The sequence below is a fragment of the Ascaphus truei genome, chromosome 1 (assembly GCF_040206685.1).
Source record: "Ascaphus truei isolate aAscTru1 chromosome 1, aAscTru1.hap1, whole genome shotgun sequence".
NCBI classification, from domain to species: domain Eukaryota; kingdom Metazoa; phylum Chordata; class Amphibia; order Anura; family Ascaphidae; genus Ascaphus; species Ascaphus truei.
In genome coordinates this window covers 59931510-60003598 of record NC_134483.1, presented here as the reverse complement: position 1 = coordinate 60003598, position 72089 = coordinate 59931510, and the positions used below count along the sequence as shown (strand labels likewise).

Here is a 72089-nt window from a genome sequence, read left to right as displayed (position 1 = left end):
AGACTCTTGCCGGTACATCCAGATTGTTTTCATTTATTGGGCTGTATGTTAGAAGGGCGTTATTTTGTTGACCTTTGTTTACCTATGGGTTGTGCATTGTCTTGTTTTTATTTTGAAACATTCAGCACATTTTTGGAGTGGGTGGTCCGCAAAAGGGTGCAGGCAGCAGGGATCATACATTATTTGGATGATTTCCTTTTAGTTGGTCCACAAGGGTCTGATTTGTGCGCAAGGTGGCTTTTTCAATTTTCAGCCATGGCGCGCGAATTTGGGGTTCCTTTGGCGAATGAAAAAACAGTGGCACCCACAACCACTCTCAGTTTTCTGGGCATAGTAATTGATTCAGTGAACAGGGAATATAGGTTACCTCCTGAGAAGTTAGTTGTTTTGGAGAGTATGATCAAGGATTTCATGCTTCTTAGGAAGGCCTCATTAAGACAGTTTCAGGTTTTGCTGGGCCATCTGGTGTTTGCAGCTCGCATTATGCCCGTGGGGAGGGTGTTTTTCCAGGCGCTTGTCAGCAGCTACAGCGGGGGTAAAGCGTCCCAACCACTTCATTCGGGTCACAACTGAAATCCGGAAGGATTTGGCGGTGTGGCTCGAATTCTTGGAGAATTACAATGGGAGAACGTTGTGGAGGGGACGTCCAGCGCGGAATGCTGATCTGCAGCTATTTACGGATGCGGCTGGGTCAGTAGGGTTTGGTGCATATTTTAATGGAGCTTGGTGTGAGGAGGAATGGCCAGAGGATTGGCGAGGGACTCAGCTTATCAGGAATTTGACATTTTTGGAACTTTTCCCGTTACTAGTGGCTGTACATCTTTGGGGGGACAAGTTTGCTAACAGGGAGGTTACGTTTTGGTCCGACAACCTGGGTGTGGTGGAGGCTGTGAATAATTTTTGTTCACGGTCCCCACCAGTGTTGGTTCTTTTGAGGCATTTCGTGTTAAGGTGTTTACAGCTTAATATAGGATTCAAGGCATTGTCACGTTTGCAGATGGAGCTGTTTCGGAGGTTGGCACCGGGGGCGGAGACCCAGGGCGAACGGTGCCCAGCAGTCTTGTGGGTACTGGTGATGGCGGTGTGACTGAATTAGTCAAGGCTTCACTCGCCCCGGGTACGTGGGGTGCTTATGTAGCTGCTTGGCGAGAATTTCGGGAGGCGGAAAGGATGGCGGGAGGAAAGATCTCGGAGGTAGACATTTTGCTGGGTCACATGATGAGTTTGAGGGACAGGGGGTTAGCTGGCGGATCCATAGGGAGAAGGATGGCGGGTATATCGTTCTTCCTTAGGCTGAATGGCAGGGATGATGTGTCCAAGAGCTTTGTGGTAAGGAGGGTGCTAGAAGGATTGGTAAAAGGGATAACTAGCAGGGATGGCAGAAGACCAGTGACGCCGGCAATTTTGGAGGGTTTGTTGCGGGCCACAGACGTGGTATGCTCTTCCAGTTTTGAGGCAGTACTATTTAAGGCCACATTCATCTTAGCATTTTTTGCAGCACTGTGAGCAGGTGAATTGGTTTGTGTATCCAAGAAGGGAGGGGGTGGCTTGCAGCTGGCTGACGTGAGTTTAGGAGAAGGTTTGGTGAGGTTGCTGGTACGGAGGTCTAAAACGGATCAGAAAGGAAAGGGAGCGTGGATCTTGTTGAAGGGCTTACCTGGAAGTGCGGTGTGCCCAGTAAAAGTGTTGGAAGATTATTTGGCCGGTAGGCCAGAACAAGGGGGTCCACTGTTAGTGCACAAGAACGGGGGGGCATTGTCAAGGTTCCAATATTTGCGGGTCTTTCGGATGTGTCTCAAGCAGCAAGGGTTAGAAGGGGGACAGTATGGAACGCATTCTTTTCGCATTGGGGCAGCGACGGAGGCAGCACGCGTAGGGCTCGCGGTAGCAAGGATACGGAGGATTGGGCGCTGGAAGTCAGACAGTTACCGGACATACATCAGGCTGGATTTGGTAGGGAAGGATGTTGCGCTAGAGTAGACACCATGCTGTTTGTTTTCTTTTTTCCCACCATTTCTTTGCCTCCTCAGATTCCGTGGTAATTTGGATCGTGGGGGACTCAATGGTACACTGGGCTGGGAAGAGGGTGAATTTGCGCCTCTACGGAAAGAATTTAGGTTTGAGTATGGAGCAGGTGGAGGTAACGTGGTGGGGGATGAGAGGGATGCGGTGGGGACGGCTTTTTCCGCTGCTAATTTCTAGGGGTAGGAGGGCACCGGACATCATCATTATTCATGTTGGGGGTAATGATGTGGCAAAATTGCGGTCGATTGATTTATTCCAGCAGATTAAGCAAGATTTGGCGCGTATGTTAACGTTTTGGCCAGGGGTGCAATTAGTTTGGTCCGAGATAATATGCAGGTTGGTTTGGAGGGGTGCGCGTATCCCGGGGAGAGTTAACAAGACGCGGAAGAGGTTAAACAGGAAGGTGGGGAATTTCTTGGTTCAATGTGGGGGTTGGGTCATTCGTCACCCGCAGTTCAGTTTTAAATTGGGTGGCTGGTTTAGGGAGGATGGGGTACATGTTTAATAATGATTTACATGTCAGATGTTGGGGTGGACATGTTTAATAATGATTTACAGGAAGGATTGGAAGAGGTCATAAGGGGTATGGCGGTACGGGTCTGATTTAAGGGGGTTAAACAGGCCCGTTGGTGGCGGCACTTGGGGAGGGGGGTAGGTGCTTGTCCCGCCAGAAGTGGCTCGGGGCTGGTAACCGGGGGGTTTGAAGCGAGGGGGCAGGTCACCGGGACGTACTTCCGGGTGCCCCCTTTGCGTTGCCCAGCTCTGAGCATTCTGGCGCGGACAGGTGGTACGCTATCCCCATTTGTGTTTAATAAATAAGCCGCGGCCTTTTACCTCCATAAATGTGTCCTCTCGTTATTTGTATGTTTTATGTAGAGGGGTAATAGGAGAGGGGGGGGGGGAAGCTCGCGCCTCCTTGGTCAATGATTTCTTTCAGATTTCATCAATAATTTTAGATTATCAATGGAGTCTTTTCCACATACATCTAATGTAATTATATTGACTTAGGTTAATTGTTTATATATGCACTATGAATGACCATATTAACACTGCAATTAAACACTACACTCAAAGGTGTATTATATAAGACAAAATTATATGAGTATATAAGTTAATAATCATATTTTAATTCAATACTATGAACTGTATTTGAGTTTTAGTTCAATTTTGCTTTAAGGACATTGAAGTTCAAATTTATAGAATACACATGGATTTGTGTTTTTAAGATATTTGTATAAATGTATGTTTGTACCACACCACCTATTCACACTTTTTATTGTATAAACTTTATATATCAGACTTAATAATGGTGTTATATGCTGCCTATTATCACAATGTAATATAACACTAAATAACACTATGTCACGTTAACAACGAGCTTTATTTATACAAGTCCACTATTTTGAAATATAACTGTTTAATTTATTGTCTACACCACATCATTTTCACTTTATGGATTTTTTAAGTTTTATCCAAAATCACGATTAGAAGTTCACCATTTGTTTTAACTTGTGGCTGCATCTATACATATGGCTGGAATCGTGAATAACTGACTCACGATTTTAACCAGTCATTTTTTCATCTATTAGAGTACACATGCAGCACCCATCAGTTTTAATTGCGTACCAGATGTTAAATGCTTATAGGAAGTACGGGATAGGTTAGCACTAGTATATATACATGTAGCCAGGTCACCCTTTGCCCCCTGCGACCTCCCTCGGAGCCTCCGTGGCCAGGACGCTCAGCGGGTACTGCCGGAGGCCAGCGGCAGACCCGACGGCCATTCCGGAGGGTGGGGGCCGAGGAGGGAGCGCACCGGAGTGCAGGAGATCTCCAGCGGCTCTTGCGCAGGGCGCCGCCATGTTGCGCCAGTTCGCGCATGCATAGTGAGCCCCCGGCGGCCCGAGATAGTCGCGCATGCGCAGGGCTAGCTAGCCAGTCCAGGCAGCCTTTAGAAAGTCGCGCGAGAGTAGGGACAGGTACGGAGATGTTGCGGCGGCCATTAGGGGTTAGTGCAGGCAGAGGGAAGGCGAGCACGCAGCCCCAATGTTATTACAGGCGCCCCGGGACTACAATTCCCATAGGGCCTAGCGAGGGAGGCACCAGGTGCCTCATAGGAGCCAATAGGGCTGCGGAACTGCCAGGAGGAGAAACGGATACATTTCGCGGGTTTTGCAGCTACGTGTCAGTCAGAGTCAGGAGCCCAAGGAAAGAGGTAGGGTGCAGGAGTCAGGGACTCCCTGCACTAGGCCAGCGGCCCTAAGGTCCAAGTTAGCCCTGATTCCCCACCAGGTTAGTGAGTGTTGCCAGGGATAGCCTCAGGTTAGGGACCCTGTCACTCAATGTAGTTAGAGCTGGGGAATGGAAAGGGATTAGGGGGCCTGAGTGTTAGCCTGCAGAGCGTTGCTGCAGGAATTAGATGAAGCAAGTGGCATGAGGCAACTGGGGGGTTCATAGCGGTACCCAATCCGGGGAGCCATAGCCCAGGTCCGCGTTGCGCGTAGTATGAGGCAACTGGGGGGTTCATAGCGGTAACCAATCCGGGGAGCCATGGCCCAGGGCCCGTATTATGAGTGGGGTGGGTACAAGACCTACCTGCATAGGATAGGTAGCCCTGTATGCCCTAGGAGTTTACCTTAAGCCACTTAAGGATGCTGTACTATAGGGACGGCCTATAGTGCAGTGTGTGTCACATTGCTATACTGTCAGATAGGGACTCAGCGGACGCTGCGGTTCCAGTGACGGAGTTCGGGCTCAAGTCGGTGCCACAGAGAATATCTCCAGGTTGGGATCAGACGGAATCATCACGCGTCTGACCCTTTGTGAAGTGTTGCTGATCCGAGCACCGGAGTGCTCGGCAGGTACTATACAGTCATAAGTGCACCAACGGGCCCTTAGTGTAACTGTGACTGCGCAGTCACCCACGTTCTCTCTGCAAGAGTGCGGGACATTGGGTGGGGTTCTTTGGACAGTGGGTGGGATCACCTGGTGTTGGGGAAGCATCCTGCGGGACGTCGCAGTAAGTGTCTCCTCGAGAGAGGGACACCTGTTCTGATATGTTTGTATGGTATTGTGTTATATGTTGTTCCCAGTAAATGCTATTAGTTATATATATCACTGTGTGTGAGTATTGATTGTCCTGCGAGGAACCACTCCCCCTCTGGTGGGAGCCATCGCAGGTGGAGGCGCTGCACCGATGTAAGTGATCACCCCTAGTATTGTAATTACCCCAGGTTCCCCGTGGCGGAAGCTCAGCCCTCCTGCGAGCCAACAGGTAAAGCACCACACACCTGGTAACATTGTATGTTTCTCCGCTCCCACAGTATAATCTGCGATTGGGGGGGGGGGAAACCCGTTACATACATATTAGAGCTTAACCTTCCCCATCTACGGAGCCTGAGGAAGCCCAAGAAAGGGCGAAACGCGTTGCTCAAAATCTTTAAGCATTTTGGACTAACACAGCCACCGTCAGGAGTAGGACAACGGAGGCGCAGCACTATACCCGGACGCGGATTTAGTTAGCTGCGCACCACGCGCCCTACAAACACCATCCAAAGGACTGGCTATTTTATTTTATGTTCTTACTTTTTTTTGACCTAAGTGCATTTTTAATTGGTTTAGTTTTTAAATAAAGAGAACGGTTGCCAACTCCACTCAAGAGTGTTTTATCACTTACTTACACCACCACACGGAGGGCGTTTTCAAACTTCAAATGCACCTTAGAGTCAGCATTGAAGTTTAACAGAGAACACAAAGATACCGTTTCCGGTGTGAGCTTACACGAGGCCGTGTGAGTATCATTTTGATTTATTTATTTATTAAATTATCCATCCCCACCATCTTTTAGTGTCTCAAGAGTCCAGAGCTTAGAGACTCTTTATGTGGAGAGGAGGAAAGATACCTCCCTAAAGATCACACTCACACTTGCCCGTGTGAGTGATTGCAGTTTATTCTGCTTTATATATATTCCTTAAATTACCGAAGCCAGGCATTATTATTAACATCTGCTCTGTCCCTTAACATCTGTTCATTCATTTGTTCTGAGGGGGACATCATAACCAAGAGCTGCAGAGAAATCGAAGAAGTCACCACTTGGACCAGGGGAGAAGGAACGCCACACCAGCAGAACAAAGAAGTAAAGAACAAAAGAAACCTTGATGCGACAGCATTTGCACAAGGCCGTGTAAGTTATTCTGTTATTTCATACTTTATTACCCCCATTATTACCAGTTTGAGGATCAACACACTCGAACTTAACTACCTCATTTGTTATTACCCCCAGTATCCCTTAACCTGTGCTCCCCCTTCCTTTTTTGTATTTCTCTTTAAACACTGCCTTTGTTTAATGACCGTGTACTGTACTTCGCTACTGTAGCAGTTTGAGGCTGGAATTATTCTATTCCAAACAATTTAACCATTAATTGCTTGCTTTATTCGAGTAGTGCGCCTCAGCATGAAGGGTGGGTACTGGACACTACACACATCATGGATGAATATGTTTGATTATGGCAGCTTTCCAAGAGGAAGGAGATTGAATAGACCTTTCTGAAGTGATTATCTCAATCTGCACCCACACGCGTACCTGTATCCACTTGAGTATCTGCTCCCACCTGAGTACTTGCCCCAATACCATTACCAGTATGGACCAACCTACTCCAAGAATGAGATGAACCTACATCCTAACTCCATGATCGAGTTGAACAGGGGTTGAGCACACCCATTTGATCCACTCATACACCTACTACAATGGGTGGCTGCTAGACTAGTCTCTGCCCATGGATAATCAAGGTAAATGTACAGTAAGTTGGCATACAGAAAAACTAATTCCCAAATGACCCACATATGCATGCCATGTAACACACATGCAACTACATTCAAAGACACGCATGTGTTCCATGCAACACGCATGCGTCTACATTCAAAGACACACATGCATATAGACAGTGAACTTTAAGCATTTCTTTCTTCTAGTTTACAAATATGTAACAATGTCACAATTATTTTACAGAATTAATCTGTACAATAGACAGCCAGAAGAATATGTTGATTGAAGTCTAATAACTAATAACATTTTAAACTTTTGACTAACTTATTTTTTTTTAATATTTTAAAAGTATTCACAGAAATAAAAACATTGTAACTGCAAAGCATTGTACTTTTTGACGTGAAACTTCTTTGCTGACACCTACAGAGTTTTGGTAGGAAAAATCCCTTGTCTTGTAACCAAATTCCATGATGGAATGGAAGCAATCCAATCAGCGGTTAAGAAAATGCTAGATCTAGGCGTAATTGAGGAGTTACATAATCAATGGTCAAGTCCTATTGTCTTGGTATCCAAACCAGATGGCTCGATGCGGTTTTGTAATGACTTAAAAAAATAGTCAGTGAAGTCTCTAAATTTGATGTGCATTCCATGTCAGGGGTGGGCAAGGTAATTGAGAGGTTGTCGAGAGCCCCATTCCTCACCACTTTAGATCTTACTAAGAGACATTGGCAAATTTCGCCAACACAGCCTGCAAAAGAGAAAACGGCTTTTTCTGCACCTGATTGCCTGTTTCAGTAATACTGGCTTACCCTTTGGACTTTATGGAACCTTTCAAAGGTTAATGAATACATTGTTACGTCCTCACTCTAAATACGTTTCGGCATATTTAGACGATGTAGTAATTCATCGTTCGGATTGGGACTCAAATCTACTAAAGGTAGAGGCTGCGTTAAAAACCTTTCGGGAGGCGAATCTTACAGCCAACCAACTACAGGCATACCCTGCATTAATGTACACAATGGGACCGGAGCATATATGTAAAGCGAAAATATACTTAATGTGAAGCACTACCTTTTCCCCACTTATCGATGCATGTAATGTACGGCAATCCTCATATACATGCATAACTGATGTAATTAAGGCATTTGTAACAAGCTCTATAGTCTCCCCGCTTGCGCAAAGCTTCGGTACAGGTAGGGAGCCAGTATTGCTGTTCAGGACGTGCTGACAGACGCATGCGCGAGCTGCTGTTTGCCTATTGGGCGATATGTCCTTACTCGCGAGTGTAGTGTCCTTAAACCAGGGTATGCCTGTATATGTTCATTCGGATTGACAGAAGAAAAATATCTTGGCTATATTGTGGGTAGAGGGACTGTAAAGCCCTAGCTTAATAAAGTAGAAGCAATTGAGAACTGGCCCTGTCCCCTTAGAAAGAAACATGTTTGTATGTTTCCAGGTATTGTGGGCACTACAGGTGATTTATACCCCTTTTTGCAACCCTGGCTGCACTGTTTTCAGACTTACTAAAAGCAAGGGCACCTGATGTGGTCAAATGGAGTAGTGCGGAGACTACGTTTTCAGAACTGTGTACAGCGCTATGTAGTCACCCAGGCCTGGTGGCCCTGGATAGTTAAAGCAATTTTTCTTACCAATAGATGCCTTTCAGTATGTGGGAGATTATTTCCATCGAGAGAAGAGGAGAACTGACACAGGCAGATATGGGCAAACACGGGCAAACAGTTTGCCGCACACTTCAATCTGGAAGAAATAGAGCACCAAAGTAAGGAGCTAACTCCTATTCCCGAATCCTGTTTTGAGGACTGGAAATTAGCCTAGCTCACCAGTCACTTTGTTAGGCCCTATGTAAGGTTTAGCTAACCTCCCTAACACGGAGTAGGCAGTTATGTTTATGATTTGTTTTGTCTTAAAGGGACGGCGTTTAATTTCCACACCATACAAAGATGGCTCCGGAGGGATTATGATATAGCCTCACCGGTTTTGTTATTATGAACTTTATTATTTTTTCATCAATTTCTACCTTGTACTCTGGAGTGCCGCTTACAGGGGTTAAACCCCTTCATGCACATCACTTCAATAATACATGGTTACATTAAATGAACAGAGGCTATACATTCAATTTACAGACATTTCATGGACAGTTAGAGATATGATTACGGGCATAAGTAACATTTACAGGCAGGATTAAAATGGTTAGAATAGGTAGAATATGCCTGCAATATGTTAGAAGAGCCCCTGCCTCAAAGAGCTTACAATCTATAGGCAGGGCAGGTTGTATCATTGGGTACAGGGAATGGGAGGGTTGGTGAGTTCAGAATGCAATGGAGCAGCTGTAATATTACCAAGCATCAGCCGAACGGCAGAAAACTGTGACACCCTTTGGCTGCTCTTCGGCTGACGCCAAAGAGGCGACTAAGGTGTTGTCTCCCAAAGATTCTACTGTAGAAAGGAAAAAAGCAGCATAGCAGCACACAGTACATCAGGACAGACATGCAGGGGGGAAGAGCTGATGGACTCCAGGTGGTCTTTGAAGTGGCTCTTTTCCTCATGCTTTTAACCCCTTCCACACTGGCTTGGTGGACAGAGGCAGTGAAGGCATATTGGGGAGCCTCTCTTAAGAAGACACCTTTAGGGCGACTCAGGTGTTATGTCCCAGAGATTCTTTGGTAGAAATGTGAGCACACCTGAGATACCTGGGAAATATGCCAATTTAATTAATTTGAATATACTTTGCTTATTGCATTTAGCATATTTCTCAGGATGTTTTCCACATATTGTATAGATGAGTGTTGTGGAAAAGGTACATTAAGTTAATGAGTACCCAAATGGTAAATTTCTCCAGGCTTGCAAACCTAGATGAAAACATTGCCTATCCCCTATAATGTAATTTTTATTTAATCATTTTAGTAGGAATAAAACAATCTGAATTTGTTATCAACGCCTCTAAATCCCAAGGGTATAATAAGGTTTAATTTTTAGGGGAAACCTGAAATTGATTTAATTTGGAATTCCCCAATTTCCTACTGGGATTTTTTTTTAGTGAATGTGTTTATACTGTAGTTCCAATTTTCAAGCGGACCAGAAACTAATTTGGAATTTCCCTCTGAAATTGAAATGTTATAAATGTGACGATCTATTGTATAGAAACACTGGGTTACAAATGAACCGCATACCACAAAACAATACTCTGGTATAAGGAATAACTTGTGCATGTTCGCTTTGATGTGGCATCATTTATTAGAAACCCATTAAACAATACTGTCTTGTGTATGTCAGAGAAACCCTAAGGCCATTTTCCTAAAACATACCTTCAACCAGAAAAGGGGTTCTTTTCAAAGCTGCACTCCTCCTTGCATGAAATGTTATTTTTTATTATTATAGATTTTAAGGAAATCTTTTTTTTATTTTTTAAACGTAATTACTATTTGAAGTCTTTACCTGATGTTTTCCATGATAACACTGTATATAAGGTCTGTGATTGAGGGGGCTAACCCTGGGGTCTCAGCCATCCTACCCCCTGAACATACACAGTATACCCATTCCCCCCCACCTCCCCCCCCCCCCATAACCCTTCTGCCCATAGCTTCTCTGGAACCCGGAATAGGACAACTTGCCACAGCCATCATACCGCAGCAAACTCCGCGCCACAAACCAGTCACAAAGGGAAGTGCGCTGCTAAGGTAAGTTATTAAGGGGTTAGCTTCAGGGTAAGTGGTAAGGTTAGGGGTTTAGCGTAAGGAGTTACGGTTAGGGATTTTAGGGTAAGGACTCCGATTATGGGTTTTTACAGTGAAGGGTTAAGTTCTCACTTTTTAGGGTAAGGGGTTAAATTTAGAGATTTTAGGGTTAAGGGTTTTTAGGGCTAAGATTAGCATTAGAATTAGGGGTTAAAGTTAGGGTATTAGGGTAAGGGTTTAATGGGTTAGGATTGGGACTTAACATTAGGAGATTTTGGGGTTGGTTAGGGGGTTACCTTCGCAGTAAGATGGGCAGCGGAGAGCTGCCCTCGGGGGCTGATCGGCTGCAACGAGTTGGCTGCGGAAAATCATCCTAGACCGTCTAGACCCTACCTACCTCTACACTACCTCCTCTCCTCTGGTCGCTGGATCCTGTGCTCTGGCCCCCACACCTGCGTCTGGGAATTCCCGAGAGGAGACACGCCCGACCGATCCTCTCACCTCCCAGCCACACATGGAGCTGTTTCTGGCTTCCTCACTCCCACATCACCCTCCTGCTCTGCTCCGATGGTAGAAAGGAGGGTGGTGGGAATGGCACGCGGCGGAGGCATGGGAGCAGGCCACACACTCTGCCAGGTGTGGGTAACCGGTGCATCAAAGAAAAACAAGTCCCCTTAATAAATGATGAATTCTTCCATTAGGACCACTCAATGACATTGTGAGCAACAATGAAACACCCTAATAGGGCTAAGGGACTAGTTAGTACCTAGTGCTGACCAGCACAATAAACAGTACATAGATTGTCCCATAAAATATGAGGTAAAAAGTAGTAATGTACAAAGAAGACTCACTTTTTGCTTACAGACTTTTTCAATAGAGCAGTCCCATTGGGTATCCTTAGCAGCGTGCAATCCACCAGACAAGTTATGCAGAAGGTAGGTAAACAAAGACAGTGCACTGCCTGAAAAAATGGAGGAGGCTAATGGTAGCAGAAAAAGAGTTCCTTTATTGGATAAAAGGATCAAACATGACCCCTGGATGTCACAGCAAACGCATTATGATTGAATGGGTTTTATAATGTACATGTTTATAAATGTTTTAGAGTGTTTTAGATGGCTTGAGTATGTTACTTGAGTATGTTAGTAGTATGTTTTTATTGTTTCTTGTTCATATTACCATTAGAGCATGTTTTAAATATGTATACACATGTTTTTTACATTAGGGGTAATTAGGGGGTGTTTGCCTATATAAGGCTACATCCCGACATGCCCCATCACCTCCTGATGAAGCGCTAATTAGCACGAAACGCGTAGAGGGTTCTGCAAGGTTCACATGTTCACTACAGGGTGTGATACCTGTTCGGTAGAGGAATCCCTAACCTAGACGGTCCTTTTAGATGTCACGCATTGAGTGCTCGGCCCTAGCTAAGCTGTACACTCTCGCTAGATAGCCCGCCTATCCTCCAGTCACTCACTGGGTTCACTTCCGGTTCCTGTATCCGGCGGTGACCCATGGTGTATCGAGAGGAGGTCTGTGTGGTGGCAGCGTCGGACATGTGTGGGGTCCCTATCGTTCAAGTAGCAGCACTTGATTGTAAGTTTTTAAGTGTAAAGTGTGTTATTAAAAGTGGATTGTTGCCTAACATCTTGTCCTCTCTGCGCTCCTACATTTTGTGTTTTTTGGATGGTATATGTCCCGGCTGATCACCGGAGAGTGGAGGAGATGTGGGAGGAAGAAGCTTTGTCAGAAAATCGGAAGTGAACAGACGAGCGCATCCTCATCATCTGTGGAACTGTGTCCTTTAGGTATCCCCTTAATGAGGGACCTGGGGTGGCAGCTATCAGCTCTTAAATAAGTGTTTCAAAGAAAGATCAACATAAAGTAATAAATCAAGGTATTTTAAGTGGTGATAATCATAAGTGAACGTAAATTTAAGACCGTAATCATTAATATTGAGTAACTCAACAAATGATATTAGTGTAGTGAGATCACCCTCCCAAATAAAGATAAGATCATCAATGAACCAACGGTAAAAAATAATGTGATTTCTGAAGGGGTTCCTATCTCCAAACACGTGGAATGACTCCCACCAACCCATGAAAAGATTTGCATGGGAGGGGGCAAAGCTGGTACCCATAGCCGTCCCACGTGTCTGGAGATAGTAAACCCCATCAAATAAGAAATATTTGTGTGTCAACAAAAAATGAATAGAATCCAAAATAAAAGTGACTTGTGCAGGTGATAAATTAGAGTTTTCTAAGAAATATCGTGAAGCTGCCACCCCTAGATCATGTTCAATTATGGTATAAAGTGATATGACGTCCATAGACAACCAGATATAATTGGATTTCCAAGAAATATTGGTGATCTGATTAATCAAGTCTGCACTGTCCAAAACATTGGAAGGAAGAGCCAAAGCCAGGGGCTGTAAGTAGTGGTCCACATACCGTGACAGACCATCTCCCAAAGATCCAATACTGGAGAAAGTCGGCCTCCCGGGAGGGGAGACCAGAGTCTTATGGATCTTTGGGAGATGGTGGAACACGGCCATTTTTTCAGGCAGTGCACTGCCTTTGTTTACCTACCTTCCACACACTCTACCGCACATGGATTTCCCCTTGTCCCTCCCGCAGCCCTTGCCAACGGAAGATGGTCTTCTCACTCCCCTGCCACCCTCCTACCCCTCTCCAGCAGTGGGACAGGGAAAGGCCATGGTGGTGGTCTGGCACAGGCAGAGGGAGAAACACATCGGGACTCTGGCCTGTACAGGCGTCGCTCAATATTGGGTTCACCCTGTGGGGTCATATGACCCGAGCATGTGACTGTCTTGAGCCCACTTCTCTGTCATCCCCTCTCCCTGCACAGGCGTTGGTTTTAGCACACAGTGTGATACTCCTTTGTTTGAAAATATGGCCGTGTGATTGCCAAGTTCTGCCCTCCATCTTTGGTTGGCCCTGAGTGTTTAGGGGGTGGGGTTATAAAGTAGCCAATGACAGGCCCATGACTTGGCCTCTCCCCATTGGCCCAAGTTCCTAATGGCAGTGCTCTGATTAGTGCAGTTGTGTGACGGTTCAGGGGATTCCTGCTTCCCAATTTGTCCCCGTCACCCGTTCTCCCTGCCTCTGACCTTCCTCCTCCGCCTTCTCGTTCATCTCTCCCTTCCTCCTCCCGCACCCGTTCCTCTGCGGCGTGTCCGGACGTGCGCCCAGCTGTCACGCGCATTCCCCGCAAGGTGCGAGCATATCCCCAAGCACTCGATCCCCTCCGCGGCACTCACTGCTCGCGGCGTCTCTCTATTCCCTCTCCTGTCACATTACCTCCTTCAGCCGCTCCTCCTGTCCCCTCGCCGTCCTTGGCGAGCGCTCCGTGGCGCGATGCTCCGCGCACTCCCTGGCACACACTGTGCGCGCGCATCCAACCCTTACAGAGGGCGCGCGCACACGCTCCAGATATAGGCCTTCCCAGAGCTCTGGCTCCGCCCCCATAGTGTACAAGCCATATCCCTGTCTGATTCACCTGTCTCCTCCCTCACTCCTTCTGACCTATCCCTGCAACCTCTCACTCAACCCTCTGCTCCTCCTCTCTCTCCCATTTGTACTCCCTCCTTTATAATCCCTGTCTGTCCTCTAGCTCATTGCTCTGCATAGCTTCTTGTGACCCCTGTGTGTGCAGTCTCTATGCTTGGCTCTCCTGTCTCTTTCAGCGCTGGTTCCTGTCCCTGCTTACCTTTGGATCTCCTTGGCTTGAACTCTGCTTTGAATTGGATTACTCTGCTTTCTCCGGCCCTTGAACCCTGCATTCGGATACAACTACGCTGCCTTCTCCTATCCTTGAACACTGGCTTACGGACATCACCACGCTGTTCTCTATTACCCCTGAACTCTGGCACACGGACATTACTATCCAAACTCTGATATCCTGGACGTTGCAATTATATGTTAACCCTTTCTCAACAGGCCCGGCAACGCACTACCACACTCCGGGCACGCCCTCACTGCTGTGGGTGCGTGTTATAACCTTACCCACCTCAGTACTGGGGACCGGCCAGGTCTGCGGGCATAGAGGCGTTACAATTTGTAGCCCATAGGCTTTAGATGGGCTAGAATTGTTTAAAGAAGCACGCACAGCTCCTAGGAAACAGATTCACTTGGGGAAGCTTTGCTGTAGGTCTCACCCTGGATACTTTGGACTTTGCAGTGACCCTCACTACCTCTACGTCTGGCCCAAGGATCCCCAAGTCATGGTCACTTGACCACAGCGGCCCCAGCGCCAGAGGATAACCTCTGCGAGGGTCCAATCAAACGTCCTGGGACCCCCCGCAGTGCGATCGCAGCAGACACCGTTTCTGGAGCTGCAGATTTTTACTTTCTTGCTACATATGTATACAAATAATAAAAACTGCGCGAATGCCAAACTTCAGCAAATTCCTTGAAGCTTTGCTGGTGTTTACCCAGTGTGATTCGTTAAACGTTTTCACATAATTTTTTACATCAGATTTTAGGCTTTGTGTCCTTCTGAGGGAAGGGTCTGTGTTTTATGCACATTTGGGGGAACGGGTGGACTACAACTAGGCTTTGTGGTCACTTTGTGTGTCTTGACCAATTCTAGTGCAATTTTGAGAGGCGTCCTAACTTTGATCTGCCAGACGTTTCAACCAAGTCGGTGCAGCTTCCATCTTGGAATCAATGTTTTAGTTTTTTGAAGTGATAAAAAAAAAATTTGAACAGAAAAAAGAGAGAGCTCGTGGGAACGAAACATGTCAGTGTGTTTCTCCTGTTGGGAATAAATCGTTTTTATTACACCCTCTTCAACCGTTTTTGTTCGTGGTGCAGCGCAATCTTTGGCTTCCTGCCAAACTTTTTCCTGTGGCATCTTCATGCAACGCACACCTCTGGAGACCAATGCCCTGCAAGTTTGCAATTGTGGATACAACAAGACATCACACAGTGAGTAACATCTCACTTATAATAGAGATGCTTACATTGCAAGGAGGTTGTCATAGTTACTGGCATATGGTTGACTCATTGCATGCTCTAGTTAGAGCTAAGGTCAAGCCCCGTAACATCCTCCAATATATGAGATACGTTGTTACTCTATACATGTGCAGAAATTATACTTGTTAACGGGTCAGGCTCCATTTAAAGTGTTATACCTACCAGTGAAGGACTGATACTAGTATGCATCCAGGTTCTAACACAGATTACAATATATCCCATCCCTTGAGCCCCTGTGTATCCCCTTGAAAGGATACTTTTTTCTCATCCCTTTGGCCGGATTCTTTATACAAAACATTAAAGGGTAGATTCTCAGAAGTTAAATAATTAACGGTACACTACTACGTCATAGTGGATATCCTCAAGATGCTTAGCATTACACATGAACTTCTGGACTACTGATATGCAAATCACATGGTAATGAGCAGTTTACCTAACAATGGGGATTCTCAGACCTCCGTTCATGTTACCGCATGGTAATGAAGCTACGATATTTAAGACCTTCCAAAAAACTGCTATCCCGACCCTGATTATCAGTGTGTTATTTCTAGAAACAATGTAGAGGTAGGGTTGTGAGGCGGTGCAGCTGCCTTAAGGAAATAATATAATGCTGACTGCCGTCTACTAGTACAAAAAAGACATTTACTGGCACATAAAATCAGCAACGGAAAGTCCTCTCACGCGTTTCACCCGGGTGCCTGCGCTGTATCAAAGAGTAAATTCACGTTGACAAACTCAGATCCTAAATACCCACAGTGCCCCCTGACCCGTGAAGAATCAGCACTCATCAGATAACAGAACCGCCCTACACCTGAGGTACGTATAACCTCCTCTATTTGCCAACATAGATGGGGGATGTACACGGCACGGAGGAGCTGTGGATATGTAAACAAATGAAATGATTGGATGTAGGACAGTTCTTTATCGGAAAGACATCACAGTATTAATGCTTAAAGAGATTTTGAACAATGTTCTACAACCAATGCTAAACAAGTAAAAACAAATTCAATTACTTAGTAAACTTAAACACAACATCTCGCTGCGATGTAAATCCTGATGAAAAAATAGCATGTTAACATATAATTCATCTCTGTTAATGGTCTGTTATACATTGAAAAAGCAATACCCAATAAACTAAAGAAGGGTAACACTCATAAGCGATCATAGAATACAATTCCACAGAGTACACACCTGTACATAATGACCTCTGTATAAAGTTAAAAATATACTTATCTGTACATTTATATAATAACATACCTACATATCTCATAAAGAATATCCTCTGATCAGTAAATGGTATCCAAAAAGGACTACAACCAATGCCGACTAGGCTGGAGACCCCTACATTTAGACTATCTTCTAGATGTAGATGAACTTTGACAGATAAGTCCAACCGAACTTAGAACATATATTAAAACAAGAAATCAACTACAAATATAATGAATTGACTACACAATGGGATGAATACTACAAAAAGAAAGAGCTTGGTCAAAAGAGAACATGATACATTAATGTAAAAAAAATTGCAGTTCTCAGTCAACGTTGATCCCAGAGGGACTGAGTGTGTCCACCTACCTGCTACATCTCAGATCTCAGCAGTGCCTCCAAATGTAAGCCCTATTCCCCCACCCTAAGGGAGATCCTGTTCTGGTTACTGGTGTAGAGCTGCTCACCTGTTAGGCTTACAGGATTCTAAGTGTCCATCTGTGTTATTGGGGATAGACAGGGCTGTTTTTTGGATCTTTAGCTCTCATCTCGGTGCAGAGCCTCCATTCCACCAGGGCCTATCAGAGATAGGTGCAGTCCCTGCCAGAAAACCTCTTTCCCTCCTCCTGAAAGACGGCAGCCTCAGGCAGGAGTAAAACCTTTATTCTGTACAGCATACATCAGCATAGCTTGAGGCTCCAAGAGTCTCTGCTTATCTCCCACACTCCCTGGTGGAGTATGGGGTAGCAGCTTCCACTCCCCTGCAGGAGGGAAGGCCTAGAACCAGGTCCCTGAACCAGCACAGAAAACACCCCACTCCCCCTGAGGGGACAGGAGAGAACGCACCTCTCTCACTGAGTAGTGAAGGAGACAGAGAACACTGAATTTGGGCTGCAGCTCCTTTTTGTTACCAGGGGAGGGTCCCAGGTCTTGGCCCCGGTGTGGGAAGTACCTAGGCCTTAGGCACCCCCACCCCCTGTCACACTAGGGAGCTCTTTACTGAAGCAGGGCATAGATTTAACCCGTACACTGCCTGCGCTGGTACCAGGACTTGTGTCCTTGAGAAAGCGCCATTACAGCGTGAAACGCATAGGAGGAGATTCCCCTCGTTTGCCCCCTTTTTTGTTCCTCATTTTTTATCATGCAGTTAAATAAATCTTTTTTATTTTTGTATACCGGTTGTTAGCGCATTTTTTCGGGTCCGCTGACCATCCAATCCCCTGCTTCGTTCTTTGTACACTGTTCCTGACTGGATGGACGCACGGCAGCTTTGCAGGATTGGACACATCAGAAGAAACCACGTACACACTGGACGAAGACGGTGTTTGATTGTGAGCTGTGCTACGCTACACCGGGACCAGAGAGACGGAGAGTGAACTTCAATCGAGCGGGGCAAAGGTAATTCATATTTTCCTCACAAGTGCATTTCCCCGCCAGTTGTTCCAGCAGAGCACGCAGGCTCAATCCGTGTATATACCCCAATAAGTCCGTATTCTTCCTCCTCACTACAAAGTGGTTTTGTTTAATCATCTCATCTCTCTCTCTCTCTCCCTTAGAGGACCGAAACGTTGGTTATCTTTGCGTTGATGTGTTTTGTCAATACACTTTTTGCTTTGATGAAATTTGAGAGCTGTTTCGTTGCTGTCACTTTGGTGATAGCAGCTGTTACCTATTCTTACTCTATGAAGCATGCACCTTGTCCATTGACTCAGTTGCTTGGAGTGCCATCTGTTCTGATTATATATATATATATATATATTACACACACCTCTACTAATGGATTGTTGGAGATTTATGTATATCTCCACAAGGCTGTCTTTTGAGCTATGAATGGCTCCTCTGCAACTTAGGGAAATTAGTAGCCCAGCGGGTACCTGGCTACATTTCTATAAGTGGAGGATCTGAGGTCTAATATTACACTGGATCTCTATGAACCCCATCCCATACCTGCAATACTGAGGTTCCAGTCACCACCTTAAGAGGTTTTACCTCTTCATCGCCTTATTCTAATGCATAGTATGTGAGTGGTGATTTTGGTTTTTTCTACTTCTATATTTTGAAGCTTTTTGCTGCGTTGCATTATTTGCTCCCCTTTTCTATTCTTGCATATACCTGGGAGTATTTTCCCTCCGTATCCTGTACAAAAAATTCCAAAAATAGTATAAATACCTGGCAATAAACGTAGGTTACTCAGGCACATAGAGAGAAGAAAATGTGAAAAATACGGAGCACTACCAAGAGGTAAATGAAGGATCCAGAGGGGGCTCACATATGAAAAATATAAATCTTTATTGGATCATACAAGACCCCCAACGAGGTAAAATAACACACCAACGCGTTTCGCGCATGTAGCGCTTCATCAAGGTCTCACACACAGAGAGAAGCATTTTTCTATAGCACGACCGAGTCTAAGCATGATCCATCTGGCAGATTTAAACATAATGATAGCATAGTCAAACACTTCTGAGGTGGCACCGATGTGTTCCTCCTCACACTGCTTTATCAGGTTCACTTTACCAAATCAACTGTGAGCAGATTTGAGAGGCAGGAAAGTTAGCACAGAAATGGAACAAACTGCACTGTACTTTTTATACCACTGACATACATCTTGAGAATGGGACTGCATGCTCTGCTAAAACATGACCTTCATTCTTTTAACCATTGTGCTGCACGGAAAAATGCCCCGCACTGCAGGGGTTCAGAGGCCAACAATGTTTTGATCTAGAATTTATGTCACCTGAAGAGTAGGGAAATGGAGAGCACTGGTCCAAGAAAAAACAGGGAACAAACCTGAAATTGCTGATTAAAAAGTAGTTTTATTCACGGAACCACTGGCAACATGTAAGTCACAAAAATGGTGATCCTCTTCATCAAATAGTGACAAACCCAATTACTCTAATGCTATAAGTACCAAGGTGGTCCGCCGGATATCCGTGAAAAAAGTTTAACCAATCAAAACAGATCCAGAAGGAAGAATCCCAGGTGTGTCATAATATATCCAGTGATTACTGAACTAACACAGCGGAGCCACCGAGAGGCCTAGAAAAAAAGCATAAATAAATCTAAAGTAGTGAAAATTATAACGATATTTCCAAAGAAACAAAGTATCCAAAGTGATAAAAAAATAACAATTATAACAAAACAAGACATAAATGTTGCAGAATGCTTCCTGAAGTTATCCACAATCAAAAATATATATAATGAAGATAAATAATATAACATGAAGTTAGATGCATTAACAACCCCTCTGATATGAGTACTATATATTAGACTAAACTTTCGGCAATGTATTCTTTATATCAGAACACACACTAATATATATATTATATATATATATATATATATATATATATATAAAATCAAAAAATAAATAGATGATACCGTTCTGTGGCTAACGAAATGCTTTTATTTGTGCGAGCTTTCGAGATACACTGATCTCTTCTTCCGGCGATGTTACAATGAATGAAGCAAGCAAAAGGTATACTTAAAAACAGTGTCTCTTGGAATGTTATCTGTGCTTGTCCTTCCCCCGGTGTGGATGTGTTTTATGGCTATAGGTGTCAAAAGGTTCCTGAAAGCAAGTGATGTAAGAGTGTGTGTATCTGTGTGAATATAAATGAATGGAGAGCCCACAGTATATACAGTGCTTTACAAAAGGTGTGTGTGGAGTGGGAGTGGATATAAATGGTGTGGGTAGGTGTGGAAATGTGAGAGATTGTAGCACAACTAAAAGTGTGTGTGGATACTATGTGGTCCCTATTGGTGTATAGGGATGGAAAAACAAGGAGTATTAGTATGTGTAAGAGACAGCTGTGTGTGCATACATATAGCACAGTATGTACAGACATGGCCTACAGCGCTCATGGGAAGAGAGTTCACTTGTGTCAGTAATGACTCATAAAATTTCGATCTCTGTTTAGGTCACCGCTAAGTGTCCCGAACAGTTGCATAAATTTGTATTCATGCAACCGTCTCTCTTTCAGTGTTTTAAGATTACCTTTGAGTATGGCAACCCTCAGATCGTTCATCTTATGGCCAGAGTCAGAGAAATGTTCGCCGACAGGACTGTCTCTTGTTCCGCGCGTGATGCTGTGGCGATCCCATGAGCGCTAAAGGCCATGTCTGTACATACTGTGCTATATGTATGCACACACAGCTGTCTCTTACACATACTAATACTCCTTGTTTTTACATCCCTATACACCAATAGGGACCACATAATATCCACACACTTTTAGTTGTGCTACTATCACTCACATTTCCACACCTACCCACACCATTTACATCCACTCCCACTCCACACTCACCTTTTGTAAAGCACTGTATATACTGTGGGCTCTCCATTCATTTATATTCACACAGATACACACACACACTCTTACATCACTTGCTTTCAGGAACCTTTTGACACCTCTAGCCATAAAACACATCCACACCGGGGGAAGGACAAGCACAGATAACATTCCAGAGACACTGTTTTTAAGTATACCTTTTGCTTGCTTCATTCATTGTAACATCGCCGGAAGAAGAGATCAGTGTATCTCGAAAGCTCGCACAAATAAAAGCATTTCGTTAGCCACAGAACGGTATCATCTGTTTATTTTTTGATTATTGAAGCTCGGCTAACACGGTACTGATACCTCTACATGTATATATATATATATATTTTTCCTTACTATTAAAATAATTCGTTCTTTAATGAGACCTATTACTGGATGGTAAATGTGATCATCTAAAATATAGAGCGAGTGTTCAATCACATCAGGATACAAATTCTTTTAAAAGCGGTTAAGGATTATGACCGTGTGATTGTTGCACATGATTGTTGGACCCCCTAGTACCATCATTCCTCTATAAAATATGTTTTAAGGGACACCCAGTGTCTGCTGTCAGTCTGAAGCTGCGTAGAATGGAGTCAGTCTCTAGCGCTGCTTCCCTGCCTTCTTCAGACAACCTGCGATAATGTGGCACACGGGTTAGTAGATACCTGTGGATTGTAATGTCCTGCCCAGAACGCATGTGCCCTTTAAACTTAAAGAAATAATTATACCAAACCATAATTATATGGAAAATGGTGGTAAAGGCCACAGCTTTATTAGTAATATAATTGTTATTTCATTGATATCACATATCCACTTTTAATTAAAAGACTGATATCACCAACCTTAGCCTTACTGGCCTTAGGGTAAACAATGATAAATAAATATCTTCCCAAATCTTTACTCAGCCCTCAGGCCAAGAGTTTAAACTTTACACCAGACTTTAACATCCACCATAATCTTAGCCTCCCAGCCAAGAATTTACTTATAGCCAACAAACCATGGAATAAAGCGATTATACTTTCAATACTACTTTTTCTGATTCCATCACCGAGTGCTCTCGCCTCTGCCATCCTTGCTGCTGGTAATGTATGCTTTATTTGTCTTAGCACCAGAGCACAATATTGCTCATACAGGAGTGCCAGTTATCATATATATATATATATGTAGCCAGGTCCCCCTCTGCCCGTCGCCCTCCCTCACCTGGCTGGCGATCGCGGGTGCCGCCGAGCCTGATGGCGGACCCATCGGCGATTGCCAGGGTGAGGGGCAGACGGGAAACGGAGCTGAGGTTGCCGGGGACGCGAGCGGCTGGTTGTCAGGGCCGCGGGCGCGTCGCTAGGGCTCCGGCGGGTCCCGGTGCAGGGCGCCACCATAGGGAATTGCGCACGCATGCGCAGTGGGGATTTCGGCGCTGGGACCGGCAGGGAAGTTTGCGCATGCGCAGTGATAAGGCACGAACGCTAGCCTACCAGGGAAGGCTCTTGGAAGGGACTACAAGTCCCATGAGCCTCAGCAGCGCCCCATGTGACGCCAGGGAGCCAATAGGGCTGAAGGATTGCCCTGCAGACCTAAAGAGATACATTTCGCGCGCTGAGCCCACGCTAGTCAGTCAGCGCCAGGAGCAGCCAGGGGAAGGAGGTAGGGTGCAGGAGTCAGTGACTCCCTGCACTAGGCCAGCAGCCCCCGAGGCCCGAGATAGCCCTGAGCCACCCAGTAGAGTGAGTTGTGTCAGGGACAGGCCCCAGGTTAGGGACCCTGCCCCTTACTATTCAGAGTCAGTTAGGGACCCAGCGGACGCTGCGCGTCCGTCCAGAGGTTTGGGCTCAGACCTTCGCTGTTGCTGCAGCAGCCATCCGGGTGGGATCGCCCCGGACGGTAATTCCGGTGTACAGCCGACATCAGGATCCCTTGTGAAGTTCCTTGGCAGGCCCGGGCACCGGAGTGCCTGGCAGGTAATCAACAAGTGCACCAACGAGTCATATCACATTCACACGGGACATAGTGGCTGCGCAGTCACACATAACTATCTCACTTGAGGGTGGGGTGATACTGTGTGTGGTTACTGGACACTGGGTGGGATCATCCGGTGGAGGTGCAGGTGGAGGTAGCGTCCTGCGAGACGCAGTAGTTAGTGTCTCCTCTAGGGAGGGACACCTGTTGATTTATTGATTGTTATGCATGAGTACGGTCACACTAGTAAAGGCATTGGTTGTCATACATGCTGTGTGTGTATTAACATATATTGTCCTGCGAGGAACCACTCCCCCTCTGGTGGGAGCCATCGCAGGTGGAGGCGCTGCACCGAGTACGCGGTTACTCATATTATACTTGCCCCAGGTTCCCCGTGGCGGAAGCTCAGCCCTCCTGGGAGCCTAACAGGTAAAGCACCACACCAGGTAACATTAGGTTCTCCGCACCTACACTCTACCTGCGATTGGGGGGGGGGGGGAATACCCGTTACATATATCATATATATATATATATATATATATATATATATATCACAATTAAAATGACACAAACAAGCAAATCTTAAAATAAAAGCTATAAATGAAGCAACTAAAATTTAAATAAAACAAAAAGGGAGGGAGGGCGATGAAGGTGAGATTTAAATAATAACGTTTAACTGCCAAATCTCCCCTATTTATATCAAATCCACAGGGCAGCGTCCGCATGGACACGCTGTCCCATGGCCAAAGACCAGGGTCCTTCACAAAACATTGTTCTTCGGTGGCGTTATATCGATTTACCCGTGTGTGAAAAAGATGCGAGGGTGCCGCACTATTGTATCTGCTGGCATGCGCCAGGGCGAACAATAATGTCTGCTACGTGTGTATAAGTGTGAGCAATAATGTCTGCTACGTGTGTATAAGTGTGAGCAATAATGTCTGCTACGTGTGTATAAGTGTGAGCAATAATGTCTGCAACGTGTGTGTAAGTGTGAACAATAATGTCTGCTACGTGTGTATAAGTGTGAGCAATAATGTCTGCTACGTGTGTATAAGTGTGAGCAATAATGTCTGCTACGTGTGTATAAGTGTGAGCAATAATGTCTGCTACGTGTGTATAAGTGTGAGCAATAATGTCTGCTACGTGTGTATAAGTGTGAGCAATAATGTCTGCTACGTGTGTATAAGTGTGAGCAATAATGTCTGCTACGTGTGTATAAGTGTGAGCAATAATGTGTGCTACGTGTGTAAAAGTGTGAACAATTATGTCTGCCACATGTGTGTAAGTGTGAGCAATAAACGTTTACTAAAAATGAAGGTGCTTGCACTAAAACGTTGGATCTGTGTGACTGAGTTCAGTCATTAAATGACTCTCTTGCATTCATTGGTTTGCATCTCTTTTTGGTGTGCGCAGGCCCCTTTGCTTTTGGTCACTGCATCATGCTATAAATGCTAACGTTTTGGCTTCCTTTCAGTTCCTTACAATTACACATTCTCCCCAAGAGGGATCATAATTTACTGAGACTCTTTCAAATAAACCTCTCAAGGTTGAAACAAGCCTGTCGCCTTTGTATTTCAAGCTGTAATTTGTAAATCTGCAGTCATTTGTGGGATCATGTCAATTCTGTTTCACCTAATGGTTGGTTTGTTCAAATCCCATCATCATTAAACCGCTGGAATACTTTATTTTCGTAATCTGCATAAGAGAGCTACAGAAACGCAGGGTGGAGCAATATGGGCGATCGCTGGATGTACCATAATCAGACTCGAGTTTGGTTTCAACAATTTTTATTGGCAGTAAGTCACAACCACCGCAGTGCTCTGAGATGGCCCAGGAAAACAGGCACTTGTGCCCAATGTTACAAACAAGAGCAAATAAAACCAAATATTCAACTCTGTACACGTGATGGGTGATAAGAAGGTCCAATGACTTAAGAGTCACAGAGATACAAACCAGAAACATTTAGCAAAACATTTGTAACATCAACCTCACATTAGATTCACCAGCGGTATACAGTATGTGTATTAGACAGTAAAACAATTTTGACATTTAAGCCAATTATAGTCAAAAGTGTCGGGCGGTTTCAGAATTCAGTTATTCTGCCATCTTATAAATTAAAAAGCTAAAAATCAGAAGCACAGAGCGAGGTGTTTTCTGAAGTCTGAAAGGTACCATGTCAAAGAGTGCCTCCTCCTGGCATGAAATAGTGTTACTCTGGACAAGATGACTGCGTCAAACAGCTACTGAAATATAGCTGGCCATTTCCTAATGGGGGGGGGGGACATGGAATTTAAGGTCACAAAAAAACAAAACACTGTGCACTTTCAAGAGTATACTGCAGCTTTGGCCGGCATTTGTTACCAAGTAACAAATACCCATTGGGAACAGTACTATGATGAACTAATTATGTGTTTGGACCAACCACGCTTAGTAAGACACGTACAATAATTGCGAGCTAAAAATAGCGCCAAATGAGAAGTGCCTTGATACTGTAAACTATACATGGATAAATACAGTATAACTCTGGGGTCACTTGAGCTAGTTTAGCTAATTGTATATACTGTAGTTGCTGATGATAATAATAACCATGTTTTATTAAATATCCCATCCAATTTCCCCCTGGCTGCACCTATGGATCATTAAAAGTTGACAGTATTCTAAAATGAGTGGTTTTGTTAGACATTTATGGTGGCAATTTATTAAAGTAACATGAAAAATGATAGTCTTGTAGTGTAAATACTGATAACCCCAGTGCAGTAATGATGTAATATGGACCGTACTGCTTCTTAACTGATTATGGACTTCATCACAACTTTATTGCATTGATGGTCTCACTAATATAACATAGTTCAAAGTTCTAGAAGCCGGATTAGTAATGGAAAAATGTAGACTTTGATACCCCCTCATGGGCCCAACATTAGGGTTCTCTATAGATTAAATTATAGTATACAGGAATTTTCAAAAACACAAAATCTGTGAAGAACCCTAATAGTTGGTCCACTAAAAGGTATCACAACCTGATCACTAATATAACCCAGCACTGTAAAATTAGATGCACATCTCTATACAGAAGTGAAAATACACTTAGAATGTAGTAATGAAAGATCAGTTGAGATATTTATCACTTCAGGTTGTGAACCGTAGACGGTATATATTTCTTAATTTAGTTTTGTATGGCCAAACTTGAGTTAAGCCTTAAATATACAGTATATCCCAACAGACAGACCTCTCTGACCTGGCAAAGTCATAAAATGGGTTAATTTGCTGAAGAGTTGGGTTAAAATCAGATTGGAATGTGTAAAAAACCTATATATTTTTTGTAAACACCTGAACACATCAGATTTCCTTCCCCACGTTTACTTTAGACATCAATGCGTATTCCGTGCTTTGCAGTCATCAACTCTCTAGTTCCCGTTAAGTACATGATGAGTGAACACAGATGTGGTAAGGAGGCTGTGATTGCCACGTACAGCCAGTATGGTAGAGGAGCCGTCTTTCCAAATGGACAGATCCAAAGGCCATGGCGGATCCCATCTCGCACGTGATGGGAAGTCCAGGATATAAACAACATCCAAGGAAGGAAGCACCATGAGTCCTTCAGTCTAAACAGCTGCATTAGGAACTTTAGTGTGAGGGCCACAACAGGAATCAAAGTGAAGCAGTGGAGAGGGGGTCGCTGTGGAAGATGTAAGGCATCCTAAAGAAATAGAGAACATGGTTATTAAATGATCAGTGGTTCACAACCTTTTTGGAGCGGGGGCACCTTTGGAAGATTTTTTTAAATCTTGGGGCACCCCTGCTCATCGGACTTCACTTAGCGCTTCTGGCTCACATTCCCAAGCACAGGCCCACTACACTCTCTCCCTTTTTACATACTTCACATTCACTCCCTTTGTCGCACTTCATAATCACTCAACATTCAACCCACCTGCCACCTTCACTAATCTTGCACACATCCAGTTTTTGCTCACACAATCCACACACTCGCACCCCACTCACCTTTCCCCTCGCATACACACCACACACACTCCCCGTTCTCTTACTCATACTACACACCTTTACCCTACACACACATAGCCAAAACACCATTCTCCCTAAACAATGATCTCTTCCCCCTCCCACACACCTAAATCACGTCAGCTGCGCAGCCTGGAGGAGGGGAGGCTTCGATTCGCCTTTCCTCTCACTCAGTGCCAGGCTGAGAGGGGAAAGAGAGAATATAAGAGAGAGTAGATAGCAGCCGCTCAGTCGCCAGGCACGGCTGCCGAGCAGCCAGCAGAATGTTCCCCCCCGGCCATGGCACAGGGTCGTGGCACTGATCCAGGTGTTTGCATATGCTGTGGCACTCGCAAAGATAAGATGCAGGGGCACCTCATGGCTTAGACATGTCCCGAGTCTTCATTTCATTCAAAGGTGCGATACCCAATCGTCTTTCTTTTAATACCAATACAGTTATTTCCCTCGCCCCCCCCCCCCCCATCCAATGCTGGAGTTACAACAGGGGTACTCCCACCCACTCCAGCTCACTAGAAATTCAGAATTTCTCCCGATATGTTGCAGACGTTTTCCCGTCCTACACGCCGTACGACCACATTTTGTTTGTCAATTCAATAATTTCCCTAATGTCGTCAAAATTCAATTTGTTTCTGATATACAGCGTGAAGTAAAATAACAGAAATGTTCCTCTCTGAAGACGGGGCCCGTTTCTGGCAAATATCCATTCGTATGTACTACGAAACTAGTCCAAGCAATGGATTTTATTATAAAGCCATGTTCAAGATGGCAAAATAAAAATGAAATCCAGTTATTGCGCGTTCACTGAACTTATGCTCGGTTTCCCTGGAAACCACCCACCTAGGACAGAGCCCAGCAAAAGGCTCATCTCAGGTCTTCGTTTTGCAGCAAGCACTGCATTAGGGATTAACCTAATGTAGCTTCCACTTTATAACATGAATTAGCCCTTTTTACAAGTGTGTGTGTGGGTGGGTGGGTGTGGGTGGGTGTGGGTGTCACGAGAGCTTGCGACAGGCTGTAATTTTACACCAAAAACTATATATAAATATATATATACCTGGGTTTGAACTGGGACGAGACTTAAGATATGATAAATATAATTTATTCCTTGATAAAGGAGAACACAGCAAATATGTACAACTAACAAGCAAAATATAGACACTTACGTAAAAGGAAAATGATGAAGCAGTCACAGCTGGACTGGCAGTTCATACAGCACTCTTCATAGTCATAAAGACACCCAAAAGCATGAAAAGACCTCGGGCAGGAAGACAGTGCATAGCGTTTCTCTCAGCAATCAGGAAACCATTCAGGTGGTATCAGGTAACCATATCAGCAAACGAAGACAAAGGATATATGGGTGGACAGCAGTTTATAAACCATTCTCCTTCTATTCTTAACCTTAAGCACAGGGGATTGGTTTACAATTACCTCCAGCCACTCACTAACGTGGGAAAGCATTCTGACCCATGCCCCCCTGCTAGTTGGCACATGCGCAGTAGAACTCTGGGGGTCTCATTTCTGAAGCCCCACATTTACATCAGGAATGCCAGCCAGTCTACCATTTGGAGTTCTGGCAGGAAAACCTTTGTTGAAAGGTGTTAACTGGAACACTTAAGACCTGCCCTGGTTTGGGCTTCGGATAAACAGTGAGGGTGATAAAACTCTTTGAACAGCACTTAAATCCTAGACATAGCGGCGTCCCCAGGGCCATCTGCTACCTTATGGCCCAAAAGAATTTCCTCTGGGTCTTTGTCCATACCTTAAGATACACTATTAAGCATAAAACATAAACGTATTAAAATATCCGGTTCCGTTAGGTTTAGCAGGTCCAAACTTCCCAGTTCGCATTGCCAGAACTGGGACACCATATGGTCCAAAAAGCGACTTCCTACGACCTAAGAAACCGGAGTTACACAAATGCACATTAAATCATTTTAATACAAAAATCTCCATTGAAAAAGAAATCTCAGCTTTTCACTAAATCCCCATTGAAAACAACGGGCAGCTCCGCCATAGACTTTCAATGGTAAATCGCCGCCATTGAAGTCAATGGGGTTTTCTGCCATTGAAGTCTATGGGAAAACTCCCGAACTTCAAGGGGGTCCATACTCCGTCTGGTGGGTCTGAGGGGGCTGGAAATGGGCATGCATTAAAGCCGGAATCTTGGCTACATATCACCCAAATCCCATCCCTCTGGGCATTCCAGAACCGGAGATATGGACTTACACATTTCAACATTTTACACTTAGTCATTTTTCTGAGCTGTTTCTGCCGCCGCCATTGAAGCCTATGGTGCGACCCGCTCTATCTGGTTCGACCCTTATCGGGGGTCCAGGATTCGGGGACCCGGTGGTGGTCGAGTGGGGGGACGCCTAGGAACTAGGGGCAAAAAGAATTCTACCCCTAGGTGCCCTAGAACTGTTTATTCCCCCGCTAATTGACGTTGAACTTGACCCAGTGATTTTAGCTCTTTTGAAGGACATTGTATCCGCTTTGCGGTTTGCGGTCTGGACGGCAGCCAACTAGGTTACCTCGAGGCATCTCCATTGAAGTCAATGAGCCCATTGACTTTCAATGGGAAACCGCCGCTCTCCCTCTCGGACGCCACCTGCTGGTCACTACAGGAAACAGGACTAAAACAGCACAAATTCCTATTGATATGCATTGAGCCCTAATGGCGGCCAATGGGGGACCTGCAAAATGGTGCCTGAAAAGGCGGGAAAATTACACAAAGAGCTATAATCATTAAAGAACTATTAACCCTTGTGCTCCCGGATGGATTCTAGTGTGTGTGTGATGCAAACACTAAGTAACCAGACATTATAATGGAACAGGGGAACATGCATTTACATGTCATAACAAGGGTTACATCACAGTTCTGGACCTCAGCCCAGTTAACCCCTGGTCTCCCGGTGCGGTCAGGGGTGGCCAAATGGGGTGCAACCCCTTTAATCCCGGGCCAAATCCCCTCCATCGTCACACCTCCCCTGCTCAATGGAGCCTGGTGCCCCAGTCGCCTCCCCCAGGCCCTGGGGTACCACTGGCGCCCTTGACGCACTCAATAAATCCTGAGGGATTGGCCTGGCAACATTGTCCTCCGGCATTGTCCAGTACATTGTCCTGGCCACAGTGGATTGTAAAGTCCAGATCCTGTGGAGCAGGGCTCCACCTTGGCTGCCGGGCATTCTCCTTTGCCTCCCTCTGCCCCCCACCCAGTGCCTTGGGAACCAAGTCCGTGGTGAAGGGGCCCCGGTGCAGTCCAGGCTGCACACTGCCCAGAGACTGGCATGTCTCTGTATCTGCAGGAGACCAGCTATCCAGCACAGACCGTCGCTTTCCTGTCAACCAAGTCTGGGCAAGGGCGATGTCACTATTCTGTAGGGACCCTACCTGCCCTGGCTCTGTGCCACCCTGTAGCTGCTCCGCCATACTCCTGACTCTCCTCCCTGGCTGCCTATCTACCCACAGCCCCTCCTTTGGGAACCCTGGGGGATCTGTCAGGGGGGTCACGGGACTTTCGGCCTACCTAGCCAATCCCTAGCTTCTGCCAGCTGCCTAACACCCCACTGACCTCCTATCTCCCCCTGCTCCACGGTGCCTCCCTGCCTAGCCTTCCCTAGGCCCAGCACCTCAGCCTGCTGCTTACCTCCCTGCAGCCCACCTGCACTCCTCTCCTCCCTGGGCAATTCTACCCCAGACCCTGGAACTACCTGAGTGCACCTACCTCCCTGACCTTGTCTCCCCCTTACCAGGGATGAGCTCAGGGGCAGCTCTCCAGATGCAACCGCCTTAGCGCTTGGCTGGCAGATATCCCTGGGGTGGCATAAGCCTGCCACTGCCCCGGATACCCCCAGCCCATAGCTAGGCTGCAACAGGGGGTTGCTGATCTGAGAAACCCCCTGAGGCTCTGCCAGGGTAATGGGGGAATCTAGCTGCAATACCTGCTGCTGTACCTCCCCGGCTACCACTAGCCCTTCTCCCACTGAGATATGCTGCTGGCTATCTACCTGCAGCCCCCCCTCACTCCGCTTCTCCCTAGCTAACCCTAACCTGGGTCCTAGGGACACCTGAGTGAGGCCATCTCCCTGACACTGTCTCCCCCTTACCAGGGATGAGCTCAGGGGCACCTCTCCAGATGCAACCGCCTTAGCTTTTGGCTGGCAGGTATCTCTGGGATGGCACAAACTGGCCACTGTCCATGATACCCCCAGCCCATAGCTAGGCTGCAACAGGGGGTTGCAGATCTGAGACACCCCCTGATGCTCTGCCAGGGTAACGGGGAAAACTGGCTGGCTCACTTGCTGCCTTCCCTCCCCGGTTCCCACTGGCCCACCCAACCTTCTCCCAGGCAATCCTACCCTAGAGCTGGGTGCTAACGGGGCTAGCCCCTCTCCCTGAAGCTGTGGCCCCATTACCAGGGATGAGCTCAGGGTTGCTGGTGCAGATGCACCCACCTTAGCTTCTGGCTGGCAGGTAATCCGGGGGTGGTCTAACTTTGCCACAACCCCTGATACCTCCAGCCCAGAGCAAGGCTGCAACAGTGGGGCTCTTAACTGAGAGTCCCCTTGCTGCCCCGCCAAGGTAATGGGGAATCCTGACTGCCCTACCAGCTGCCCTTCCTTCCCCTCCCCTGGTGCCCCTATCTCCTGCCACCCCCCCGTCACCCCTAGAGTGAAACAACAGGGTACAGTCATAGGGAAAAATAAGTCAGGGTCAGTCTGCGACTTGGTCTGGCTTACCTCGCTAGTCCCCGCAGAGACCGCCGCCTTCGTTGGTCCCAATTGCAGGGGGACTGGAGTGGCTGCCGCCGGCAACATCTGGGCCGGTAAGCAACGGGTCGCCGCCGCAGCAGCGCCCGGGTTTGGCACAGGGGAAACGATGCAGGACCGGGGTCCCAGGTATTTGTGGAGCAACTCAGCTCCATGCAAACTTGGTAAAATAACCCCCTCCCATAACCCCTGTCCCTCCCCCCGAATAAAATTGCCACCGGCAGGATGCCGGAGTGGCGGCGTCTTCTCTGCCGCCGCCGCTGGTTCTCCGCCGGGATCAGGTGGATGGCCGCTGCTCTCCGCCACTGTTGCTGATGCAGCCCGTCCAGGTTCTCCAGGAGACGTCCCGAGGAGGGTTGTCGCCCTGGCTGGGCGGGAGCCATCAGAGGATGCCGCTAACTGGGTCATCTTTTCCGCAGCTCGTGAACGTTGGCCCTGAGGGGCTTCTTCGCCTGACCGCGCACGGTCAGGGCACTGGGCATTATTGTGGCCCATTTGTTGGCAGTGCCGCAGCAGCTGCCGGTGCTTCTCCGCCACCGGTGGACTAACCCCAGCAAGGGGCAACGGAGTCCAGAGCGGAGTTGCTTGAGCGCCGGGCTCATTCCAGAGCTTCTCCGCCGCCGGTGGACTAACCCCAGCAAGGGGCAACGGAGTCCAGAGCGGAGAGGCTTGAGCGCCGGGCTCTGGGAGGGGATAAGTGGGTCGGATCATCGCCAGCTTCAGCTGCTCGAGCCGCTCAGCCGGGGACATCTCTCCGTGCGCAAACATCAGGGCCAGCAATTCTGGGTAAAATGGACTGGCCGCCGCAACGGCCAATACCTCTCCTGGTGCAAGACCACCCGCTCCCTCCACAAGTCTCTGCCGTCCCGGAGCTGGGTCCCTTCCCTGCTCTCCGGGCGGTGTGATGGTTACAGCAGCTGCGGATCTTTGCTCAGCCTGCCGGGTTTCATGCTCACCGATTGCCGTCTCTCTCTCACCCTTGCTGGCTGCTGCTCCCCGCGCCGACTTGATGCACTCCTCTGGTCTCAGTGCCCGGCTCCAGTCAGACGGATGGTCGGCACTTTGGTTCTGGGGGAAATGCTTCTCACAAGTAGGGGAACAGTGAGGAGGTGCCATATCTTGTGTTATATGTTGTACACTGTGTGTTCAATATCTTTAGTCCCAGGAACTTGCAATTACCATCAAGTTCCCACTGGATCACAGTACCCCGCAGAATACTGTAATCCAGGTCCAGTTCAATCCCACCGCTGCCACCAGTTAATTACAAGCCTGTCACGAGAGCTTGCGACAGGCTGTAATTTTACACCAAAAACTATATATAAATATATATATACCTGGGTTTGAACTGGGACGAGACTTAAGATATGATAAATATAATTTATTCCTTGATAAAGGTGAACACAGCAAATATGTACAACTAACAAGCAAAATATAGACACTTACGTAAAAGGAAAATGATGAAGCAGTCACAGCTGGACTGGCAGTTCATACAGCACTCTTCATAGTCATAAAGACACCCAAAAGCATGAAAAGACCTCGGGCAGGAAGACAGTGCATTGCGTTTCTCTCAGCAATCAGGAAACCATTCAGGTGGTATCAGGTAAACATATCAGCAAACGAAGACAAAGGATATATGGGTGGACAGCAGTTTATAAACCATTCTCCTTCTATTCTTAACCTTAAGCACAGGGGATTGGTTTACAATTACCTCCAGCCACTCACTAACGTGGGAAAGCATTCTGACCCATGCCCCCCTGCTAGTTGGCACATGCGCAGTAGAACTCTGGGGGTCTCATTTCTGAAGCCCCACATTTACATCAGGAATGCCAGCCAGTCTACCATTTGGAGTTCTGGCAGGAAAACCTTTGTTGAAAGGTGTTAACTGGAACACTTAAGACCTGCCCTGGTTTGGGCTTCGGATAAACAGTGAGGGTGATAAAACTCTTTGAACAGCACTTAAATCCTAGACATAGCGGCGTCCCCAGGGCCATCTGCTACCTTATGGCCCAAAAGAATTTCCTCTGGGTCTTTGTCCATACCTTAAGATACACTATTAAGCATAAAACATAAACGTATTAAAATATCCGGTTCCGTTAGGTTTAGCAGGTCCAAACTTCCCAGTTCGCATTGCCAGAACTGGGACACCATATGGTCCAAAAAGCGACTTGCTACGACCTAAGAAACCGGAGTTACACAAATGCACATTAAATCATTTTAATACAAAAATCTCCATTGAAAAAGAAATCTCAGCTTTTCACTAAATCCCCATTGAAAACAACGGGCAGCTCCGCCATAGACTTTCAATGGTAAATCGCCGCCATTGAAGTCAATGGGGTTTTCTGCCATTGAAGTCTATGGGAAAACTCCCGAACTTCAAGGGGGTCCATACTCCGTCTGGTGGGTCTGAGGTGGCTGGAAATGGGCATGCATTAAAGCCGGAATCTTGGCTACATATCACCCAAATCCCATCCCTCTGGGCATTCCAGAACCGGAGATATGGACTTACACATTTCAACATTTTACACTTAGTCATTTTTCTGAGCTGTTTCTGCCGCCGCCATTGAAGCCTATGGCGCGACCCGCTCTATCTGGTTCGACCCTTATCGGGGGTCCAGGATTCGGGGACCCGGTGGTGGTCGAGTGGGGGGACGCCTAGGAACTAGGGGCAAAAAGAATTCTACCCCTAGGTGCCCTATAACTGTTTATTCCCCCGCTAATTGACGTTGAACTTGACCCAGTGATTTTAGCTCTTTTGAAGGACATTGTATCCGCTTTGCGGTCTGGACGGCAGCCAACTAGGTTACCTCGAGGCATCTCCATTGAAGTCAATGAGCCCATTGACTTTCAATGGGAAACCGCCGCTCTCCCTCTCGGACGCCACCTGCTGGTCACTACAGGAAACAGGACTAAAACAGCACAAATTCCTATTGATATGCATTGAGCCCTAATGGCGGCCAATGAGGGACATGCAAAATGGTGCCTGAAAAGGCGGGAAAATTACACAAAGAGCTATAATCATTAAAGAACTATTAACCCTTGTGCTCCCGGATGGATTCTAGTGTGTGTGTGATGCAAACACTAAGTAACCAGACATTATAATGGAACAGGGGAACATGCATTTACATGTCATAACAAGGGTTACATCACAGTTCTGGACCTCAGCCCAGTTAACCCCTGGTCTCCCGGTGCGGTCAGGGGTGGCCAAATGGGGTGCAACCCCTTTAATCCCGGGCCAAATCCCCTCCATCGTCACAGTGGGTGTGTGTGTGTTAATGCAACGTTACCTTTAACCTATGGTTTACAGGTGATGTATTCAGTGGTACCACAGCACTTTTATTTAGAAGTAAATATTATTATTTTTTTAAATCTTAAATGTTTCAGCATTCTTTTCTTGCATTATAAAATCATTATGCATTCAATAAAATGTAACATAGGGCTGATTAGAAGGAATGCGGTTTACTTCAAATCACCTTTTTTTTATGGCTGTTACAACCACTGCGTCACATCCCAACATCCCGGTTCTGATGAGCGCACGGCGTGGATTTATCATGTGGTCCGGTTACACGTTGTGATAACAAAGAGCAGAGCTTTTATACAGAGCTTTGAGGGGCTCCCGGAGCTTTATCCTGTACAATAGCAGAGAAGGGTACAAGGAAAAGGCTGCGCCACAAACGGTTATAATAAACCATTGAATATTATATTCCTTATGTAGTGACCTCATGTGCTAACCTATAACATTGTGCAATAAAATGTGGGGGGAGGGGGAAATGTTTCCACCGGGTGAGATAAAGGAGATAATACTATAAGTGGCACTGCAATAAATAAACTGTGCATATCAAAATCAGACACAAGATGTATGGAAGTAGATGTTCATGTGTGTCATGTAGTCACCACCACAAATTGTTTTAAAAGCCCTCGGGACTGGTGTTCTAAAAAAAGGTGTAGCACAGATGTAGATAATTACTCTTATGAATAAGTGATACAGGTCCCAGAAGGATTCTCCATTCAAACAAGCCTTGGTGCCTGCAGCCTTCACAGCGAGATGCTTTGCTATTCTCCACTGGTAGCAAAAACAAAAGAGAAGGGAAAGAAGGGGGTGGGGGGGGGGGAAGCCAATAGTGTAATGCTGTCTTTAATCTCCTGTAAAGAATTGAAAGTATTAATGCATAGAAAGGATCAGGCACATATAAATCAACCGGAGTATACATCGCATGGTCGTATCCAGTCTTCTCTTTATGGAGTCACACAGATTAGCACTCTCAGGAGTTCCTCAGCAGGACGGTGTCTCGCACGGACCACACCAGCGCAGCTTGCCTCCGTTACTTCCAACGCGTTTTGTGACGTCAATCACTTCATCAGGGGGATGATCCAACAGGTCAGACTTCCCGACAAGGAACAGCTGAACTCTTGGTGGCAGTCCCACAATAACTGTATTAAACTCATACTCTACCTAAATGGGATCATCTATGCAACGTATTCTAACAATCTGTATACCAACATATATACACAGATTGCATATACATTTAGATACAGTATATACAAAATTTGTCTTGCGTCCAAATAAAGTGCAAGAATATTGCACATACATTTTAACTACAATTTTCATAAACATTTTAATTTTGTGATTATGTTCTGGTTGATTTATATGTGCCCGATACTTTCTAATTATTATTGTAAGTGCAATACAGTACTCACTTTTAACTCTAGAGGGAAGATTAAAAGCAGAATTACACTTCTGATGTTTTTTGCGCTTTCCCTTCTCTTGTTTTTCCCAATAGCAGGGAAGCCTGCAGCAAATTGCAGAGTCTCTCCTGTAAAAAATGGTTTAAAGGCAGAGTTTACCATGGAAAGTATTTCTAATGCACCACAGGTGATACATGATTTGTTTAAAAATATATATATTTTGAAGTGGTTATATTTTTTATATTTCCGCTAAATTAAAAAAAAAAAAAAAAAAAAAAAAACATTAAACAACTTTATTTCCCAAACTATACTTATGTTTATAACTGTATTTATCTTTCTTCTCATTTGTTTAATTATGGTGGTGGGGGGGGGGGGGGGCGGAATCACAATTATACTCATGGGATTTAATGCATGCAGCATTAATGTTAATCTGATTAAACAGGCATTTGCTCGTGGCGAAGAGGACACAAAGAACCACTACTATTACAACTAAATTAATTGGTTTGATATCTGCACAGAAAGCTTCACCCAATATCACAGAATAACTGGCTACGGCTGGGACCAAACCCATCACATGAAAATGAATTGCAGTATAAGGCTCCGGCCCCACTGCCTGCGCTGCATGTGCGCCTGCGCGGCTGGCGACTCGTGCAGTGGAATTCCCCGGTCTGCAGTGAGCTGCAGGGGGCCTGACGGGGCGTGGTCATGACATCACCTGGCAAGTTCGCCCTCATTGGCTGAACCGCCGGGGGGCGTGGCCCAACACTCCATCGCTAGTGTTTATCACAATTTTCAGGTCTGCCTGAAAAACTCGCCTCGCGGCGGCCGCACCTCGCAGCGCGCCCAGCCCCATTGAGGGGCGGCACCTGTCCCCGCCATAGCGAGCGCTGCAGCAGCCAGCAGGGACCAAGCCTAAGGCCGTGCTTATAGTGCCAGATACGTCGCCCGAAAACAAAAGCATTGCCACCGCCATGTGCGCTTGTAGTGTGCGCCGTCGCGAAAACTGGTGCGCCGGCAAAATGTGATTTTCAAGGGCTGTCGCGTCACGTGACGGCCCTTGAACCAATCATATTGCCGGAATTATGCAACGACGACACCCGGCGAAATAAAACTTTCGCCGGTGGCGACGTCACCTGTCGTGTCGCCATCGACGGCACTATAGGCACGGCCTAATCCGGTCCCAGTCAGCACTGTGGCACGCACGCCTGGCGGGTTTTTGCAGCGCGTGCACAGCGCTAACCGCGATCATCTAGGGAGGGAGACTGCGACGGGAGGGGACGTGGTGGGGGTTTTGCGGGGACGTGACCATGACCTCACGCGGCTGGCTCGCCCTCATTGGGTGAACGGCCGGCGGGGGCGTGGCCACGCCTCCGTCGCTTGTTCAAACCACAATTTCATAGAGTTTAAAAAACCTGGCAGTACGGCGCGGCTGCACCTTCAGCGGGATGGTGCGTACTGGGCCCAGCCCCATTGAGGGGCGGTGCTTACACGCACGGCGCACGTAGCAGTCACTGGGACCACAGTCTAAGAAGCCGACAACTGCTCTATGAATCAATCTGCCTGAAATATTTACAAACTGACCTAGTGAAGATACTTCAATGCAGAATAAGATCGCACTCGTCGCAAAAACAGAGCCACTTCCAATTCTCTATGGCATGCTATTTAAAACACCATTTTTGATTCGTTGCCACGATTACATCTCTTCAAGGTCTCCTCATCATGAGCATTTATACGCCAGTGGTTAAAATAATGAGAATCACTCTTGTAGCTGTGCCCTGTGCTCAACTAACTGCGTTTAGCCCAGTGGCACCGCTGAAGTGTATGTGAACCCTCACATTCCCTGACCGTAACAGGTCATGGAATCGGAGAGAAGCAGAAGTGGGCCGTCTGATGTGACCAACACAAAACCCAGCGCCGCCGACAGGGAGCACCAAGTTTCGGAGTGGCAATCTTTATTTTATGTTCAGATACATTTGTGTTATACATAACGTATCATTTACATCACATCAAATATCACATTGTAGAGATCCCGAGAGTTGTAAAAACGTAGCTTGTTAATAATACCGTTGCACGTTACTTATCCTCATGCTGCTCATGTCTGCTTCCTAGCAGGGTATGCCGCAGGCACGCTTTCTAAATAGATCAGTATACATTCATATTTAAAGAAAAGGAAAAAAAAAAGGCATAAAAATACAGCAACAGACACGTTTCACACGATCCTAACCAATTTTAAGCAAATAATATATATATATATATATCCAATACAGAAGATCACTTGTTAGCACGTTCACATGTCTTAAGATAGGTCTGCAACCCTGCTTTTCACCATTATCACCTAGCATACATTGTTTCCACTGCAGCATGGGATTCTGGGAAATGACATGCAAATGAGCACACGTGTCACCATTTTGCCCCAAATTCATTTTTACATTGAACCCTTATACGCAAATGCTCTGCTGTTCACACAGCTTGGGATTAGATGCAAAGCCAGTCAAAGCACTCACAGACAGCTGTTTCGACCTTGTGGGTCTCATCAGTGTGATGTTGATTGTACTGGTGTTTCAATTTTCAAGCTGGGTAGGTTTACCATACACATTATTTAAGTTATGGTGGGTGAAAAAGGCCAATAATTTAATAATCCTTCTGACAAAGTTTTTTGTATGGATTTTATGAGTGAAGAGGGCTGCTTTAAAACCAATTCTCTTTATCCAACTCATGGAGATGCTCGCAGACTGCTGATCAATACAACTGTCGAGAATAAGATGGCACAAAATGATAGCTGAAATCTATTGATATTGGCGATTAAAACTTCATTGCAGGAATTCTCAGACGGATGAGCCATGTTCCAGCCAGAAGGTGATTCTGATGGAGACTCCTGGCTTTTACTAAAAACAGAGGTTCTTATTTGCCATCAAACTCTAATTTGCGGTGTCTGCCCATTTTCCTATCTGCTGTACTGTAAAACCTCACACCCTATTTGATTCTTGGCTTTCTTTTGTATTTAGGACAGCCTTACAGTATGTCTATTGGCAGCATTTTTGCATTCTATATCAGCCTCTATCTCCCCTGTTGGAAGGCTAAAGGATTGGTGTGTTAAAACCGACCCTATAAATATACTTAACCTCTACAGCACAGTGCAGTAGACTGCACCTTGTACAATATGTTCAGTTTGCTTTTAGAGCCTGTGACATCACATAAACCCTGTGGCTTGAAGGTAGAGAATTGGTACTAGCATATGAAAGGTTCTGGGTTAAATTCCTGTATGATATGGTATAATTTATAAATTATTTTATATAATAATTTAAAATTATAAAATAAAATATTAATTGATAAATTATACATTTTAATAAAAATAAAATAATAATTTTAATTATATAAAAAAATTATTTTATTTTAATTATAATGTATATTGCTATATTGTTATTGCCAACGGACACATACACACACCCCTATACCATACTAAGTGAGCTTATTAGGAATAGGGCTCAGATACTAATTGAGGTTATTGGGAATAGGGCTCAGATACGAAGTGAGGTTATTAGGAATAGGGCTCAGATACTAAGTGAGGTTATTAGGAATAGGGCTCAGATACTAAGTGAGGTTATTAGGAATAGGGCTCAGATACTAAGTGAGGTTATTAGGAATATTTTAAAATAAATAAAATAATTTATAAATTATACATTATAATTAAAATAAAATAATAATTTATACATTTTATTTTAATTACAATGTATAATTTATAAATTATATAAAATAATAACTTAGAAATTATAACATATCATACAGGAATCGAACCCAGGACCTTTAATTTGCTAGACCAAATCTCTACCTGCTACGCCACAGAATTGGTGTGATGGCACCAACTCCAAAAGCAAACATAACATCACACCACTCCTGTAGCAGGTAAAAAATTGGTCTAGCAAATGGAAAGTCCAGAGTTCGATTCCTGCATGTGTATTATATAAAAATGTATTCATGTTCACTTCCCACGTGATGGTGTAGGGGTGTGTGTATGTGTCTGTTGGCAATAAAGTATAGAATGTTTAAAGGGAAAAAAAAAAAATTCCCACATGGTGTAGGGCAGGGGTGGGCAACCAATTTTTCAATGTAGCCACAGGTGTGGCGAATTAGAAGTAAAAATAGCCACACCATGTAAGAATTTAGGTATTATGTTGCGCATGCGAAAATTTAAAACACACATTGTTTGAACAAGTTTATTGAAAACATGAACACTTTGACTACTCAGTACAACTGCGTCAGACGCAAATGATGAAAACACACACACACAGTCGGTGGGGTGGTATGTTATTTATATATTCTCGGTACCCCCCACCCCCCATCATCTCATTTCACCCCTCTCATCTCATTCCCTCCCAAATCCATGATCAAGGGCACAGCCAGGACGTGACTGGGTACATAACAAAGATACAAGCAGCCATTGCCAGCTGCCCGCACGCAGCCACACACGCCCAGCCAGCCACACACACGCCCAGCCAGCCACACACACGTCCAGCCAGCCACACACACGTACCACGCCCAGCCGGCCACACACACGCCCAGCCAGCCGGCCACACACACGCCCAGCCAGCCAGCCAGCCACACACACACAACCAGCCAGCCACACACACGCCCAGACAGCCACACACACCACGCCCAGCCAGCCACACACACACACCACGCCCAGCCAGCCACGCACACACCCAGCCACACACACACACCCAGCCACACATACACACACCCAGCCCTTCACCTCCCCCCTGCACCCTTCACCTCCCCCTTCACCTCCCCTCAGCACCCTTCACCTCCCCTCAGCACCCTTCATCTCCCCCCAGCACCCTTGAAAGCCCCCCCCCCACCCCCCCAGCACCCTTGAAAGCACCCCCCGTCCCCCACCAATGCCTACCAGATCACGGCGGCAGCAGCGGGTAGCAGTGGTGGCGAGCGGGCAGTGGTGGCAGGCGGACGGGGGGCAGTGGTGGCGGGCGGCCGTCAGCGCGTCACGCTGGAGCGTGCTCGGGGGGGGGGGAAGGGAGCGCGTCATGGAGCGGCCTCGCAGCGGAGGGAGCGCGCGTCACGTGCCTGCTGGAGCGGGCTGGGGTGTTGGAGGGAGAGGAGCGCGTCACACCGCTTGAGCGCGCTCCTTACCACGGAAGGGGAAAGGGGGGTTTTGAGTGTCCCGGTGGCACTGTTCGCCACAGTTTTACTGCCAATTCGCCACAGGTGGCGAATGGCGACAGGGTTGCCCACCCTGGGTGTAGGGGGCGTGTATGTGGGTGTCTCACGTAACCATACTCTTCCTCTGCGCTCGAAAATCTACGGCAGGGAGAGGAGAGAGCTGCGACGAGGAGAGAAATGCAGATGCCGGCAAGTCCTTGCGTGGTGACATTTATGCGATCCCGGTTATAATGCGGTCTCTTCCTGTGGACCCCAAGGACCGCGTTATAACGGGATTCAGCTGTACTTCCTCACATATCCCCTGACTTGTCACCCTCCAACTTCAGAGCTTGACTTCTTTCTCTGAAATACGCCGATTTTCTTCTTCCTGTACTTTATTGAAACCCTTTTTATATTTTAATGTTTCTACACATTAATATTTACATAACATACATTTATATTTATCTCTATGTTCCTATGTCTTACCAGTGAAGTGGTATCACTTATCTTTCTTTCTGCTGCCATCGCCTCTCCCTTTACAATGTAGCATCCTATAGACCAGCGGTGCGCAAACTGGAGGGGGGGGGGGCGTGTGGTTTACAGAGGCCCTACGCCACAGAATTGGTGTGATGGCACCAACTCCAAAAGCAAACATAACATCACACCACTCCTGTAGCAGGTAAAAAATTGGTCTAGCAAATGGAAAGTCCAGAGTTCGATTCCTGCATGTGTATTATATAAAAATGTATTCATGTTCACTTCCCACGTGATGGTGTAGGGGTGTGTGTATGTGTCTGTTGGCAATAAAGTATAGAATGTTTAAAGGGAAAAAAAAAAAATTCCCACATGGTGTAGGGCAGGGGTGGGCAACCAATTTTTCAATGTAGCCACAGGTGTGGCGAATTAGAAGTAAAAATAGCCACACCATGTAAGAATTTAGGTATTATGTTGCGCATGCGAAAATTTAAAACACACATTGTTTGAACAAGTTTATTGAAAACATGAACACTTTGACTACTCAGTACAACTGCGTCAGACGCAAATGATGAAAACACACACACACAGTCGGTGGGGTGGTATGTTATTTATATATTCTCGGTACCCCCCACCCCCCATCATCTCATTTCACCCCTCTCATCTCATTCCCTCCCAAATCCATGATCAAGGGCACAGCCAGGACGTGACTGGGTACATAACAAAGATACAAGCAGCCATTGCCAGCTGCCCGCACGCAGCCACACACGCCCAGCCAGCCACACACACGCCCAGCCAGCCACACATACGCCCAGCCAGCCACACACACGTCCAGCCAGCCACACACACGTACCACGCCCAGCCGGCCACACACACGCCCAGCCAGCCGGCCACACACACGCCCAGCCAGCCAGCCAGCCACACACACACAACCAGCCAGCCACACACACGCCCAGACAGCCACACACACCACGCCCAGCCAGCCACACACACACACCACGCCCAGCCAGCCACGCACACACCCAGCCACATACACACACACCCAGCCACACATACACACACCCAGCCCTTCACCTCCCCCCTGCACCCTTCACCTCCCCCTTCACCTCCCCTCAGCACCCTTCACCTCCCCTCAGCACCCTTCATCTCCCCCCAGCACCCTTGAAAGCCCCCCCCCCACCCCCCCAGCACCCTTGAAAGCACCCCCCGTCCCCCACCAATGCCTACCAGATCACGGCGGCAGCAGCGGGTAGCAGTGGTGGCGAGCGGGCAGTGGTGGCAGGCGGACGGGGGGCAGTGGTGGCGGGCGGCCGTCAGCGCGTCACGCTGGAGCGTGCTCGGGGGGGGGGGAAGGGAGCGCGTCATGGAGCGGCCTCGCAGCGGAGGGAGCGCGCGTCACGTGCCTGCTGGAGCGGGCTGGGGTGTTGGAGGGAGAGGAGCGCGTCACACCGCTTGAGCGCGCTCCTTACCACGGAAGGGGAAAGGGGGGTTTTGAGTGTCCCGGTGGCACTGTTCGCCACAGTTTTACTGCCAATTCGCCACAGGTGGCGAATGGCGACAGGGTTGCCCACCCTGGGTGTAGGGGGCGTGTGTGTGGGTGTCTCACGTAACCATACTCTTCCTCTGCGCTCGAAAATCTACGGCAGGGAGAGGAGAGAGCTGCGACGAGGAGAGAAATGCAGATGCCGGCAAGTCCTTGCGTGGTGACATTTATGCGATCCCGGTTATAATGCGGTCTCTTCCTGTGGACCCCAAGGACCGCGTTATAACGGGATTCAGCTGTACTTCCTCACATATCCCCTGACTTGTCACCCTCCAACTTCAGAGCTTGACTTCTTTCTCTGAAATACGCCGATTTTCTTCTTCCTGTACTTTATTGAAACCCTTTTTATATTTTAATGTTTCTACACATTAATATTTACATAACATACATTTATATTTATCTCTATGTTCCTATGTCTTACCAGTGAAGTGGTATCACTTATCTTTCTTTCTGCTGCCATCGCCTCTCCCTTTACAATGTAGCATCCTATAGACCAGCGGTGCGCAAACTGGAGGGGGGGGGGGCGTGTGGTTTACAGAGGCCCCGCACACTTCCCGAAGGCACTTAAATTAAGTGCCGGGGGAGCTGCAGGGCCTCTCTAACCCTTTACTTACCTTGGCTCCACAAGCGTTGCAATGTCAACGCGGCGTCATGACGCCGGAGCCGAGGTAAGTGGGGGTGAGGTAACCGCTGGCAGGGGGGCACAGAAAAAAAAAGAAAGTTGCGCTCTCCTGCTATAGACTTTCCTCATTTCGTGCCCACTTTCAAGCCTCCCGAAATAATGACACCCAGGATCCTTCCATTAATAGTGGTAGACATAATGCCATTTATTCTGTATTCTGTCTTTGGACGTTTGTGACCCAAGTGCACAATTTTGCACCTTTTGCCATTAAATACGAGTTGACACACTCTACCAATCCTCTAGTCTACCTAAAACACGATCATCGTTACCCCTGGAGTGTCAACCCTCTTGCCTGTGACTTGATGGCAGAAACCATGGTTGAAAAACACTGACGTACGTACGTCACTGTACATACATAGTTTCATGTGAAGAAAGCCATAATCATTTGTGAGGTCAATGTGTGTGTCAAGTGGGCGTGATGACTGGCCAACAGTAAATCAGTGAATAACCCCACTGCAATCTTCAGCTTGCAATTCACTGCACATCTGGCCACAGAAGAGGATAGCAGCATCCACCCTACTGCAACAAAGGAAAAAAGGAGGAACACTGGGAAGGAAGGACAGGTAGAGTAATGAGTAAAGAGGGGCTTAGAGTGCGGGACCCTCCTATCATTACTCATTAAATAGACATTTATTGTGCCTATGTCCAAGTGTGCTCGTTTCAGGGGATTGCTCGCACATGACAAATGGTGTCTAGTATTCGCAGTTATTTTCTAAATGAAATACTTTGGAGTGCAGCGGCTTTCTTGTCGGTCTGTTTTGTGAAGTCACCGTAACCTCAGCACTGCTGTGGCATTATGCAGAGATAGGGACAGAGAAAGCGTAGCCTGCTGTTCTCTAAAACATTTACAATGTACAGGCGCTTGTCCTCAATTCTGCAGCTGGTAACAGTGTGAGCGGCCAAGGACAAGCCTCCCTTATACTTATCTCACTGAGGGTTATGTTCAGCGCACAGCCGGCACTTTTGCTTGAAGAAATAAATCAGAGGTTATATAAAAAAGGTGTTTGTCATGAACAAGATGCGGTGTCTGACGCCATTATGCAAACGAGCTTGCTAATGGGATTACTTTTCCCCAAAGGCTGCAAATAAACGTAACCTTCAATTTTTCTGTGATTCTTTAAAGCAAACAAAAAAAAAAAAGCTGCCTCAAATTTAAATGAGCACGCACTCAGTCACACTGGTAAATAGGGGGGTACTTAGCTGCTGGTGCGCTGGATCCAGGGAAATCCTGATGTCCCGAAGTAGTCCAGTAGGTAGAAAGGAGGCAGGCACACGGTCTTAATTAGCAATGAAGCTTAATGTGCCTAAGAAACCGACGTTTCGGCAGTGCAATACTGCCTCTCTCATGGTGTGCCCACACCTTGAGAAATGCAGTACAGGCAGTCCTCGTTTTACAACGCTTCGCTTATCCAACGCTATGCAATGCATACCTATATTCATTTTTACAACGCCAAAATGGCTTATCCAACGCTTTGCAACGTTGTGTATGTGTGTATATATATATATATATATATATATATATATATATATATACACATACACAACGTTGCAAAGCGTCGTAAGAGCGTATATATATAATATTATACTATATAATATTATATTATACTATATAATATTATTTATTATATTATATATATATATATAATACAGTATATACACTATATAATTTATGTGTGTGCTGCATATCTTATTGCCTGCATAACATATTTGGTGTATTTTAGTGTTAAAAATGCCTTCAGGAACGGAACCTTTCATTTAAACAGTGTTCCTATGGGAAAACGTGTTTCGCTTTACAACGCCATTTTGAGTAACGCATTGTGTCGGATAACCGAGGACTGCCTGTACTGTATTGCACTGCCGAAACGTCAGTTTCTTAGGCACATTAAACTTCATTGCTGATTAAGACCGTGTGCCTGCCTCCTTTCTACCCACTCAAATTTAAATAATCCACATACACAAGTACCGTATATGTAATAAATATATACAGCATGCACACCTCAGGAGCTAAATAGAAACAAGTGCACGCATCATACAAATAAATGCAGAAATGCTTCACCCAAGCACCAGTCCGATGAAGACGACGTAGCACTGCAATGGTAGTGATCTAAGAGATTTGGATTGAATATACACAATAACCAACGTTTCAGCGCAATGTGGGACCTTCCTCAGGGCTTGTGATATGTATGTACGGCCATTTGCTTTTCAGCCGTGGCGCTGGATACACGTAAGTACGACAGACACCAAGACTTACAGTGTGCGCTGACGGATTAACGCTGCGGGGGTCTGATCCGAAAGCATGTACCCCCCCAGCACGATCGCGGCAGACACTGTCCCCTATGCCACACCCGTTTAATTTTTCAGCCGCGGCGCTGGAAAAAACACGCACAACTGTACTTTTTCTACACACGTGACACTGTACAGAGATTTTAAAATTAGCATTCCCCATTTACTTTTAAAATAGGAAAACTTGTTAATATTATGCATTTACAATGATTATTATTTGATGCCTTTTTTTTATTATATAATAAGGCTTTTCCAAAGAACTTTCAGTTCATATAAATTATAGGAATAGGGCCTTGTGACCATACTTGTTTATTACTGACCCGTGGGTAAAATGTGTGTGTGTTAGCATGGTGTAAATAAGCATGGTCAAAAAGACCCCAGTCCCATCATTTATATAAGCAGGAAACAACCGCTCAAACAGTCAAAGGTCAACACACCACCGGGCATAGCTGGATCAACCGGAAAGTGTACTTAGAATTATCTAAGGCAATCTTTCAGCACAGGTTACCATGGTGCTTTGAATCAGAAGTTTTACTGGGAGTGAAAATTGCAAGCAAGTCGCGCGTGGGAGCAGACGTGGCTGGTAAGGCGTGGGTGAGTAGACCATTATAATTTTCCCTGGAGTAAAATGGAATGTATGCGGGTATACCTCTTCCCCCCCACTTAGCAGCACAATTCGTCTGCAGCAAGTGTGGCTGATGGAACGCTGGACGGTAAATGATCGCAAGACATACTGCACGGTCTGCAAGTAAGGCTCGCACAAAGAAGGATGGCTATGCGTCCGCTGGGTCAGAGGTATGTGCACTGATCTGCTGCCAACATTAGCACAGGTGTAATGGGGTTGGCACAATGTGGTGGTACGGCAGCTCTGCGGCCCCCACCTGGGCAAGTGACAGCAAAAAAAAAAAAAAAAAAGAAGGCCCACATATAAAAAAGTAGAACCCAAAAAGTTGAAAGTATTCAAAAGGATATCAAAGTTCTCAAGCTCGCTGGCTCTTAAAGGGTTAATCTAATCGCTAATCGCAGCTGATCTCAGGTGGCTCACGACCTTTGCAATTGGAAAGAGAAAGAAAGAAAAGCGCAGGGACCCTCAATAGTGTAAAACCTTTCTACTTATAAAAAGAACAATATAAGAAACAGTAATCCCCTTACAGGAAAACAAATCGTCAAAGCATATATCACTGGTTCAAGGCTCGGGTAGGTAGTAAGAGTTCACCACCGCTGGTTCCTGCACGCGTCCGTAAGCTGCTGCTATTCTGTGCAGGGAAAGGCAACATCCGGTGGATAGGCGCTCCCTCCATGTGATTCACTCCAATGCATCCCCAACACAGGCGGAGAAGCCATGCGTCTCGCACAGGGGCAGAACTGACCCCGCAGGTGGGGAGGGAAAGGAAGGAGGGAAATGTTCTTAGTACTGCCAGGTTATAGCAAAGCACCCAGCAGGTCTGCCTCCGCATACACTCTGCCACCTCAAGTCGTGACTGCACTGTGTCGTTGCGCCGTGCACCTCATGATTATAATCACCAGGTGATATTGCACTTACTTCGTGGGAACGTAACCACAATGCCCTGCGCGGTTCGTGAATACGATTCACTTTCTCGGGGGGGCGGGGTCCGCCCAGGACGACAGTTCTGTCCGTGCGGGAGACACGAGGCTTCCCCCGCCTGTGTTGGGGGTGCACTGGAGTGGATCACAGCGAGGGAGCGCCTATCCACCCGACGTCGCATTTCTCTGCTCGGAATAGCAGCAGCTACGGACGCGTGCAGGAACCATCCGGGGTGTACTCGGACTACCTACCCGAGCCTCGAACCGGTATTTATATGCTTTGAAGATTTGTTTTCCTGTAAGGGCACTATTGTTTTTTTATATTTTTCTTTTTATAAGCAAAAAGGTTTTACACTACTGCGTGTCCCTGCGCTTCTTTCTTTCTCCATATCAGAACAACGTGTGTGTTTAGAAGACAGCTGAACAGAGAAGCCTTATAGTAGCCCTTAAAGGGGTGATCTCTTCAAAGCAAGCTAATTCCAGTGGCATGTTTAAGTGGTCTTAGCTAGGTCATTGATCAAAAAAATTTCCCCCAAATCTGACACCCAAGTATTTTAAAAATGAAAGTTAGGGAGCAGTTTGATTTCCTCTGGGTAATCCCTTTTGTGTGATGTCCCTGTGTGTTCAGCAAGTGCTGGAAGCAAGAGTTCTCCCTTTCCATCTCAACTTAACTGTGTTGTCTCTCTGATAAGGACAGGGGGAGATAAGGGTAAAGAAAACACCTGACTGACAAACAATTCCCCATTGAGGCAACTGGCCGACTATGTGAGATGGCACCTTTTTAATGGTTTGCCAGGTACACCCCTGCAGTATAAATGTCATATTTCTCCCAGACGCCTATTCAATATGCTGTGAAGCCACTTCCCAATGCTGGAGAAGAGAACAGCTAGATTTGAATGGGGGAAGATATTAGTTCAGCAGTGGGAAGCTGCTTCACATTAAATTGAATATACAGTAGGCCTAAACAGAAAACAGAAGTGTAGTACAGTAATTAAATAGACAGGACTGGCCACCCTACAAGAAAGATTTCCAGCACTGGCGGTTTTTAGAGGGGTGTTAAAGCATCCACCGAAGGACGAAATACATTTCAAAGCTTCAGGCCTGAAACATTATTACATGAAATGTGTTGTTCAGGATGATTATAGTCGGCTGAGCATTCTCAGTGTTTCATCAGTTTGAAGAAAACAGGAAACGGAAAAAGAAAAAATGATAACTACAATTTGACATAATGGTTGATCAGCAAATGTATTCATAATAAGAGTCACACCTTCAGGGAACACACAGAGAATAGTTAAATATAAATAGATCTGAGAGAGGAGTTATTCTATGTACACATAGGGTTGCCACAAGTCGGAGTTACTGTACCTCCCCAATTCAAAACGGAATATTCTTCCATGTGTTCACCAACCAGTTTAATAAAGTGCTGTCCTACTTTTACCTCTAAAGTCTGCTTTTCCGAGCTCAGTAGCCTGCTTTGTACTGGGCTGTGAGCATCCGCAGAGTTAGGCCGCGCTTATAGCACGCGCGATGGCGACGGATGACGTCACCCGCGAAAGTTGTATTTCGCTTTGCAGCGACGTCGCAAGCGACCTGGCCATTGATTGGTTCAGAGGCTGTCACATGTGGCGACAGCCTCTGAAAAATCAAACTTGACCGGCTTCCAAATTTCACGCCGCGCCTACTATAAGCGCATGCGACGGCGGCAATACATCTGTTTTGCCGCGACGTCGCCATCACTACAAGCGCAGCCTTAGGAACTCACCATACCCAACTGTAAAGGGTTATGTTGCTTTCTATATCTACTTGTAACAAATAAATACTTAAGAGATTGTCTGTCTCTCCTGAATCACACGCTGTCTGATTGGAAGATATGTCTATTCATAGCCATGGAGGTGAACGGCAGACCTGAGCGCAGCATTATACCCAGCAGACAAGCAGACAGAAAGTAATTCACACTTCAAGCAGGAGAGGAGATCTGAAGATGATTGTGAGATACACACACACACACACACACACACACACACACACACACTTTGTACTATATTTCAGATGCATCAACTGGAAAAGAGCAGAAAGTCTCCTATATTGGATGAATTGTGAGGCGGAAAAACTCATGCCAACGCAGACGTATTATTAGGATTATTTCGTCACACAATTTTTTTTTTTTAAATGAAGAGACAGAATTTGAAACACCCCACTGTACTCTGTGCGTCCTATACATCCTCCTATTAACACTATCCCTGCCGCACACATCTAGGAGAAAAGACCTGCATATAGTAACACAAAGAATAGCAAGCTGAAAATTATGCAATTGCGTCCATTGTGTTGCAAAATGCCTCAACACCTCATGTCCTTTATTTATGATTGCGGTATGTGAAAGTCATTATTTCCCTTACCTTCAGTGAGAGGGAGCCAGCAAGGAAAAAGTGATCCACGTCAATAACAGAAGCAAAGAATCCAGCAAGAATGACTTCACAGAAGTCACTCCTCTTCCTGAGGCCGATGACGATGGCCCAAGACCACATGCCGATCACGCCATGCGTTGCATTGTCAGACAGAGCCCGTAGCCAATCATTTTGCTGAATGAACAATGCTTGCTGAACTCTGTCTGCCAGAAAGCAGAAGACACCCAGCCCTAAACTGGAGACCACAGACGCAGTGCTGAAAGTCTGGAGCAGGGCATTGGCCTTCTCCATCTCTGAAGCCATTGCAACCGGAAAGGCACTGTATCACCAAGGTGCGTCCAGCCCATCGCAACTTAATCCTCATTCATTCTGCAAAACATTCCAAGAGAAAGGTTAGATCTACATACAGTTCTAGTAACCACCCTTCTTTGGGCAAAAACAAGATAGTTACGTATTGCCACACATGTTATTAGTGCCGGGGTTTTCAAACTGCGTGGTTACCTTCAGAGTTATTCTCAGCTGGCTCTTTATTACAGTGTGTGGCACGCACGTCACTGCCAGTGCTAAAGGCTGATTTGTAGTTTCACGAACAATACATTTTAAATATGTTATATAAACATATAAATACTATATTTCACATATACTGTATGTTTTACGCAGCTCTCTCTCTCATGGGAAAAGGGGGTATTAGTCTACATGATAAACATTGAAGTGGTCTGCAATAAAGAAAAAGTTTGAGAACCCCTGCATTAGACCAACACGAATATTTCACAAAGTGAATATTTCACGAAATGTTATGCTACTAATTATGTTTTCCTATGGTAAAAAGAGAGAATATATATATATATATATATATATATATATATATATATATATATATATATATATATATATATATATATATATATATATACACACACACACACACACACACACACACACACACAATACTTAATGTTGTCTTTTCAGGCACTGAATAGGTTAAACAGAATCAATGCTATCTTCCTAGGTAATATTAAAACAATACACAACCAGTTTCTGTTTTCAATCGCTAGCTCAAGGTCAACGATAGGACAAAAGATATGACATAATCAGGCTTTGCTCCTCTCACTAGTCATCGGAGTCACTGTATTGCTAATGGAATCGGGTGCTGAAAACACAGTTTGCTTGTTAGAAATATATTGTTAGCTTTATTTCACTACCAAAAATGTATTGCCTACTGAATAGGTTGCCGCTTTCCCTTTGGCAAAGCAAATATATTTATTGGGTGTGTTATTATTATTAACCTTCTGATACCACAGGTTCTTTCGTGTCCGCCCTTTGTATTCCTCAGACTCAATGCATCAATACCATCTTGATGAATGTAAAAAGGGCTGTATCAATTTATTAACAGACTCCGTTATACCAGCTGGCGATTACAAGGCACCTGACAGTTTTCAGATGAGCAGTAACAATACCCTAAAGGAAATACAAATGCATGCACTCTTCTCCTTCACAAATGGGTTAAAATATATTAAATACCATTTTTTGCTGCTGGTTTATCATGTCACTGAACAGAAAAGGCAATGTGTCCTTTTCATGGGATACATTTCCATTCTCCTCTCACCATACACACCCACGTGAAAGTGTCGCTGGGGATGTGCAGAGTTATTGTGCAGAATAGATAAACACTCAGGAGTCGTGAGAGGAGAGAAAAAGCAGCAACAGGGCAACCGGAGAGGTCTGACTCAGTCTCCTTTTCCAATGAGGAATATTACAGCACATTTCGAAGGTTATTTCCAGATTTGAAGCAGCTGTCCACCCAAACATGTACCTAAATATATCGAAATAAAAACCACACCACAAATGGTAAAATCACATCAATGCTGTTTTAAAAGCTTTACCAGTAATTAAACGTATTTTTTTTTTTACAAGGTCTTTAGTGCCTCAAACTACTTGCACCATCACTACTATGGCAAGCACCAATGTCTGACCTGCAGCAATTGGGAGGCCATATTTACAGCCCCCCAAAATCAACTACACAATTTAAACTTCTAAAAACAAAAAGTTTATTTCAGGAAAACAAAAAAAAAAAACAAGCACTTTTCCCCCTGCCAGACAGCCATATAGGGCCACCCTAAGAGCAACTCTGCTGTCGATCACCTTATTTAATTAGCACCCCCAGAGGCCATCCTGAATACATCAGTGACTATGATGTGAACATGACATGATAATAATTTCCAACGTGCAAAGCAAACCCAGTCCTTACCTCCAGCCCTCCATGTGACAGCCCTCCTGGAGATGAGATGCAATGCTTTACTGAGCCCCCAGCACAGAGAATACTACACCCACAGTCAGCAGCAAAGAATAGACTCTCCTTGAGCAGCCCGATCATGCACTGCATCTGCGGGCCGGTCTCTTCCGGGAATCAGTGCGTGGAACGCTCAGGGGCTCAGACCCACACACCCATTGGCCGCTGAGATATGGCTTGTGATTGGGTAAGACGCGCGCAGTTACCATCGCTCTGACCGCTCACACACACTGTGGGTCAGTCACAGCCCGGCCGCCCTCCCTGCGGGCAGGTCCAGTCTGTGCGTCCTCTGTCATGTCACAGTTTGCGGCCTGCTATGTGCACGGCTGCTTCACCTAGCTGCACTCCCATAGTGATAACTCACGCTAACCACCGACTAACAGCAGTCTTTGTCAGTTTCCAATGGTTTCGCTGATCTTGGCACCTGTTACTGGGGCAGTTGCCTTGTTTTGCAATCAATCACATCATATTGTCGGTCAGCTTCTCACACGTTCATCTGATGAACAGATCCTTCTGCAAATATTATTATTAAAACGTAAAGATTGAAATTTTTTAGAAAGATATATATATATATATATATATATCTGCCATTGGAGCTTGCGATGCAGTAGGCCGAGCCCATGTTAGACCCGCGTGGCAAAATCCCCAAAAATGTCTGCCAAGGGATCGCGAGCACCATCGCTCTTCGTCGCACAGCCTTTTGTTCGTGCGCACGCTAAGCTTGGCCATGGCGTTAAGCGTCGCTAGCGCCAATGGTACAAATTTATGTCTTCCCCCCCCCCCCTAAAAATGCTCAATTTTTACATCTGAGATATTCTATACTAACCCCTTTTTTGGAACCAAACATTTAAGATGCACAGGCCAAGCAGCGATTAGTAAAAATACATATATTACTGTATTATAGATGCTTTGCTTTAAAACTGGTCTATTCTAGAACTATAAAACATATGCCCGCGGAACCAAATAAACCAAAGACAATTGGAGCTTTTCTTAAGGTGACCACCCGTCCCCCTTTTGCCGGGACAGTCCCGGTTTTTCGAGAGCTATCCCGGTTTCCTGTGTGTCCCGGAAATGTCCCGGTTTTTCCTCAATGTGTTACCGTTTTTTTTTTATTGTCGCCTGCGGTGCGCGAGTCTGCGGCGGCGTGGAGGAGGAGACTGCAGCAGCCAGGCTGGTAAGTATTTTTTTTTAATGCCAGGGGTTGGGCTTGTGTAGAAACTGGGTCTTGCTGATTGGAGGATGCGGCCCGGCATTGTACAAAGTCCCGCCCCCCCGGCATTTTCCTACCTTGGCCAATCCCCTGCGTCCCGGCATTAAGCCCCGCCCCCGGCAGCGGAGGCAGTGAGGAGGAGAACCCGAGGACACGAGCATGCGGCAGCCCGGCTGGTGAATACTTTCAGATGCCAGGGGGTTGGGTTTCTTACTTGAATATGTCGGACCGCTGGGGATTGGTGGAGGATGCATGGGGCGGGGCTTTGGCTCTTCCCTGCTTTCCACCCCCCCCACGCCCCTCCCCCCCTTCCTCCCCCCGAGCCCGCTCACAGCCGCTCGCGGCACTTCCTGTGCCTGCTGCTAGTGAGCGCGTGACACATACTCTTCCCGCTCCTCTACTGGTGGCTACGCAGTGTCCCCCCTTCTGCCCCGGGTCCCCATGGCTGCCCGCCCGCCCGGGGTGATAGTAGGTAGGTGCGGGGGTGCGGCCGCTGGGGGGGAGGGGGTTGCCTCCTGTCCTGATTCTCCCGTCCCCTTGGTGTGGGAGATGAGCGCGGGGGCGGGTAGTGGTGATGCACTGCTGGCTGGTCGGATCGCCGGCCTTTCATCCCCCCTCCCGCCCCCAGTCACTTACATCCGGCGCTGCATCTCTTGCTCCACTGTGTGTGTGTGTCTGTGTGTGTCCGTGTGTGTGTCTGGTCAGTGTGTGTGTCTGGTCAGTGTGTGTGTCTGGTGTGTATTGGTCTGTCTGTGAGTGTCTGTAGATCAGTGGCTGTGTGCAGGTCAGAGAGAGAATGGGGGGGGGAGAGGGAGAGAATGGGGGAGGGAAGGGAGAGAGAGCATGGGGGAGGGTGAGAAAAAATGGGGGGGGGGAAGTAGAGAGAGAATGGGGGACAGGGCTGGCAACGGGGGTCTGTCGGGGTTGGCGTCCCGGGCCCGGTGAGTCAGGGGGCCCACCCACGTGTCAGTCAACCACCCTCTCACCCGCACTGTCTCTCTGTCTCCCCCTGTCTCTCTGTCTCCCCATGTCTCTCTCCCTCTTCCCCTGTCTCTCCCTCTTCCCCTGTCTCTCCCTCCCCGTCTCTCTCTCCCCCTCCCCCCGTCTCTCTCCCCCTGTCTCTCTCTCTCCGTCTCCCTGTCTCTCTCTCCTCTCTCTCCCTGTCTATCTCCCCTCTTTCCATGTCTCTCTCCCCTCTCTCTCCCTGTCTCTCCCTGTCTCTCTCCCCTGTCTCTCTCCCCTGTCTCTCTCCCCTGTCTCTCTCCCCTCTCTCTCCCCTCTCTCTCTCCCCTGTCTCTCTCCCCTGTCTCTCTCTGTCTCTCTCTCCCCTGTCTCTCTCTGTCTCTCTCTCTCTCTCCCGTCTCTCTTCTGTCTCTCCCCGTCTCCCTCTGTCTCTCTCTCCCCCTGTCTCCCTCTCTGTCTCTCTCTCTCACCCTGTCTCCCTCTGTCTCTCTCTCTCTCCCCGTCTCCCTCTCTGTCTCTCTCTCTCCCCGTCTCCCTCTCTGTCTCTCTCTCTCCGTCTCCCCCTCTGTCTCTCTGTCTCATCTTAACTGCCGTATACCTACACCGAAGTAACCTACCCTGCTTTCTTCCAGATCTGACTCAAGTTTCACGCGGGAGACATCGGAAGACAGGTAGGGAACACCTCCCCTCCAGTATAGTACCTTGAGGGACAGCGGATCAGGTAAGATCCCAGCCGGGATTGCTGCTTTAGAAATTGTGAAGAGGGGGCGTCCTGACAATGGTTAAGGGGTACAGAAGTCATTCACATCTGGCTTTTTTTTTTGTTCAATTAGTGAGGCCATCCGACACACACACCACACACACCACACACACCACACACACCACACACACCACACACGTAACTAGGACTAATGGTAGTAAAGTATAAGTGTAATACAAAAAATAAACTGTTAATGTAAAAAAAAAAATTGTGTCCCGGTTTTTCATTTTCAAAATCTGGTCACCCTAGCTTTTCTTGTGTGTTAACGCACTACGCCCATATTTAGGTAGTGATGATATCTTTTACTGATCTAACACGATCATTCCTAGCAAAAGTCATGCTGGATCAAGATCAGCTTTCCATCGATCTCAAAGCTCCCATAAAAAAAATTGAATAACAATTTTCACATTGATCCAATAAATTAACTTGTCACTAATCTTGGTTTCTCAAGTACTAACACAGGCAGTAGAAATGCTCACTGTAAATATGTATATTGCACATTATTTTTAAAAATAGTTCTTATTGGTTTCATCTGTATGTTTATGTTATTCATCATAGATGTAGTTGAGTGCCAAGAACACAATGTTTGCCAACCTCTTAGGCCTCGGCCATGTTCCCTGCTTGCTAGCGGAAGCGTGCTGACGCGCGCTCCCGCTCAGCACTAAGCCCCTACAGCCGCAATTAGAGCGGCTTTAGTAGGGGCTCACCTGCGCTTCCGCAAGCGCGCGGAAGCGCAGGTCTTAGGGGAATTTAAAATTCCCCCGCTTGCCGGCGCGACAGGCCGGTCACGTGAGCTGTTCGCCCAATGAGTGTGAACCAGCTCCGTGATGTCACTGGCCCGCCCCCGGCCAGTGACGCGCCCGCCCCCGGCCAGTGACGTGCCCGCCCCCTGACAGCGTGTGCGGTAAGCAACCGCAAGACCAGGGAAAGCATCCGCTTTCCCTGCGCCTCAGCACACCAGCAGTGAGCCTGGCCGAGGCCTTAGGCTGCGGCCAGGGTGGGGCTGAGCGTGCAGGCGCGGTGGCGGCGCAAGCGCAAGCCTCAAATTAAAATTTGCTTGCTTGGCAAGTAGATAAGCGCAGCGCATGCTCACGCTGGCCACACACATTGCCGCAATGTGTTTCATTGCGGCCAGTGTGAGCGCGCCTGCCCGCTCAGCGCCACCCTGGCCGCAGCCGTAGGCAGGCGGCACATGCACCCGATTTCCCCGGTCTGCAGTGAGAAAGACGGGGGGGGGGGTGACAGGGGTGCAGCCATGACATCACCCTGTAGGTTCCCCCGCAGTGGCCTTGCGCGCTGTTGCTAGTTCTACTCACAATTTTCATGTCTGCATGTCTGAAAAACTTACCCCTCGCAGCAGGCCCGGCCCCATTGAGGGGCGGCTCTTGTCCACGCTGCAGCAGCCAGCAGGGACCAAGCCTTAGGCTAAGGCCCCGCTCCCTCTGTCAGCGCGCCCGCACTGCATGCAGGCAGCGCGCTGAGAGCACAGACCGCTGTCTGCGGTCTGTAGGGAGCGGGAGCCGGAGCGGGGGGGGCGTGGTTTGAGCGGGTGGAGGGGTGTGGTTTGAGCGGGGGGGGCGTGGTTTGAACGGAGGGTCCGTCCGTTCGTACCCCCCATCCCTACTCCGGTGTGCAGGAGCCCGGAGGCCAGGCTCCCTCCTCCTGAATTAAACTTAGTCGGCAAAAAAAAAAAAACAGGCCGCCTCCCTACGACCTCCTTCCCTGCTCACCTCCTCATTGGCTCACACGCGCACCACGTGACGTGTCAACGCTCCAGAACACCTTCTTCTGGTAGCGCTGGCAGGCTGACGCGTCACAGCACGTAGTGAGCCATGGAGGGAGGAGGCAGCGGGGACCAACAAAGTGCAGGTAAGGGGCTGGTGGCGGCCGCACGCGCCACCGGACGCAGCGGGACCAAGGCATTAGAACTGAAGCACAGAATACACTTACTGCTTAGAGCAGTCATGTTCAAATGAAGAATGATGATGTTGAAAATGTAGATATTTCATAATTCAAATTATTTTAAAAACATGCATATGAAGGCCATATTTAACAATGTTAAATTTGACATTACAAGAAAATTTTTAAAAAATTGAGAATTACTGACAAAAAGGGGGGGTTTTCATAATCCTCAGTGATTAAAAAGCGCTTAGTTTATTGGGGCAGAATTTGTCTGTTTGCACAACAACTTTTATAATAATAATAATAGCATGTTCTTGTATAGCGCTGCTAGTTGTACGTAGCGCTTTACAGAAACATTTTGCAGGCACAGGTCCCTGCCCGTGGAGCTTACAATCTATGTTTTTGGTGCCTGAGGCACAGGGAGATAAAGTGACTTGCCCAAGGTCAAAGGAACCGACCCTGGGAATTGAACCAGGCTCCCCTGCTTCAAACCCTCAGTGCCAGTCAGTGTCTTTTACTCACTGAGGCACTCCCTCTCCCTTATTTTATAACATTTGGTGGCTTATGCAAAGCCATTGATGAAGTTCCAAAATGCTGAGAAAAAGTTTGCTTATGGTAAAAAAAAAAAAAAAACATCAATGTAAAAAGTAAGCTTTCACAGCCTTTTCAAACCTTAAAAAGGGTCAGTGAACGTTTCGCCTACATGCCAATCCCTTACTAAATTACCATGAATAGTCTCAAAGCAAACTGCGACATCAAGCATCTCTAGTGTTTTATATCGTATTTAGTCCAAAAAGTGGTGCACTCTTGTTACTTGGAACAAACTGCCACAGGTGCTCAGCAACAGCAGCCCATGCAACACAGCCTGACGATAATCCGTAAATTCAAGAGCATATACTCAAGTGGTCTTTCACAAAAATAGAAGGTTTATTTGTGCAGTGATCTCTTCTCTTCAATTTATAGTGTCTTTATACAAATAAATATCACCATTGTTTTTCATATGTAATAAATACATTAATACCTATTCCATAGTGTGAGCAAGCACACTGGGACCATAGCAGAAACATATTTATTTTTGTATATCAATGCATGTTTGATTCGGATAAGCCAACTGAGATTTGATGTGGGTCACTATTAAAAAAAATGTTATTAAAAGCAATAAAGTCAAACAACTGAAAATGAAACATTTTTCCCACCTTTATTTGATTGGAAAAATCTTCACAAACTAATACATACATAATAATAATGTTATGTTGTGAACTGAGAAATTCAGCAAATCTCTGGCTTCTTTCAGTATATCATTAATGTATTTCACAGATACTGAAGATGGTAAAGAGAGTTTTAAACATTTGATGAGTGATTCCAATTGCTGCTTTAAACATATCACATCGCGTACGTAACTTGTAATTAGGACGTTTTGATGTTTGGCTAATGACCAGGGGCCTGCAACCTTTCAAGGAAGAAGAGCCATTTAGAATGGCCATTATAAAATGTCTTTGGCAAAAATATTTCGCCCTGTTTTCCGGGGATTATTACTTAAATATGTTTGTCTACTATTCCACTGTTTGCTTGCATAGAACTTTACAATTACTAGTAATAGTAATAGTAATTAGTGCTTTTATCTAACCAACATGCAGACGTAACGGTTGGGCAAAATGTCATTTTGACTTTAATTGTGCAGAATAGGAAACCTCCAGCTATGTTAAAAGGTCTCCCTGCCAGGACGAATCAATTATTCATAATACTTTATTCAGGTCGATTTACTGTAAAGCTGCCATCTGGAAATTAAATTAAACTAATTAGTATTATTTCATCAATTCTAACTCCCAGTCATCCAATTCCAGTTGGACAGCGGCCATTAGATTCTTTTAGCATCAATAAAGCATAACAAAAGGTCATGACATGTTAGCATTATCTAACATAAGTTAAAGCAGGGGTGAGCAAACTTTTTATGCCGAGCCCCCCTTTTCATCCATAAAATTTCTCGGGCCCCCCCTGCCTGATGTAATCAAAATCACATTGAAAAAAAAACCCCAAAAAACCCTTTATTAAACGGTATACAATATAAATCCAAATATGTCTAAATACTTACATATTTCAACATCTCGCGCTTGCAAAATTAGGCTGCGTCCACGCTGCTGCTGAGAGCGGTGACATCACCAACTCTCCAAGCATGAGCACAGGGTGTCCTGCATAATTTTGCAAGCGTGGATCGGGCTATTTGTGTGTGGCTGTGTGTGGCTGTATTGACTGCTGCTGAGCGCACTTCAAAGTCAATTTTGTTTGTCTCCCCAAGCGCCAAGCTTGGGAGAGCGTACGTGCACAAAGGCAATACTTTTGCGGGGCATTCATCCACCTCTTTGCTACCTCCCTTCCCTCTCCACCCCCCCTTTTTTTTCCTTCCCCTCCCTGCTCTTTGTCTTGCTATCCCCATTGTCATTCACACTCCTACCTACAGTATTATTTATTTTTTTCCGTTTTCAATGTTGTGTTTTCACTTATTTTTTACATTATTTCTGTCCATTCATAGTATAATTGATATAGTGGCAGCCTACCCTTTCACTTGCAGATTATCAGTGAAGCAGGTTGCCAGCGGAGGAGAGCAGGAACACAGCGCTATTGCAGGGCAGACACCGGGAGGGGCGTTTGACTTCACCGTGCTCGGGCGTGCGCTTCCCCGTATCTCTGAAGCCCCTGCGTGAGCGCTCACACACCATCACATGGCCGCCACCTGCACTAACCTGTTCAGCCACCCGCACACATCTTCGGCTGCCCGCCCGTGCACATCTTCTTGGCTGCCCCTCGCGCACAGCTTTTTTTGTCCTCCCGCACACAGCGTCTGCCGGCCCGCGCACCCAGTTTTCGCCGCACGCCACCTGCGCCCCCCTAAATAATCTTGCGCCTCATTGCCCCCCCAGTTTGCGCACCACTGCATTACAACACACTCTCAATCAATCACCACATACACACACACACACTCACACTCACCACACACACTCAATCCCCCCCACCCCCCCCCCCCACACACACACACAATCCCCACACAAACACACACTCAACCCCCCCCACACACACACACTAAATCCCCCCCCCCACACACAATCCCCACAAACACAATCCCCACACACACACAATTCCCCCCACACACACACACACTCAATCCCCACACACACACACACTCAATCCCCACACACACACACACACAATCCCCCACCACACACACACACACAATCCCCCCCCACACACACACTCAATCCCCCCACACACACACACTTGATCAGTCCACAATTTCACCTGGGGGGGCAACATGCTCCGATCCCCCAACCCCCCATGCTGCTAAAAACTGGTGCGGGAAGCAGACAGGAAGAGAAGGAGGGGCTGTCTGTGTGCAGAGGGAAGCCCCGCCCCCTCTGCAAGACACAGACACGTAGAAGCAGCAGCACTGAGCTTCTGGCCGCCCGTGCACAGCTCTGCCCGCCCCCAGGTTTCCCCGCAAGCAGCCCGCGCCCCCCCTACATAATCGTGCGCCCCCCCAAGGGGGCGCGCCCCACAGTTTGCTCACCGCTGAGTTAAAGAGTACCTGTTAGTTTATTCAGTATATTTGAAGTAACACCGATCTCATTTTATATATGCTACGTGAGGTTTTTTTTTTAATACAATTCTCCTTGCCCGACTCTAAAGGAGTTTACAAGGGTTAAAAGGGGTTGAAGTTTTACAGTGTTTGTTAGTATTAAAAAAAAATAGATATGTATTGCTGGATGTCACAATTATTCATGCAGGCAGCAATGACTTAGGTGAGATGCAGAGTTTGGAATTAATTAATTTGGTCAAGAGACCTGGCTCAAGTTGTTCATTTTCCCCGACACATGGTGAGATGTCCAAGGTGCTTCTTCATTTTAAATGGATAATTAAAAAGAGTTAAAAACGATTGGAACGATGCGAGAAAAGATGGAATAGGGCAGTCTCGCCGTGCTGTCAAGCAATTAATAGTTATTCAATTACACGTCAATCGGGCTTGATATTTTAATGTAGGTTTGCACGGTGTTACATAGTTCATAGTAAATGAGGTTGAAAAAAAGACATATCCATCAACTTCAACCTATGCTCAATTTAGATGATGGATACAAATGCATATATATATATATTATATTTTGTACAGGACTTCTGAATAAGTTGTAAACATTGAGGTAGTGTTGACAACAGGTATGCAGCAATACTGTGTGGTGCGTGCTAAGCCGTCCCGTGAGCCCAGGGAAGCACAAATGTACTTTGATTGTATGCTAAACTCAAAGCAAACGGCCAACCTCACAGAGATGTTACATACAGTAAGGAGTGATGTTCCTGCGCTGTGGGCTTCGGGGAAGAAAAAAAAACTACAAGTACCTAATAAAATTATTTATTTCAATTACTTTATGACAGACATTAACAAAATGAATTGAGACATGCACATGGATAAATAAAAGTACATACATGTAAAAACAGTCCTACAATACATAGGGATAGTCTGAGGTTTGAGGCAAGTTAAAATAATTGGTAGATTTTATTCCATGTCCAATAGGAGAATGTAAGGCAATTAACATGAAATATTACATTCTTAAATAGTCATAAGATCTCACATTTTATATTGCTGTAAAATAACCAGCTCTGTGCAGACATACAGTATTTTGGTGTTATAATAGTGTTGTTCGGCACTATAGTAAGCCACATAATGCAATCTTTCAAAGATTGGAGTTTTTCTTCATCACAAAAACAATGTCTTTATCACGAAGGGGTGGGGGTGGAGCTGCAGAACCCGGTTTTGATTCAGAAATGATTATTATTTTCTAGAGGAAAGCAGCAAGTCAATATCTTGTATCGTTTTTGAGGTCTTTTCCAAAACAGACTGTATATTCATGTCACTGACTGGCTCTTGCATGCTTCTTTTAGCAGGGATTGGAGGCCTGGACAGTTTAGAGATACTCGTGCAACTCCCAATATTGCTGTTCTCCAGTAAAACTAAAATGGTTTTGTTAAGGAAATCTATAGATCACAAAAACATCTTTTTTAAACTGCTAAATCCAATTTGGAGGCAGCACTAAAGTTTAGCAAAATGTTAACAGCCCAGCTAACCGATTTAATAATGCTAAAAAATAACTTGTCAACTGATTAAAAGAAGGTGTGAAACTTCAGTATACAGATAAGAAAATTACAGACTTTATGAACTATAAAACTACAAGAAAAGTACCATATTAATGACATTTGGACATAAATTTGCAGTTCAAAGTTGCAAAAAAAGTAAATGTTTACAGGTAAGGTCAGGTCCCCGCTGGCTACTGCAGCGCCCGCTGTGGCGGACGCTGCAGGGACAAGAGCCGCCCCACAATGTGGCTGGGCCTGCTGCAAGGGGGGGGGGGCGCCGCGCTGCGCCGACAGTTTCTCCTGCTCAAGAAAATTGAGATCAGGACTCGCGACGGAGCGCTAGGCCACACCCCCCAGCCGTTCAGCCAATGAGGGCGAACCTGCCGGGTGACGTCACGGCCGCACCCCCATCACACCCCCCTGTCTTTCCCCCTGCAGCTCTCTGCAGACCGGGGAAATCGGCAGAGCAGACAGCGTGGCCAATGGTTAAAACTGTTTTTGTAAGTTTCAGGACCACTAGCTTCCCTTCTTCATGCAAGGGACCCTAGTGTTCCTAAAAGCTTGCACTCTTTAACCATTGGTTAGCCATGCAAGGTTGTCACTTCTACCTTACTTTTGTTCTGTCTACACATTTTTCCCCATCACACAAAATTCAGTAGATCGTGTTCACGCCCGGTAACGTCACCCTTTATTCCTCCCCATAGGATATGTTTGCAGTGTTTTTGATTGATGCAAAATGAGTACTCGGATATAAAAAGTAGGAGGAGTCCAGCAAGACAAGAAAATGCACACCTATTTTCATTTAAAAAGGATACACTGAAATCTCTGAATTTTCTGAAGTTCAGCTGCAACCGACCTAGTGTGAAAGAAATAGCAAAACCTTGAGAAATGTGGCTTAGGAAAGAATCTGCAACATTCTAGTCAACGCATGGGAAGAAGTCTAGTAAAAAAAGTTACAACATATGTATGATTCATAGAAATGTAAAGGTAGCATTTTTGTGATCAATAAACCAAGCGAGTACATTTAAGATGAGTCACAAAGCTCTGGTTCACAGCCGACAGAACTGAATTATAGCATAGCCAGAATGGAAAACAGCTACGGTATAATAAAGCTCTGTCTACATCTTCTGAAGTCCAGGGCAAAAATGTGCTTTGTTTAGCATATACATTGTGGAAAAGAATTGGTGAACAGAAGTCTGAGTTTCATTGAAATGCTGCACAATAATATTACTATATGTAAAACGTGCAACATACTCTCTACCATGCAGATATTGTAAAACACTGGATGCATACACTATCTGCAGTTAAAACACGGATGTTTTAGATTCAGGGACATGGAAATTAGCACACTTGGGGTGGGCATTAAACTGCTATAGTGCTCTGTAGCACCTTGCACAGAAACTCATCAACTTCATTGGGTGCATCCGTGTGATAGTGCCCCAACCGGCAATACCAAAGTTGGATGAATAATCCTCATAATGTGTTACATTTAATGTCTACATCCATTTTGTATTATGGAACTCATTTTAGAATACACCAGCTGTATTTGCCCTTTTCTGACAAAGGTACCAACCGCCCCACCCCCCCTGTCAAGCAATGGATTGCAGGCTATTCTGACATATAGTACAAAGTTCTCATTTTCTAAGCTATAGTCTAGGGTATGGGACATCAGAATCATTACATGATAATTGGCCACTATTTATATACTGTATCTTAATTCAGATTTACGCCAGCTGGTTCCCTCGGTAGGAATATGAACAATAGGAGGGTAATTTTCTTTTCCTACCTTATATTTGTCACATTTAAATCTAGATATACCGGTCCATGATTTAATGTGAAACACAGCGATTATTAATCTTCTCTTCACTGTAAGGTAATATTTCGACATTTTGGTGAAACATTCACCCATTTCTATTTGTCTCTCCCCACCACAAAAAAACCCAAAACAAAACGTATATGGGTTCATATTTACTAACATTTGAGTTGATTGGCGTTTGAGAAAGCTACCACTTTCTTTTGAAAAATAGAAATTAAGAAACTAAATGAAGTTCCCACCCCTTTAAAAAAAATCTATAAAAAATAGAATTTAAATGATTATCTTAACTCATATATACACAATGTATGTTCCTTAATGCAGGGGTGGGCAGCTCCAGTCCTCAAAAATCACCCAAAATACAAATGGGGACAGGGGGATAGGAAAGACACTCCCGCATCAGCTTAGTGAATTGAAATAACAGTAAAAACTGAGGTGCATTAGGCATAGTTGGTGAACAAATTAGAAAAGATTCCCTTTTTAACGCACTCACAGTAAAGTATTGCTAATGAATAATAATAAAACCCTTTATTTACTCAAAGGGTTTTATTATTATTCATTAACAATACTTTACTGCGAGTGCATTTGAAAGGGAAGCTTTTCTTTTATTTAATACTGTAGCATCCCAGAGGTATCGGAATGTATTTCATCATTTTAAAGGAGTGAAAGTAACTCCTGTTCTCCCCAATATACACCATTGGGGTTTGCAGTGTTTAAATACATAATAAAAAAAAATGTAAACACTGCAGAATATTCACGACTTTTTATTTTCTTTGTTTCACGCTCGAAAAAATAGATTGTTTAAATTCTTTATTAATTTTGCCATCTCCACTTAATCGCATTCCACAATGTAAATCTCTCTCAATGTGTAGACATAACCAGTACCATTACCAGTTTTCTTCAGCAACAGGCAGCGGATTTGCTTTTCGAGTCTTCTCATCTAACCCCCTGCACCAGGCGCCTGCAGCTCGGACGTAACTGTGCGAAAGGAGTACCCATTTATCAGCAATGTTATCGCACTTGTCCCTCATAACATGTATATGGGCCCTTAATCTACACCCTACCAGAAAGGAAAATAGGAGGAGGTAAAGTAGAGAATATTTATGATGGGTAAAAACAAGGCAAGTGAGGGAAGTATTTGTTTAGAGAAAGACAAATACAATGATATGCATGGAAACTGGAGGGCTGCAGGCTTAGGGAAGCTGTGAAGAAATGATTCCTCCCTGATCGAGTAATGGAGCAGCCTCCCCCGTGTAGTAATGGGATAGATAAGGGGGGTCTTAAAAATGGAAGAGAGACTGCAATCTATTGCTCTTTGACCAAACTTTTTCAGCAGCCTGGGCAAATTAGGCATTGCACCCAATCTTGTGGTAACTGCCATTGACATGTATGATAGTTACAGCAAGATCTGGCACAATGTCTCGCATCGTGGCTTTGCGACTCCCAGCCAATATTGGTTGTCGGTTTATATATGGTATACTGCCTTGTTCCCAATGCATAGTAATGGAGGAAGGGAAAATGGACTGACTGTGGACCAAGGAGTGTTGACTTGTATCTACGAAACCGGATGTTACCATTATGGAAATACATACCTTGCATAATCCCCAGGCAACTCCAACTGAACCAATTCTGTTGCTCCATTAGGAAAACGCAATCGACACCAACCAAAAGTATCATGTTGAACAGCGGAAGCTTTGGTAAGTGATGCAGTTTCTTTAAATTGACCCTAAAAAAAAAATAATAATAATAAAAAAGGGAAGTAAAAAAATGGATTATCCCCTGCAATTTTATTTTGCTGCAGTCCCTCCATGGCAGTATGCACCAATGCAAGTTACCAGTACCTCCAGTATGCAAGTCTCCACCTCCTCTACCTCAGGGGCGCTCAACTCCAGCCCTCAAGCCCCCCCGGTCAGGTTTTCAGGATATCCCTGCTTCAGCACAGGTGGCTCAGAGCCTCTGATTGCGCCACCTGTGCTGAAGCTGGGATATCCTGAAAATCTGACCTGTTGGGGTAGGGGCCCTGAGGGCAGGAGTTGGGTACCCCTGCTCTAGCTTACTGTCTTCAGTCTTCCCAAAGCTAAAACCACACACTTTCACTATAGGGGAGGGTGCAGCCATAAACAGCATTAGTGAAAAATAGTAAGAAGCAAGTCATTTTTTTCTTTCCTGAATCCCCCATTACACTTAAATCAATAGGAAATCAAATAGCACAAGTTGGACACAGACACACACACACACACACACACACTAAACTGCAATCCGTTACCCCTCCGTTTAGGTAGGATAGGACTGCCAAGTAGCAGTGGGGGCCGGTTAGTGACTCCATTAAGTCTGGAGACCACATGGTTTCTGGAGGGGAGAGCCTGAGGGCAAACTGGAAGATCCAAAATGGACACGGGGCAGGGCTTGCTCCAGCAGCCAACTGAAAAACCATGATGTCTTTAGGAATATGAAGTCGCAGCTTTCTATTGGTGACCCTGTGCCTATCTAATGACTTCATATTAGTGTACATGTTCTGTTTAAAAACAAAAACAAACCAATTTCTTGCAGCTCTTATGCATATTTCTCACTACGACAGAGGTTTTTATTTGCTTTTTATTTTAAATAAATCATTTATCTTTGTGGGTTGTTCACTATTCAGAGTATTTATCACTTTAGGTGTCTTTGCATTACATACATTGTGTATTGCATCATGTTAGGATATACTGTTTTTCATTTATTCACGGTTCTTTTTCACTGTATGCAATCTTAACCAGTTGTATTCATTATTCATGAGTTTCACAATTGGTGATTACATTTGGTGTTTTACTATATTCACGGTTTATTGAGATTTTAACTGGTATTTTAACCAGATGATCCATTGTGATCTTATTAATTATTAAATATTGCATTACCAAATCCCTGGTGCGCGGTGTGCATTATTGTCTGTGTCAAGATAAACATTGAAAGCCAGGGGAGAAAACACACTAAACTAAAGAAGGTTGTGTGCAGACTATTGCAGATGTATCATTTATTAGTACAGATACTAAAAGCAATCAACAGCTGATTTACAGAAGAAAAGAACTTCTGTTCACAATCACATAACGCATTTGCTAAGTGTGACTGACATGCATTATTTTCAGAAAAATGATTACGTGTGTGAGAAAATTCATTCTGTTCAAACAAACAAACCAAACAGAGGCGAGGGTTACCTGTTCACCTTTATTAAAAAAAGCAAAACTCCAAATCATGTGCAGGATCACACCATCCAAGAACGTGGCCAGCACCATGTTATCAGAGTAGACTGCAAATCGCCCTACGCCAGGAATAACAGCCTGCTGGAGCAGCACTGGTAGGACAGGGCTGGCATCAATCGGACATTCCTAAAATACACAAAGGACATCTGGGCTTTTTCAAGTTTTCATAAAAAGTAAACGGATGTGGCAAATTAACAGAGGTACCAAAGAGATGTAAGCATCATTGCCTGCCACTTAACCACAAGCATCACATTTTTTTTTACAACCTCTGAAGCAACAAAGGCCATTGTGCCATATTTACCAAGTACTTAAAGCTCTACAAGGCGTCTCATGGCTTAGCACCACTTAGTAAATATGGCAATTTCCCTAAAATAAATGTTTTCAAGCAGTTCTTTGCTATTGGAAATACTGTGTCAGGAAGTCCCCTTCTTTGAAATACTAAAATCCCCCGTTTTTGTTTTTCCTGTACTAAAAGAAACACCATTTATGGCAGCAACTGTGGGGGTGGCACTTACATTCCTAATTGCTTGCACAATCATGCCCTGTGTAGTTTGGGGAGAGGCCTCTTTCACCCTTTGGTGGGGTTTGCCCCCCAAAATTTCACTCTATGGCATATAGCTTCACCCCCCATAAACATTTATAATGTCTGCCTCTGGCAGCAGTGTGTGTGAAGGTCTTACAAATTTTAATACGTTGGATTACTTTGGTAAACGCAATGCTTACGGAGCATCAATTGTCCCTAGTGTTACGGCCTATTTGTCTGTAATCATATCTAGAACATCACCATAAAGGGTGAGGAAGTACACTGTATGTAGCACAAGTGATAAGACCTAACTAAATTTCCTGCCTCAACAATCAGCATGGAGCAGCTGCAGCTGCTCAGACTTTACACAGTGAGAGTGAGGAGGAGCATCCTCCTAATGAGCAACAGACCTCAGTCCCTCTGTGTACACGAGTACAAGGGCAGGCTGACCTCAGTCCCTCTGTGTATATGAGTACAAGAGCAGGTTGGCCTCAGTCCCTCTGTGTACACAAGTAGAAGGGCAGGCTGGCCTCAGTCCCTCTGTGTACACAAGTAGAAGGGCAGGCTGGCCTCAGTCCCTCTGTGTACACAAGTAGAAGGGCAGGATGGCCTCAGTCCCTCTGTGTACACGAGTACAAGGGCAGGCTGGCCTCAGTCCCTCTGTGTACACGAGTGCAAGGGCAGGCTGGCATGACCCAGCACCACCTGTTACAGAGAAACTCCAGCACTGCAAACGGATGGATGCTGAACCAGCTCTAGCAGCACTTCTAGATGCAGATGGTCTTGTAAATATGGTGACAATTTTACTACGAAATAGCAAAAAAGTTTGCATGTAAATATTGGCCAACAGTTTCCCATCACCAGCCTTGTGTTAATCCAATCAGTGAGCTCCGTAAGATCAGCAATATAAACCTTTGCATTTCTCTGTGCTCCTGCAATAGAGTCACTCATTAACTGAAACAATGGCCATCACTTCACAAAAACTGCACACAGTATGAACACAGATTAATGGACTAACAGCATATACAATTTGATGGTACATTTTCCACCAGAAAATAGCATTTTTCAAATGAGGGATGCACCAAGCTGTTCTGCATCTGTGCTCCGATATCCTCCCTCACCATAAATCAGCTCTGCTAAAAGGAAGCTCTCATGTAAACGTATAATCAGACAGACTTAAGTTATGCTAATGTTACTGACAAATTATGTAATATACAGCCTCATACTTTACTAATATTCTGGGAAAAATATTGAGCAAATGAAAGTCATTCTTTAAATGGGCCAAACACTACAGTAAACCGAGTAATATGGTGTGGGGGTTTTTGTTGTTGTTTTTTTTAACACAAAACAAAAAACAATTTGAAGCAATTCATTAATAACTGAACAATTGAACAAAGATCAAATTGTAGAATAAAACATCCTAAATCGGATTAAAGATAATGCAAAAAAAAAAAAAAATACATTTCTAAAACAGGTATTTTAGTAATACATATCTCCAATATTACTACTTAGGTCGCGATTATAGTGGTTTTGGCGACACGAGCAACGGTACGCGTCACCAAAACATATACCTGGGTTCTGTTATAGATGGGGTGACCGCGATCAGGCGGAGGCGCGGCAGAATCCAGGAGACACAAATGAATAGTCTCTCCATGCAATGGCCGTGTGACTTCAGCGGCACGTGAAGCGGTTCAGCCAATAATGGCGAACCACTCGCGTGATGTCATGGGCCACGCTCCCACCACGCCCCCTGTTGCCTCCAGTATGCATACAGTGCAGGATTCGTGTTCACACACCGCACGAGTGACGTCACGTGGTTGCGCGCATGCCCTGCAGCCTCCCGCTATAAGCTCGGCCTTAGAATCTGCATTAAAATGCTACAATACAGTATGTATACAGAGAACACCCGCACAGCTTAGTAATTTGAACCAATGTGAGGTGATGACTAGGTAGGAACAAGAATGCATCAAAGAGAGAAAAGAAACCTAGTATATAAGCACTCTGTTTCACAGCTGAATGTATAGTGAATGTTTTAAAATACTTTATTTGTACCAATAAATAAAAAAATGGGGTTTAAAATAAGATGTATGTCAAACAGTACGTGACTGTCATTGATAACGTAACTCTGGTAAGTTAGGTTGATGGAACATATGGGGATCCCTTATGGATATTCAGGATCCATTGCTAATATATAGCTGCCTGTAAATATAGGACTAGGGCCGTCACCGGGCCACTGCTCAGAAACTGTTCTGTCCCCCTAGGGGCAGATCTAGAGTAAGTAATGATTAGCTATAAAATTAGCTAGAGTAAGTAATGATTAGCTTTATTCATCCGCTATATGTGTAATCAGTGCAGAGACAGCTGGCAGCCTCCTTGACTGTGTATCAAATGATAGGGTTAAGCTAAGGCACTTAAGAGAGACTCATGTGAGAGTTTCTTCCCCAAGCCTCCACTAGCCTATAGGATGATATTGTTGTATTGAAAAGTGACCAAGTATCACTTACAGTTTAGTAATCAGGCAATGACAGCCCGATAGATACTAGATATAAACTCCACTGAAGGCTAATGCGGGGGAAAAGAGTATTATCCCCCGAGGTGGTCTAATAGCTGGTTCTCCTGTGTTGGAGATACTGCTTAAGGTGAAAAAACCCTTATAACACTTGTCCAAGGTTGGTAACCGACTGACATAATATGTACACAGTTAGATTCACATCTATAATATCATGTGAAGTCATGCACTCTATCAAGCTTCCTTTTGGGGAGGGGGGGGGGGGGGCGGGGGGTGTTTGGGGCTGTCTATATCAGCATAATGCATACTCTGCAGGGCATACTTGGTGGTGGAACAGTTAATAGACAAGCCTCTGCATCAAGAGGCACTGCTGTCCTTAAGCCTCATGTGTCAGTAGCTAAAATCTGACTGATTTCTGCCCCAAAGTAACAAGTATGGTAAGCAGCACGGCAAGTGAACTCGTAGTTCAAATGTTCCCTCCTCCACGCCTCAGTTGGCAATAATACATGAAGGAATAATAGCTAGACTTTGTGTGATTTTAGCGCAGTGGCTGATCAGGTACAGTCACTGCATAACCCAATAGAAGCCCTGAAGAAGCGTGCATACGTGAAACGCAAGCGTTGGCCATACCTTCACATACACACGTGGGAAGCTTTTTATTTGAAAACAGCAGTTTGCCGACAGCTTCACTGCTACCTCCTACATAACTTCCTCCGTGTACTAGATTAAGGTTATTTTGCGGGTTATACCTACATTGCAGAATTGTCCTGATATATGGGGCTGTTTTCTTAAGCCCACTGCTCAGATAGGCATACCCTCGAGCATATCAGCGCTGATATATCAATGATCAGCGCTGATATAGGGGACTATGCAACTGTAGTCTCGCTATGTGATTTACACAGATTTAGCCATCACTGATCAATACCTTAGATCTGGTTATTTGAAATATTAGAAGCTCCTTGAGGGAGCCTCAGTTGTTTTATATTACAGAGCTAGAAGTGTGTACCTTATCCACTTGTCTTTGCCTAATTGGTTTACTGATCACCGTATTACATTACCACGGCTCACAGGAATTGCCCTCTCTATACACCTCCCTAACGTGTATGTGTGGATTACTCACACGTAGACACCTGCCATCCGGTGTAGGGGTGTATGCTGGTAACGGATTACGGGTTACCCGCCGCATAGCACTTTGTCGTTATGAGAGGCAACCTCTATCAGCTGTTAGAGGTATCGGTAATTGTATCCCACTG

The 72089-nt window shown here is 45.7% G+C and overlaps 2 protein-coding genes across 3 annotated transcripts in view; both read right to left on the bottom strand.

The window, feature by feature from the left end:
• Positions 1-24727: 24727 nt before the first annotated feature.
• On the bottom strand, positions 24728-53034 carry TMEM267 (transmembrane protein 267). Of its 2 annotated transcripts, XM_075588942.1 has the most exons (4): positions 52761-53034; positions 52034-52325; positions 50504-50881; positions 24728-26654 (listed from the first exon to the last, which is right to left on the bottom strand). In XM_075588942.1, exons 3-4 carry the CDS (start codon positions 50813-50815, stop codon positions 26319-26321), a joined length of 648 nt encoding a protein of 215 aa, XP_075445057.1. In that variant the 5' UTR covers positions 50816-50881; positions 52034-52325; positions 52761-53034; the 3' UTR covers positions 24728-26318. The 2 variants fall into 2 exon arrangements, with proteins under 2 accessions (XP_075445057.1, XP_075445049.1); XM_075588934.1 differs by lacking the exon at positions 52034-52325 and having other exon boundaries at positions 52761-53029.
• Positions 53035-62019: 8985 nt separating this feature from the next.
• The window catches only part of C1H5orf34 (chromosome 1 C5orf34 homolog), a 24968-nt gene continuing 14898 nt past the window's right edge, over positions 62020-72089 (bottom strand). Inside the window, exons 8-12 of the mRNA XM_075588925.1 lie at positions 67760-67930; positions 66161-66294; positions 65460-65546; positions 63571-63611; positions 62020-62632 (exon numbers count right to left, since the gene is read on the bottom strand). Of these exons, the coding sequence (XP_075445040.1) occupies positions 62454-62632; positions 63571-63611; positions 65460-65546; positions 66161-66294; positions 67760-67930 (612 nt within the window). The 3' untranslated portion in view covers positions 62020-62453. The remainder of the gene's footprint in view (positions 62633-63570; positions 63612-65459; positions 65547-66160; positions 66295-67759; positions 67931-72089) is intronic.

Coding starts and splice junctions, on each gene's coding strand:
- TMEM267 (XM_075588942.1), bottom strand. CDS start 50,815: ATGGCTTCAGAGATGGAGAAGGCCAATGCCCTGCTCCAGACTTTCAGC. Junction 26,655..50,503: donor CTGGCTCCCTCTCACTGAAG/GTAAGGGAAATA, acceptor CTATTTCTTTAG/GATGCCTTACATCTTCCACA.